This window comes from Colletes latitarsis, chromosome 1 (genome assembly GCF_051014445.1).
Source record: "Colletes latitarsis isolate SP2378_abdomen chromosome 1, iyColLati1, whole genome shotgun sequence".
NCBI lineage: Eukaryota > Metazoa > Arthropoda > Insecta > Hymenoptera > Colletidae > Colletes > Colletes latitarsis.
Window position 1 is genome coordinate 30,619,801 of NC_135134.1, and position 72,089 is coordinate 30,691,889.

The window sequence follows — 72,089 nt, forward strand, 5'->3', positions numbered from 1 at the left end:
GATCCTGGGTTTTTTTCGTGTTTGAATCACGTAGTAATGTGGTAACACACTGAAGCAGTCAATTAAACCTGGTTTCGATCAATATTTCAGAGGATAACACCGGTTAGGTCTGGGTTAGGTCTGGGAAATGCGCGCATCTGTCTTATTCTTTCGCATTCTTCGCATACTTGTTGGCCAGATCCTGGGTATTTTCCGTGTTTGAAACACGTAGTAATGTGGTAACACACTGAAGCAGTCAATTAAACCTGGTTTCGATCAATATTTCAGAGGATAACACCGGTTAGGTCTGGGTTAGGTCTGGGAAATGCGCGCATCTGGCTTATTCTTTCGCATTCTTCGCATACTTGTTGGCCAGATCCTGGGTATTTTCCGTGTTTGAAACACGTAGTAATGTGGTAACACACTGAAGCAGTCAATTAAACCTGGTTTCGATCAATATTTTAGAGGATAACACCGGTTAGGTCTGGGTTAGGTCTGGGACATGCGCGCATCTGGCTCATGATTTTGCCTTCTTCGCATACTTGTTGGCCAGATCCTAGGTATTTTCCGTGTTTGAATCACGTAGTAATGTGGTAACACACTGAAGCAGTCAATTAAACCTGGTTTCGATCAATACTTCAGAGGATAACGCCGGTTAGGTCTGGGTTAGGTCTGGGAAATGCGCGCATCTGGCTCATGATTTTGCCTTCTTCGCATACTTGTTGGCCAGATCCTGGGTATTTTCCGTGTTTGAATCACGTAGTAATGTGGTAACACACTGAAGCAGTCAATTAAACCAGGTTTCGATCAATATTTCAGAGGATAACACCGGTTAGGTCTGGGTTAGGTCTGGGTTATGCCCGCATCTGGCTCATGATTTTGCCTTCTTCGCATACTTGTTGGCCAGATCCTGGGTTTTTTTCGTGTTTGAATCACGTAGTAATGTGGTAATACACTGAAGCAGTCAATTAAACCTGGTTTCGATCAATATTTTAGAGGATAACACCGGTTAGGTCTGGGTTAGGTCTGGGTTATGCCCGCATCTGGCTCATGATTTTGCCTTCTTCGCATACTTGTTGGCCAGATCCTGGGTTTTTTTCGTGTTTGAATCACGTAGTAATGTGGTAACACACTGAAGCAGTCAATTAAACCTGGTTTCGATCAATATTTTAGAGGATAACACCGGTTAGGTCTGGGTTAGGTCTGGGTTATGCCCGCATCTGGCTCATGATTTTGCCTTCATCGCATACTTGTTGGCCAGATCCTGGGTTTTTTCCGTGTTTGAATCACGTAGTAATGTGGTAACACACTGAAGCAGTCAATTAAACCTGGTTTCGATCAATATTTTAGAATAACACCGGTTAGGTCTGGGTTAGGTCTGGGTTATGCCCGCATCTGGCTCATGATTTTGCCTTCATCGCATACTTGTTGGCCAGATCCTGGGTTTTTTCAGTGTTTGAATCACGTAGTAATGTGGTAACTCACTGAAGCAGTCAATTAAACCTGGTTTCGATCAATATTTCAGAGGATAACACCGGTTAGGTCTGGGTTAGGTCTGTGTTATGCCCGCATCTGGCTCATGATTTTGCCTTCTTCGCATACTTGTTGGCCAGATCCTGGGTTTTTTTCGTGTTTGAATCACGTAGTAATGTGGTAATACACTGAAGCAGTCAATTAAACCTGGTTTCGATCAATATTTTAGAGGATGACACCGGTTAGGTCTGGGTTAGGTCTGGGTTATGCCCGCATCTGGCTCATGATTTTGCCTTCTTCGCATACTTGTTGGCCAGATCCTGGGTTTTTTTCGTGTTTGAATCACGTAGTAATGTGGTAACACACTGAAGCAGTCAATTAAACCTGGTTTCGATCAATATTTCAGAGGATAACACCGGTTAGGTCTGGGTTAGGTCTGGGAAATGCGCGCATCTGGCTTATACTTTCGCCTTCTTCGCACACTTGTTGGCCAGATTGTGGGTTTTTTTCGTGTTTGAATCACGTAGGAATGTGGTAACACACTGAAGCAGTCAATTAAACCTGGTTTCGATCAATATTTTAGAGGATAACACCGGTTAGGTCTGGGTTAGGTCTGGGTTATGCCCGCATCTGGCTCATGATTTTGCCTTCTTCGCATACTTGTTGGCCAGATCCTGGGTTTTTTTCGTGTTTGAATCACGTAGGAATGTGGTAACACACTGAAGCAGTCAATTAAACCTAGTTTCGATCAATATTTTAGAGGATAACACCGGTTAGGTCTGGGTTAGGTCTGGGTTATGCCCGCATCTGGCTCATGATTTTGCCTTCTTCGCATACTTGTTGGCCAGATCCTGGGTTTTTTTCGTGTTTGAATCACGTAGGAATGTGGTAACACACTGAAGCAGTCAATTAATCCTGGTTTCGATCAATATTTCAGAGGATAACACCGGTTAGGTCTGGGTTAGGTCTGGGTTATGCCCGCATCTGGCTCATGATTTTGCCTTCATCGCATACTTGTTGGCCAGATCCTGGGTTTTTTCCGTGTTTGAATCACGTAGTAATGTGGTAACTCACTGACGCAGTCCATTAAACCTGGTTTCGATCAATATTTCAGAGGATAACACCGGTTAGGTCTGGGTTAGGTCTGGGTTATGCCCGCATCTGGCTCATGATTTTGCCTTCTTCGCATACTTGTTGGCCAGATCCTGGGTTTTTTTCGTGTTTGAGTCACGTAGTAATGTGGTAATACACTGAAGCAGTCAATTAAACCTGGTTTCGATCAATATTTTAGAGGATAACACCGGTTTGGTCTGGGTTAGGTCTGGGTTATGCCCGCATCTGGCTCATGATTTTGCCTTCTTCGCATACTTGTTGGCCAGATCCTGGGTTTTTTTCGTGTTTGAGTCACGTAGTAATGTGGTAACACACTGAAGCAGTCAAATAAACCTGGTTTCGATCAATATTTTAGAGGATAACGCCGGTTAGGTCTGGGTTAGGTCTGGGAAATGCGCGCATCTGGCTCATGATTTTGCCTTCTTCGCATACTTGTTGGCCAGATCCTGGGTATTTTCCGTGTTTGAATCACGTAGTAATGTGGTAACACTGAAGCAGTCAATTAAACCTGGTTTCGATCAATATTTTAGAGGATAACACCGGTTAGGTCTGGGTTAGGTCTGGGTTATGCCCGCATCTGGCTCATGATTTTGCCTTCTTCGCATACTTGTTGGCCAGATCCTGGGTTTTTTTCGTGTTTGAATCACGTAGGAATGTGGTAACACACTGAAGCAGTCAATTAAACCTGGTTTCGATCAATATTTTAGAGGATAACACCGGTTAGGTCTGGGTTAGGTCTGGGTTATGCCCGCATCTGGCTCATGATTTTGCCTTCATCGCATACTTGTTGGCCAGATCCTGGGTTTTTTCCGTGTTTGAATCACGTAGTAATGTGGTAACTCACTGACGCAGTCCATTAAACCTGGTTTCGATCAATATTTCAGAGGATAACACCGGTTAGGTCTGGGTTAGGTCTGGGTTATGCCCGCATCTGGCTCATGATTTTGCCTTCTTCGCATACTTGTTGGCCAGATCCTGGGTTTTTTTCGTGTTTGAATCACGTAGTAATGTGGTAATACACTGAAGCAGTCAATTAAACCTGGTTTCGATCAATATTTTAGAGGATAACACCGGTTTGGTCTGGGTTAGGTCTGGGTTATGCCCGCATCTGGCTCATGATTTTGCCTTCTTCGCATACTTGTTGGCCAGATCCTGGGTATTTTTCGTGTTTGAGTCACGTAGTAATGTGGTAACTCACTGACGCAGTCAATTAAACCTGGTTTCGATCAATATTTTAGAGGATAACACCGGTTAGGTCTGGGTTAGGTCTGGGTTATGCCCGCATCTGGCTCATGATTTTGCCTTCTTCGCATACTTGTTGGCCAGATCCTGGGTTTTTTTCGGGTTTGAATCACGTAGTAATGTGGTAACTCACTGACGCAGTCAATTAAACCTGGTTTCGATCAATATTTCAGAGGATAACACCGGTTAGGTCTGGGTTAGGTCTGGGTTATGCCCGCATCTGGCTCATGATTTTGCCTTCATCGCATACTTGTTGGCCAGATCCTGGGTTTTTTTCGGGTTTGAATCACGTAGTAATGTGGTACCACACAGAAACAGTCCTCTAAACCTGGATTCGGACAGTATTTAGGAGGATAACACCGGTTAGGTCTGGGTTAGATCCGGGATATGCGCGCATATGGCTTATACTTTCGCCTTTTCGCAAACTTGTTGGCCAGATCCTGGGTTTTTTCCGTGTTTGAATCACGTAGTAATGTGGTAACACACTGAAGCAGTCAATTAAACCTGGTTTCGATCAATATTTCAGAGGATAACACCGGTTAGGTCTGGGTTAGGTCTGGGAAATGCGCGCATCTGGCTTATACTTTCGCCTTCTTCGCACACTTGTTGGCCAGATCCTGGGTTTTTTTCGTGTTTGAATCACGTAGGAATGTGGTAACACACTGAAGCAGTCAATTAAACCTGGTTTCGATCAATATTTTAGAGGATAACACCGGTTAGGTCTGGGTTAGGTCTGGGTTATGCCCCCATCTGGCTCATGATTTTGCCTTCATCGCATACTTGTTGGCCAGATCCTGGGTTTTTTCCGTCTTTGAATCACGTAGTAATGTGGTAACTCACTGACGCAGTCAATTAAACCTGGTTTCGATCAATATTTCAGAGGATAACCCCGGTTAGGTCTGGGTTAGGTCTGGGTTATGCCCGCATCTGGCTCATGATTTTGCCTTCTTCGCATACTTGTTGGCCAGATCCTGGGTTTTTTTCGTGTTTGAATCACGTAGTAATGTGGTAACTCACTGAAGCAGTCAATTAAACCTGGTTTCGATCAATATTTCAGAGGATAACACCGGTTAGGTCTGGGTTAGGTCTGGGTTATGGCCGCATCTGGCTCATGATTTTGCCTTCTTCGCATACTTGTTGGCCAGATCCTGGGTTTTTTTCGTGTTTGAATCACGTAGGAATGTGGCAACACACTGAAGCAGTCAATTAAACCTTGTTTCGATCAATATTTTAGAGGATAACACCGGTTAGGTCTGGGTTAGGTCTGGGTTATGTCCGCATCTGGCTCATGATTTTGCCTTCTTCGCATACTTGTTGGCCAGATCCTGGGTTTTTTTCGTGTTTGAATCACGTAGTAATGTGGTAATACACTGAAGCAGTCAATTAAACCTGGTTTCGATCAAAATTTTAGAGGATAACACCGGTTAGGTCTGGGTTAGGTCTGGGTTATGCCCGCATCTGGCTGATGATTTTGCCTTCTTCGCATACTTGTTGGCCAGATCCTGGGTTTTTTTCGTGTTTGAGTCACGTAGTAATGTGGTAACACACTGAAGCAGTCAAATAAACCTGGTTTCGATCAATATTTTAGAGGATAACGCCGGTTAGGTCTGGGTTAGGTCTGGGTTATGCCCGCATCTGGCTCATGATTTTGCCTTCATCGCATACTTGTTGGCCAGATCCTGGGTTTTTTCCGTGTTTGAATCACGTAGTAATGTGGTAACTCACTGAAGCAGTCAATTAAACCTGGTTTCGATCAAAATTTTAGAGGATAACACCGGTTAGGTCTGGGTTAGGTCTGGGTTATGCCCCCATCTGGCTCATGATTTTGCCTTCTTCGCATACTTGTTGGCCAGATCCTGGGGTTTTTTCGTGTTTGAATCACGTAGTAATGTGGTAACACACTGAAGCAGTCAATTAAACCTGGTTTCGATCAATATTTTAGAGGATAACACCGGTTAGGTCTGGGTTAGGTCTGGGTTATGCCCGCATCTGGCTCATGATTTTGCCTTCATCGCATACTTGTTGGCCAGATCCTGGGTTTTTTCCGTGTTTGAATCACGTAGTAATGTGGTAACTCACTGAAGCAGTCAATTAAACCTGGTTTCGATCAATATTTCAGAGGATAACACCGGTTAGGTCTGGGTTAGGTCTGGGTTATGCCTGCATCTGGCTCATGATTTTGCCTTCTTCGCATACTTGTTGGCCAGATCCTGGGTTTTTTTCGTGTTTGAATCACGTAGAAATGTGGTAACACACTGAAGCAGTCAATTAAACCTGGTTTCGATCAATATTTTAGAGGATAACACCGGTTATGTCTGGGTTAGGTCTGGGTTATGCCCGCATCTGGCTCATGATTTTGCCTTCATCGCATACTTGTTGGCCAGATCCTGGGTTTTTTCCGTCTTTGAATCACGTAGTAATGTGGTAACTCACTGACGCAGTCAATTAAACCTGGTTTCGATCAATATTTCAGAGGATAACACCGGTTAGGTCTGGGTTAGGTCTGGGTTATGCCCGCATCTGGCTCATGATTTTGCCTTCTTCGCATACTTGTTGGCCAGATCCTGGGTTTTTTTCGTGTTTGAATCACGTAGTAATGTGGTAACTCACTGAAGCAGTCAATTAAACCTGGTTTCGATCAATATTTCAGAGGATAACACCGGTTAGGTCTGGGTTAGGTCTGGGTTATGCCCGCATATGGCTCATGATTTTGCCTTCTTCGCATACTTGTTGGCCAGATCCTGGGTTTTTTTCGTGTTTGAATCACGTAGGAATGTGGTAACACACTGAAGCAGTCAATTAAACCTGGTTTCGATCAATATTTTAGAGGATAACACCGGTTAGGTCTGGGTTCGGTCTGGGATTTGCGCGCATATGGCTTATACTTTCGCCTTTTTCGCAAACTTGTTGGCCAGATCCTGGGTATTTTCCGTGTTTGAATCACGTAGTAATGTGGTAATACACTGAAGCAGTCAATTAAACCTTGTTTCGATCAATATTTTAGAGGATAACACCGGTTAGGTCTGGGTTAGGTCTGGGTTATGCCCGCATCTGGCTCATGATTCTGCCTTCTTCGCATACTTGTTGGCCAGATCCTGGGTATTTTCCGTGTTTGAAACACGTAGTAATGTGGTAACACACTGAAGCAGTCAATTAAACCTGGTTTCGATCAATATTTTAGAGGATAACACCGGTTAGGTCTGGGTTAGGTCTGGGTTATGCCCGCATGTGGCTCATGATTTTGCCTTCATCGCATACTTGTTGGCCAGATCCTGGGTTTTTTTCGTGTTTGAATCACGTAGTAATGTGGTAACACACTGAAGCTGTCAATTAAACCTGGTTTCGATCAATATTTTAGAGGATAACACCGGTTAGGTCTGGGTTAGGTCTGGGTTATGCCCGCATCTGGCTCATGATTTTGCCTTCTTCGCATACTTGTTGGTCAGATCCTGGGTATTTTCCGTGTTTGAAACACGTAGTAATGTGGTAACACACTGAAGCAGTCAATTAGACCTGGTTTCGATCAATATTTTAGAGGATAACACCGGTTAGGTCTGGGTTAGGTCTGGGTTATGCCCGCATCTGGCTCATGATTCTGCCTTCTTCGCATACTTGTTGGCCAGATCCTGGGTTTTTTTCGTGTTTGAATCACGTAGTAATGTGGTAACACACTGAAGCAGTCAATTAAACCTGGTTTCGATCAATATTTCAGAGGATAACACCGGTTAGGTCTGGGTTAGGTCTGGGAAATGCGCGCATCTGTCTTATTCTTTCGCATTCTTCGCATACTTGTTGGCCAGATCCTGGGTATTTTCCGTGTTTGAAACACGTAGTAATGTGGTAACACACTGAAGCAGTCAATTGAACCTGGTTTCGATCAATATTTCAGAGGATAACACCGGTTAGGTCTGGGTTAGGTCTGGGAAATGCGCGCATCTGGCTTATTCTTTCGCATTCTTCGCATACTTGTTGGCCAGATCCTGGGTATTTTCCGTGTTTGAAACACGTAGTAATGTGGTAACACACTGAAGCAGTCAATTAAACCTGGTTTCGATCAATATTTTAGAGGATAACACCGGTTAGGTCTGGGTTAGGTCTGGGAAATGCGCGCATCTGGCTCATGATTTTGCCTTCTTCGCATACTTGTTGGCCAGATCCTAGGTATTTTCCGTGTTTGAATCACGTAGTAATGTGGTAACACACTGAAGCAGTCAATTAAACCTGGTTTCGATCAATACTTCAGAGGATAACGCCGGTTAGGTCTGGGTTAGGTCTGGGAAATGCGCGCATCTGGCTCATGATTTTGCCTTCTTCGCATACTTGTTGGCCAGATCCTGGGTATTTTCCGTGTTTGAATCACGTAGTAATGTGGTAACACACTGAAGCAGTCAATTAAACCTGGTTTCGATCAATATTTCAGAGGATAACACCGGTTAGGTCTGGGTTAGGTCTGGGTTATGCCCGCATCTGGCTCATGATTTTGCCTTCTTCGCATACTTGTTGGCCAGATCCTGGGTTTTTTTCGTGTTTGAATCACGTAGTAATGTGGTAATACACTGAAGCAGTCAATTAAACCTGGTTTCGATCAATATTTTAGAGGATAACACCGGTTAGGTCTGGGTTAGGTCTGGGTTATGCCCGCATCTGGCTCATGATTTTGCCTTCTTCGCATACTTGTTGGCCAGATCCTGGGTTTTTTTCGTGTTTGAATCACGTAGTAATGTGGTAACACACTGAAGCAGTCAATTAAACCTGGTTTCGATCAATATTTTAGAGGATAACACCGGTTAGGTCTGGGTTAGGTCTGGGTTATGCCCGCATCTGGCTCATGATTTTGCCTTCATCGCATACTTGTTGGCCAGATCCTGGGTTTTTTCCGTGTTTGAATCACGTAGTAATGTGGTAACACACTGAAGCAGTCAATTAAACCTGGTTTCGATCAATATTTTAGAGGATAACACCGGTTAGGTCTGGGTTAGGTCTGGGTTATGCCCGCATCTGGCTCATGATTTTGCCTTCATCGCATACTTGTTGGCCAGATCCTGGGTTTTTTCAGTGTTTGAATCACGTAGTAATGTGGTAACTCACTGAAGCAGTCAATTAAACCTGGTTTCGATCAATATTTCAGAGGATAACACCGGTTAGGTCTGGGTTAGGTCTGTGTTATGCCCGCATCTGGCTCATGATTTTGCCTTCTTCGCATACTTGTTGGCCAGATCCTGGGTTTTTTTCGTGTTTGAATCACGTAGTAATGTGGTAATACACTGAAGCAGTCAATTAAACCTGGTTTCGATCAATATTTTAGAGGATGACACCGGTTAGGTCTGGGTTAGGTCTGGGTTATGCCCGCATCTGGCTCATGATTTTGCCTTCCTCGCATACTTGTTGGCCAGATCCTGGGTTTTTTTCGTGTTTGAATCACGTAGTAATGTGGTAACACACTGAAGCAGTCAATTAAACCTGGTTTCGATCAATATTTCAGAGGATAACACCGGTTAGGTCTGGGTTAGGTCTGGGAAATGCGCGCATCTGGCTTATACTTTCGCCTTCTTCGCACACTTGTTGGCCAGATTGTGGGTTTTTTTCGTGTTTGAATCACGTAGGAATGTGGTAACACACTGAAGCAGTCAATTAAACCTGGTTTCGATCAATATTTTAGAGGATAACACCGGTTAGGTCTGGGTTAGGTCTGGGTTATGCCCGCATCTGGCTCATGATTTTGCCTTCTTCGCATACTTGTTGGCCAGATCCTGGGTTTTTTTCGTGTTTGAATCACGTAGGAATGTGGTAACACACTGAAGCAGTCAATTAAACCTAGTTTCGATCAATATTTTAGAGGATAACACCGGTTAGGTCTGGGTTAGGTCTGGGTTATGCCCGCATCTGGCTCATGATTTTGCCTTCTTCGCATACTTGTTGGCCAGATCCTGGGTTTTTTTCGTGTTTGAATCACGTAGGAATGTGGTAACACACTGAAGCAGTCAATTAAACCTGGTTTCGATCAATATTTTAGAGGATAACACCGGTTAGGTCTGGGTTAGGTCTGGGTTATGCCCGCATCTGGCTCATGATTTTGCCTTCATCGCATACTTTTTGGCCAGATCCTGGGTTTTTTCCGTGTTTGAATCACGTAGTAATGTGGTAACTCACTGACGCAGTCCATTAAACCTGGTTTCGATCAATATTTCAGAGGATAACACCGGTTAGGTCTGGGTTAGGTCTGGGTTATGCCCGCATCTGGCTCATGATTTTGCCTTCTTCGCATACTTGTTGGCCAGATCCTGGGTTTTTTTCGTGTTTGAGTCACGTAGTAATGTGGTAACACACTGAAGCAGTCAATTAAACCTGGTTTCGATCAATATTTTAGAGGATAACACCGGTTTGGTCTGGGTTAGGTCTGGGAAATGCGCGCATCTGGCTTATACTTTCGCCTTCTTCGCACACTTGTTGGCCAGATTGTGGGTTTTTTTCGTGTTTGAATCACGTAGGAATGTGGTAACACACTGAAGCAGTCAATTAAACCTGGTTTCGATCAATATTTTAGAGGATAACACCGGTTAGGTCTGGGTTAGGTCTGGGTTATGCCCGCATCTGGCTCATGATTTTGCCTTCTTCGCATACTTGTTGGCCAGATCCTGGGTTTTTTTCGTGTTTGAATCACGTAGGAATGTGGTAACACACTGAAGCAGTCAATTAAACCTAGTTTCGATCAATATTTTAGAGGATAACACCGGTTAGGTCTGGGTTAGGTCTGGGTTATGCCCGCATCTGGCTCATGATTTTGCATTCTTCGCATACTTGTTGGCCAGATCCTGGGTTTTTTTCGTGTTTGAATCACGTAGGAATGTGGTAACACACTGAAGCAGTCAATTAAACCTGGTTTCGATCAATATTTTAGAGGATAACACCGGTTAGGTCTGGGTTAGGTCTGGGTTATGCCCGCATCTGGCTCATGATTTTGCCTTCATCGCATACTTGTTGGCCAGATCCTGGGTTTTTTCCGTGTTTGAATCACGTAGTAATGTGGTAACTCACTGACGCAGTCCATTAAACCTGGTTTCGATCAATATTTCAGAGGATAACACCGGTTAGGTCTGGGTTAGGTCTGGGTTATGCCCGCATCTGGCTCATGATTTTGCCTTCTTCGCATACTTGTTGGCCAGATCCTGGGTTTTTTTCGTGTTTGAGTCACGTAGTAATGTGGTAATACACTGAAGCAGTCAATTAAACCTGGTTTCGATCAATATTTTAGAGGATAACACCGGTTTGGTCTGGGTTAGGTCTGGGTTATGCCCGCATCTGGCTCATGATTTTGCCTTCTTCGCATACTTGTTGGCCAGATCCTGGGTTTTTTTCGTGTTTGAGTCACGTAGTAATGTGGTAACACACTGAAGCAGTCAAATAAACCTGGTTTCGATCAATATTTTAGAGGATAACGCCGGTTAGGTCTGGGTTAGGTCTGGGAAATGCGCGCATCTGGCTCATGATTTTGCCTTCTTCGCATACTTGTTGGCCAGATCCTGGGTTTTTTTCGTGTTTGAATCACGTAGGAATGTGGTAACACACTGAAGCAGTCAATTAAACCTGGTTTCGATCAATATTTTAGAGGATAACACCGGTTATGTCTGGGTTAGGTCTGGGTTATGCCCGCATCTGGCTCATGATTTTGCCTTCATCGCATACTTGTTGGCCAGATCCTGGGTTTTTTCCGTCTTTGAATCACGTAGTAATGTGGTAACTCACTGACGCAGTCAATTAAACCTGGTTTCGATCAATATTTCAGAGGATAACACCGGTTAGGTCTGGGTTAGGTCTGGGTTATGCCCGCATCTGGCTCATGATTTTGCCTTCTTCGCATACTTGTTGGCCAGATCCTGGGTTTTTTTCGTGTTTGAATCACGTAGTAATGTGGTAACTCACTGAAGCAGTCAATTAAACCTGGTTTCGATCAATATTTCAGAGGATAACACCGGTTAGGTCTGGGTTAGGTCTGGGTTATGCCCGCATATGGCTCATGATTTTGCCTTCTTCGCATACTTGTTGGCCAGATCCTGGGTTTTTTTCGTGTTTGAATCACGTAGGAATGTGGTAACACACTGAAGCAGTCAATTAAACCTGGTTTCGATCAATATTTTAGAGGATAACACCGGTTAGGTCTGGGTTCGGTCTGGGATTTGCGCGCATATGGCTTATACTTTCGCCTTTTTCGCAAACTTGTTGGCCAGATCCTGGGTATTTTCCGTGTTTGAATCACGTAGTAATGTGATAATACACTGAAGCAGTCAATTAAACCTTGTTTCGATCAATATTTTAGAGGATAACACCGGTTAGGTCTGGGTTAGGTCTGGGTTATGCCCGCATCTGGCTCATGATTCTGCCTTCTTCGCATACTTGTTGGCCAGATCCTGGGTATTTTCCGTGTTTGAAACACGTAGTAATGTGGTAACACACTGAAGCAGTCAATTAAACCTGGTTTCGATCAATATTTTAGAGGATAACACCGGTTAGGTCTGGGTTAGGTCTGGGTTATGCCCGCATGTGGCTCATGATTTTGCCTTCATCGCATACTTGTTGGCCAGATCCTGGGTTTTTTTCGTGTTTGAATCACGTAGTAATGTGGTAACACACTGAAGCTGTCAATTAAACCTGGTTTCGATCAATATTTTAGAGGATAACACCGGTTAGGTCTGGGTTAGGTCTGGGTTATGCCCGCATCTGGCTCATGATTTTGCCTTCTTCGCATACTTGTTGGTCAGATCCTGGGTATTTTCCGTGTTTGAAACACGTAGTAATGTGGTAACACACTGAAGCAGTCAATTAGACCTGGTTTCGATCAATATTTTAGAGGATAACACCGGTTAGGTCTGGGTTAGGTCTGGGTTATGCCCGCATCTGGCTCATGATTCTGCCTTCTTCGCATACTTGTTGGCCAGATCCTGGGTTTTTTTCGTGTTTGAATCACGTAGTAATGTGGTAACACACTGAAGCAGTCAATTAAACCTGGTTTCGATCAATATTTCAGAGGATAACACCGGTTAGGTCTGGGTTAGGTCTGGGAAATGCGCGCATCTGTCTTATTCTTTCGCATTCTTCGCATACTTGTTGGCCAGATCCTGGGTATTTTCCGTGTTTGAAACACGTAGTAATGTGGTAACACACTGAAGCAGTCAATTAAACCTGGTTTCGATCAATATTTCAGAGGATAACACCGGTTAGGTCTGGGTTAGGTCTGGGAAATGCGCGCATCTGGCTTATTCTTTCGCATTCTTCGCATACTTGTTGGCCAGATCCTGGGTATTTTCCGTGTTTGAAACACGTAGTAATGTGGTAACACACTGAAGCAGTCAATTAAACCTGGTTTCGATCAATATTTTAGAGGATAACACCGGTTAGGTCTGGGTTAGGTCTGGGAAATGCGCGCATCTGGCTCATGATTTTGCCTTCTTCGCATACTTGTTGGCCAGATCCTAGGTATTTTCCGTGTTTGAATCACGTAGTAATGTGGTAACACACTGAAGCAGTCAATTAAACCTGGTTTCGATCAATACTTCAGAGGATAACGCCGGTTAGGTCTGGGTTAGGTCTGGGAAATGCGCGCATCTGGCTCATGATTTTGCCTTCTTCGCATACTTGTTGGCCAGATCCTGGGTATTTTCCGTGTTTGAATCACGTAGTAATGTGGTAACACACTGAAGCAGTCAATTAAACCTGGTTTCGATCAATATTTCAGAGGATAACACCGGTTAGGTCTGGGTTAGGTCTGGGTTATGCCCGCATCTGGCTCATGATTTTGCCTTCTTCGCATACTTGTTGGCCAGATCCTGGGTTTTTTTCGTGTTTGAATCACGTAGTAATGTGGTAATACACTGAAGCAGTCAATTAAACCTGGTTTCGATCAATATTTTAGAGGATATCACCGGTTAGGTCTGGGTTAGGTCTGGGTTATGCCCGCATCTGGCTCATGATTTTGCCTTCTTCGCATACTTGTTGGCCAGATCCTGGGTTTTTTTCGTGTTTGAATCACGTAGTAATGTGGTAACACACTGAAGCAGTCAATTAAACCTGGTTTCGATCAATATTTTAGAGGATAACACCGGTTAGGTCTGGGTTAGGTCTGGGTTATGCCCGCATCTGGCTCATGATTTTGCCTTCATCGCATACTTGTTGGCCAGATCCTGGGTTTTTTCCGTGTTTGAATCACGTAGTAATGTGGTAACACACTGAAGCAGTCAATTAAACCTGGTTTCGATCAATATTTTAGAATAACACCGGTTAGGTCTGGGTTAGGTCTGGGTTATGCCCGCATCTGGCTCATGATTTTGCCTTCATCGCATACTTGTTGGCCAGATCCTGGGTTTTTTCAGTGTTTGAATCACGTAGTAATGTGGTAACTCACTGAAGCAGTCAATTAAACCTGGTTTCGATCAATATTTCAGAGGATAACACCGGTTAGGTCTGGGTTAGGTCTGTGTTATGCCCGCATCTGGCTCATGATTTTGCCTTCTTCGCATACTTGTTGGCCAGATCCTGGGTTTTTTTCGTGTTTGAATCACGTAGTAATGTGGTAATACACTGAAGCAGTCAATTAAACCTGGTTTCGATCAATATTTCAGAGGATAACACCGGTTAGGTCTGGGTTAGGTCTGGGAAATGCGCGCATCTGGCTTATACTTTCGCCTTCTTCGCACACTTGTTGGCCAGATTGTGGGTTTTTTTCGTGTTTGAATCACGTAGGAATGTGGTAACACACTGAAGCAGTCAATTAAACCTGGTTTCGATCAATATTTTAGAGGATAACACCGGTTAGGTCTGGGTTAGGTCTGGGTTATGCCCGCATCTGGCTCATGATTTTGCCTTCTTCGCATACTTGTTGGCCAGATCCTGGGTTTTTTTCGTGTTTGAATCACGTAGGAATGTGGTAACACACTGAAGCAGTCAATTAAACCTAGTTTCGATCAATATTTTAGAGGATAACACCGGTTAGGTCTGGGTTAGGTCTGGGTTATGCCCGCATCTGGCTCATGATTTTGCCTTCTTCGCATACTTGTTGGCCAGATCCTGGGTTTTTTTCGTGTTTGAATCACGTAGGAATGTGGTAACACACTGAAGCAGTCAATTAAACCTGGTTTCGATCAATATTTTAGAGGATAACACCGGTTAGGTCTGGGTTAGGTCTGGGTTATGCCCGCATCTGGCTCATGATTTTGCCTTCATCGCATACTTGTTGGCCAGATCCTGGGTTTTTTCCGTGTTTGAATCACGTAGTAATGTGGTAACTCACTGACGCAGTCCATTAAACCTGGTTTCGATCAATATTTCAGAGGATAACACCGGTTAGGTCTGGGTTAGGTCTGGGTTATGCCCGCATCTGGCTCATGATTTTGCCTTCTTCGCATACTTGTTGGCCAGATCCTGGGTTTTTTTCGTGTTTGAGTCACGTAGTAATGTGGTAATACACTGAAGCAGTCAATTAAACCTGGTTTCGATCAATATTTTAGAGGATAACACCGGTTTGGTCTGGGTTAGGTCTGGGTTATGCCCGCATCTGGCTCATGATTTTGCCTTCTTCGCATTGTTGTTGGCCAGATCCTGGGTTTTTTTCGTGTTTGAGTCACGTAGTAATGTGGTAACACACTGAAGCAGTCAAATAAACCTGGTTTCGATCAATATTTTAGAGGATAACGCCGGTTAGGTCTGGGTTAGGTCTGGGAAATGCGCGCATCTGGCTCATGATTTTGCCTTCTTCGCATACTTGTTGGCCAGATCCTGGGTATTTTCCGTGTTTGAATCACGTAGTAATGTGGTAACACTGAAGCAGTCAATTAAACCTGGTTTCGATCAATATTTTAGAGGATAACACCGGTTAGGTCTGGGTTAGGTCTGGGTTATGCCCGCATCTGGCTCATGATTTTGCCTTCTTCGCATACTTGTTGGCCAGATCCTGGGTTTTTTTCGTGTTTGAATCACGTAGGAATGTGGTAACACACTGAAGCAGTCAATTAAACCTGGTTTCGATCAATATTTTAGAGGATAACACCGGTTAGGTCTGGGTTAGGTCTGGGTTATGCCCGCATCTGGCTCATGATTTTGCCTTCATCGCATACTTGATGGCCAGATCCTGGGTTTTTTCCGTGTTTGAATCACGTAGTAATGTGGTAACTCACTGACGCAGTCCATTAAACCTGGTTTCGATCAATATTTCAGAGGATAACACCGGTTAGGTCTGGGTTAGGTCTGGGTTATGCCCGCATCTGGCTCATGATTTTGCCTTCTTCGCATACTTGTTGGCCAGATCCTGGGTTTTTTTCGTGTTTGAATCACGTAGTAATGTGGTAATACACTGAAGCAGTCAATTAAACCTGGTTTCGATCAATATTTTAGAGGATAACACCGGTTTGGTCTGGGTTAGGTCTGGGTTATGCCCGCATCTGGCTCATGATTTTGCCTTCTTCGCATACTTGTTGGCCAGATCCTGGGTATTTTTCGTGTTTGAGTCACGTAGTAATGTGGTAACACACTGAAGCAGTCAAATAAACCTGGTTTCGATCAATATTTTAGAGGATAACGCCGGTTAGGTCTGGGTTAGGTCTGGGAAATGCGCGCATCTGGCTCATGATTTTGCCTTCTTCGCATACTTGTTGGCCAGATCCTGGGTATTTTCCGTGTTTGAATCACGTAGTAATGTGGTAACACTGAAGCAGTCAATTAAACCTGGTTTCGATCAATATTTTAGAGGATAACACCGGTTAGGTCTGGGTTAGGTCTGGGTTATGCCCGCATCTGGCTCATGATTTTGCCTTCTTCGCATACTTGTTGGCCAGATCCTGGGTTTTTTTCGTGTTTGAATCACGTAGGAATGTGGTAACACACTGAAGCAGTCAATTAAACCTTGTTTCGATCAATATTTTAGAGGATAACACCGGTTAGGTCTGGGTTAGGTCTGGGTTATGTCCGCATCTGGCTCATGATTTTGCCTTCTTCGCATACTTGTTGGCCAGATCCTGGGTTTTTTTCGTGTTTGAATCACGTAGTAATGTGGTAATACACTGAAGCAGTCAATTAAACCTGGTTTCGATCAAAATTTTAGAGGATAACACCGGTTAGGTCTGGGTTAGGTCTGGGTTATGCCCGCATCTGGCTGATGATTTTGCCTTCTTCGCATACTTGTTGGCCAGATCCTGGGTTTTTTTCGTGTTTGAGTCACGTAGTAATGTGGTAACACACTGAAGCAGTCAAATAAACCTGGTTTCGATCAATATTTTAGAGGATAACGCCGGTTAGGTCTGGGTTAGGTCTGGGTTATGCCCGCATCTGGCTCATGATTTTGCCTTCATCGCATACTTGTTGGCCAGATCCTGGGTTTTTTCCGTGTTTGAATCACGTAGTAATGTGGTAACTCACTGAAGCAGTCAATTAAACCTGGTTTCGATCAATACTTCAGAGGATAACACCGGTTAGGTCTGGGTTAGGTCTGGGTTATGCCCGCATCTGGCTCATGATTTTGCCTTGTTCGCATACTTGTTGGCCAGATCCTGGGTTTTTTTCGTGTTTGAATCACGTAGGAATGTGGTAACACACTGAAGCAGTCAATTAAACCTGGTTTCGATCAATATTTTAGAGGATAACACCGGTTAGGTCTGGGTTCGGTCTGGGATTTGCGCGCATATGGCTTATACTTTCGCCTTTTTCGCAAACTTGTTGGCCAGATCCTGGGTATTTTCCGTGTTTGAATCACGTAGTAATGTGGTAATACACTGAAGCAGTCAATTAAACCTTGTTTCGATCAATATTTTAGAGGATAACACCGGTTAGGTCTGGGTTAGGTCTGGGTTATGCCCGCATCTGGCTCATGATTCTGCCTTCTTCGCATACTTGTTGGCCAGATCCTGGGTATTTTCCGTGTTTGAAACACGTAGTAATGTGGTAACACACTGAAGCAGTCAATTAAACCTGGTTTCGATCAATATTTTAGAGGATAACACCGGTTAGGTCTGGGTTAGGTCTGGGTTATGCCCGCATCTGGCTCATGATTTTGCCATCATCGCATACTTGTTGGCCAGATCCTGGGTTTTTTCAGTGTTTGAATCACGTAGTAATGTGGTAACTCACTGAAGCAGTCAATTAAACCTGGTTTCGATCAATATTTCAGAGGATAACACCGGTTAGGTCTGGGTTAGGTCTGGGTTATGCCCGCATCTGGCTCATGATTTTGCCTTCTTCGCATACTTGTTGGCCAGATCCTGGGTTTTTTTCGTGTTTGAATCACGTAGTAATGTGGTAACACACTGAAGCAGTCAATTAAACCTGGTTTCGATCAATATTTCAGAGGATAACACCGGTTAGGTCTGGGTTAGGTCTGGGAAATGCGCGCATCTGTCTTATTCTTTCGCATTCTTCGCATACTTGTTGGCCAGATCCTGGGTATTTTCCGTGTTTGAAACACGTAGTAATGTGGTAACACACTGAAGCAGTCAATTAAACCTGGTTTCGATCAATATTTCAGAGGATAACACCGGTTAGGTCTGGGTTAGGTCTGGGAAATGCGCGCATCTGGCTTATTCTTTCGCATTCTTCGCATACTTGTTGGCCAGATCCTGGGTATTTTCCGTGTTTGAAACACGTAGTAATGTGGTAACACACTGAAGCAGTCAATTAAACCTGGTTTCGATCAATATTTTAGAGGATAACACCGGTTAGGTCTGGGTTAGGTCTGGGAAATGCGCGCATCTGGCTCATGATTTTGCCTTCTTCGCATACTTGTTGGCCAGATCCTAGGTATTTTCCGTGTTTGAATCACGTAGTAATGTGGTAACACACTGAAGCAGTCAATTAAACCTCGTTTCGATCAATACTTCAGAGGATAACGCCGGTTAGGTCTGGGTTAGGTCTGGGAAATGCGCGCATCTGGCTCATGATTTTGCCTTCTTCGCATACTTGTTGGCCAGATCCTGGGTATTTTCCGTGTTTGAATCACGTAGTAATGTGGTAACACACTGAAGCAGTCAATTAAACCTGGTTTCGATCAATATTTCAGAGGATAACACCGGTTAGGTCTGGGTTAGGTCTGGGTTATGCCCGCATCTGGCTCATGATTTTGCCTTCTTCGCATACTTGTTGGCCAGATCCTGGGCTTTTCCCTGTGTTTGAATCACGTAGTAATGTGGTAATACACTGAAGCAGTCAATTAAACCTGGTTTCGATCAATATTTTAGAGGATAACACCGGTTAGGTCTGGGTTAGGTCTGGGTTATGCCCGCATCTGGCTCATGATTTTGCCTTCTTCGCATACTTGTTGGCCAGATCCTGGGTTTTTTTCGTGTTTGAATCACGTAGTAATGTGGTAACACACTGAAGCAGTCAATTAAACCTGGTTTCGATCAATATTTTAGAGGATAACACCGGTTAGGTCTGGGTTAGGTCTGGGTTATGCCCGCATCTGGCTCATGATTTTGCCTTCATCGCATACTTGTTGGCCAGATCCTGGGTTTTTTCCGTGTTTGAATCACGTAGTAATGTGGTAACACACTGAAGCAGTCAATTAAACCTGGTTTCGATCAATATTTTAGAGGATAACACCGGTTAGGTCTGGGTTAGGTCTGGGTTATGCCCGCATCTGGCTCATGATTTTGCCTTCATCGCATACTTGTTGGCCAGATCCTGGGTTTTTTCAGTGTTTGAATCACGTAGTAATGTGGTAACTCACTGAAGCAGTCAATTAAACCTGGTTTCGATCAATATTTCAGAGGATAACACCGGTTAGGTCTGTGTTAGGTCTGTGTTATGCCCGCATCTGGCTCATGATTTTGCCTTCTTCGCATACTTGTTGGCCAGATCCTGGGTTTTTTTCGTGTTTGAATCACGTAGTAATGTGGTAATACACTGAAGCAGTCAATTAAACCTGGTTTCGATCAATATTTTAGAGGATGACACCGGTTAGGTCTGGGTTAGGTCTGGGTTATGCCCGCATCTGGCTCATGATTTTGCCTTCTTCGCATACTTGTTGGCCAGATCCTGGGTTTTTTTCGTGTTTGAATCACGTAGTAATGTGGTAACACACTGAAGCAGTCAATTAAACCTGGTTTCGATCAATATTTCAGAGGATAACACCGGTTAGGTCTGGGTTAGGTCTGGGATATGCGCGCATCTGGCTTATACTTTCGCCTTCTTCGCACACTTGTTGGCCAGATTGTGGGTTTTTTTCGTGTTTGAATCACGTAGGAATGTGGTAACACACTGAAGCAATCAATTAAACCTGGTTTCGATCAATATTTTAGAGGATAACACCGGTTAGGTCTGGGTTAGGTCTGGGTTATGCCCGCATCTGGCTCATGATTTTGCCTTCTTCGCATACTTGTTGGCCAGATCCTGGGTTTTTTTCGTGTTTGAATCACGTAGGAATGTGGTAACACACTGAAGCAGTCAATTAAACCTAGTTTCGATCAATATTTTAGAGGATAACACCGGTTAGGTCTGGGTTAGGTCTGGGTTATGCCCGCATCTGGCTCATGATTTTGCCTTCTTCGCATACTTGTTGGCCAGATCCTGGGTTTTTTTCGTGTTTGAATCACGTAGGAATGTGGTAACACACTGAAGCAGTCAATTAAACCTGGTTTCGATCAATATTTTAGAGGATAACACCGGTTAGGTCTGGGTTAGGTCTGGGTTATGCCCGCATCTGGCTCATGATTTTGCCTTCATCGCATACTTGTTGGCCAGATCCTGGGTTTTTTCCGTGTTTGAATCACGTAGTAATGTGGTAACTCACTGACGCAGTCCATTAAACCTGGTTTCGATCAATATTTCAGAGGATAACACCGGTTAGGTCTGGGTTAGGTCTGGGTTATGCCCGCATCTGGCTCATGATTTTGCCTTCTTCGCATACTTGTTGGCCAGATCCTGGGTATTTTCCGTGTTTGAATCACGTAGTAATGTGGTAACACTGAAGCAGTCAATTAAACCTGGTTTCGATCAATATTTTAGAGGATAACACCGGTTAGGTCTGGGTTAGGTCTGGGTTATGCCCGCATCTGGCTCATGATTTTGCCTTCTTCGCATACTTGTTGGCCAGATCCTGGGTTTTTTTCGTGTTTGAATCACGTAGGAATGTGGTAACACACTGAAGCAGTCAATTAAACCTGGTTTCGATCAATATTTTAGAGGATAACACCGGTTAGGTCTGGGTTAGGTCTGGGTTATGCCCGCATCTGGCTCATGATTTTGCCTTCATCGCATACTTGTTGGCCAGATCCTGGGTTTTTTCCGTGTTTGAATCACGTAGTAATGTGGTAACTCACTGACGCAGTCCATTAAACCTGGTTTCGATCAATATTTCAGAGGATAACACCGGTTAGGTCTGGGTTAGGTCTGGGTTATGCCCGCATCTGGCTCATGATTTTGCCTTCTTCGCATACTTGTTGGCCAGATCCTGGGTTTTTTTCGTGTTTGAATCACGTAGTAATGTGGTAATACACTGAAGCAGTCAATTAAACCTGGTTTCGATCAATATTTTCAAGGATAACACCGGTTTGGTCTGGGTTAGGTCTGGGTTATGCCCGCATCTGGCTCATGATTTTGCCTTCTTCGCATACTTGTTGGCCAGATCCTGGGTTTTTTTCGTGTTTGAGTCACGTAGTAATGTGGTAACACACTGAAGCAGTCAAATAAACCTGGTTTCGATCAATATTTTAGAGGATAACGCCGGTTAGGTCTGGGTTAGGTCTGGGAAATGCGCGCATCTGGCTCATGATTTTGCCTTCTTCGCATACTTGTTGGCCAGATCCTGGGTATTTTCCGTGTTTGAATCACGTAGTAATGTGGTAACACTGAAGCAGTCAATTAAACCTGGTTTCGATCAATATTTTAGAGGATAACACCGGTTAGGTCTGGGTTAGGTCTGGGTTATGCCCGCATCTGGCTCATGATTTTGCCTTCTTCGCATACTTGTTGGCCAGATCCTGGGTTTTTTTCGTGTTTGAATCACGTAGTAATGTGGTAACACACTGAAGCAGTCAATTAAACCTGGTTTCGATCAATATTTTAGAGGATAACACCGGTTAGGTCTGGGTTAGGTCTGGGATATGCGCGCATCTGGCTTATGCTTTCGCCTTTTTCGCAAACTTGTTGGCCAGATCCTGGGTTTTTTCCGTGTTTGAATCACGTAGTAATGTTGTACCACACTGAGGCAGTCAATTAAACCTGGATTCGGACAGTATTTCAGAGGATAACACCGGTTAGGTCTGGGTTAGGTCTGGGAAATGCGCGCATCTGGCTTATTCTTTCGCATTCTTCGCATACTTGTTGGCCAGATCCTGGGTATTTTCCGTGTTTGAAACACGTAGTAATGTGATAACACAATCAAGCAGTCAATTAAACCTGGTTTCGATCAATATTTCAGAGGATAACACCGGTTAGGTCTGGGTTAGGTCCGGGATATGCGCACATATGGCTTATACTTTCGCCATTTTCGCAAACTTGTTGGCCAGATCCTGGGTATTTTCCGTGTTTGAAACACGTAGTAATGTGGTACCACACTGAAGCAGTCAATTAAACCTGGTTTCGATCAATATTTTAGAGGATAACACCGGTTAGGCCTGGGTTAGGTCTGGGTTATGCCCGCATCTGGCTCATGATTTTGCCTTCATCGCATACTTGTTGGCCAGATCCTCGGTTTTTTTCGTGTTTGAATCACGTAGTAATGTGGTAATACACTGAAGCAGTCAATTAAACCTGGTTTCGATCAATATTTTAGAGGATAACACCGGTTTGGTCTGGGTTAGGTCTGGGTTATGCCCGCATCTGGCTCATGATTTTGCCTTCTTCGCATACTTGTTGGCCAGATCCTGGGTTTTTTTCGTGTTTGAGTCACGTAGTAATGTGGTAACACACTGAAGCAGTCAAATAAACCTGGTTTCGATCAATATTTTAGAGGATAACGCCGGTTAGGTCTGGGTTAGGTCTGGGAAATGCGCGCATCTGGCTCATGATTTTGCCTTCTTCGCATACTTGTTGGCCAGATCCTGGGTATTTTCCGTGTTTGAATCACGTAGTAATGTGGTAACACTGAAGCAGTCAATTAAACCTGGTTTCGATCAATATTTTAGAGGATAACACCGGTTAGGTCTGGGTTAGGTCTGGGTTATGCCCGCATCTGGCTCATGATTTTGCCTTCTTCGCATACTTGTTGGCCAGATCCTGGGTTTTTTTCGTGTTTGAATCACGTAGTAATGTGGTAACACACTGAAGCAGTCAATTAAACCTGGTTTCGATCAATATTTTAGAGGATAACACCGGTTAGGTCTGGGTTAGGTCTGGGATATGCGCGCATCTGGCTTATGCTTTCGCCTTCTTCGCAAACTTGTTGGCCAGATCCTGGGTTTTTTCCGTGTTTGAATCACGTAGTAATGTTGTACCACACTGAGGCAGTCAATTAAACCTGGATTCGGACAGTATTTCAGAGGATAACACCGGTTAGGTCTGGGTTAGGTCTGGGAAATGCGCGCATCTGGCTTATTCTTTCGCATTCTTCGCATACTTGTTGGCCAGATCCTGGGTATTTTCCGTGTTTGAAACACGTAGTAATGTGATAACACAATCAAGCAGTCAATTAAACCTGGTTTCGATCAATATTTCAGAGGATAACACCGGTTAGGTCTGGGTTAGGTCCGGGATATGCGCACATATGGCTTATACTTTCGCCATTTTCGCAAACTTGTTGGCCAGATCCTGGGTATTTTCCGTGTTTGAAACACGTAGTAATGTGGTACCACACTGAAGCAGTCAATTAAACCTGGTTTCGATCAATATTTTAGAGGATAACACCGGTTAGGCCTGGGTTAGGTCTGGGTTATGCCCGCATCTGGCTCATGATTTTGCCTTCATCGCATACTTGTTGGCCAGATCCTGGGTTTTTTTCGTGTTTGAATCACGTAGTAATGTGGTAACACACTGAAGCAGTCAATTAAACCTGGTTTCGATCAATATTTTAGAGGATAACACCGGTTAGGTCTGGGTTAGGTCTGGGTTATGCCCGCATCTGGCTCATGATTTTGCCTTCATCGCATACTTGTCGGCCAGATCCTGGGTTTTTTCCGTGTTTGAATCACGTAGTAATGTGGTAACTCACTGAAGCAGTCAATTAAACCTGGTTTCGATCAATATTTTAGAGGATAACACCGGTTAGGTCTGGGTTAGGTCTGGGTTATGCCCGCATCTGGCTCATGATTTTGCCTTCATCGCATACTTGTTGGCCAGATCCTGGGTTTTTTCCGTGTTTGAATCACGTAGTAATGTGGTAACACACTGAAGCAGTCAATTAATCCTGGTTTCGATCAATATTTCAGAGGATAACACCGGTTAGGTCTGGGTTAGGTCTGGGTTATGCCCGCATCTGGCTCATGATTTTGCCTTCATCGCATACTTGTTGGCCAGATCCTGGGTTTTTTCCGTGTTTGAATCACGTAGTAATGTGGTAACTCACTGACGCAGTCCATTAAACCTGGTTTCGATCAATATTTCAGAGGATAACACCGGTTAGGTCTGGGTTAGGTCTGGGTTATGCCCGCATCTGGCTCATGATTTTGCCTTCTTCGCATACTTGTTGGCCAGATCCTGGGTTTTTTTCGTGTTTGAATCACGTAGTAATGTGGTAATACACTGAAGCAGTCAATTAAACCTGGTTTCGATCAATATTTTAGAGGATAACACCGGTTAGGTCTGGGTTAGGTCTGGGTTATGCCCGCATCTGGCTCATGATTTTGTCTTCATCGCATACTTGTTGGCCAGATCCTGGGTTTTTTCCGTGTTTGAATCACGTAGTAATGTGGTAACACACTGAAGCAGTCAATTAAACCTGGTTTCGATCAATATTTCAGAGGATAACGCCGGTTAGGTCTGGGTTAGGTCTGGGAAATGTGCGCATCTGGCTCATGATTTTGCCTTCTTCGCATACTTGTTGGCCAGATCCTGGGTTTTTTTCGTGTTTGAGTCACGTAGTAATGTGGTAACACACTGAAGCAGTCAAATAAACCTGGTTTCGATCTATATTTTAGAGGATAACGCCGGTTAGGTCTGGGTTAGGTCTGGGAAATGCGCGCATCTGGCTCATGATTTTGCCTTCTTCGCATACTTGTTGGCCAGATCCTAGGTATTTTCCGTGTTTGAATCACGTAGTAATGTGGTAACACACTGAAGCAGTCAATTAAACCTCGTTTCGATCAATACTTCAGAGGATAACGCCGGTTAGGTCTGGGTTAGGTCTGGGAAATGCGCGCATCTGGCTCATGATTTTGCCTTCTTCGCATACTTGTTGGCCAGATCCTGGGTTTTTTTCGTGTTTGAGTCACGTAGTAATGTGGTAACACACTGAAGCAGTCAATTAAACCTGGTTTCGATCAATATTTTAGAGGATAACACCGGTTAGGTCTGGGTTAGGTCTGGGATATGCGCGCATCTGGCTTATGCTTTCGCCTTCTTCGCAAACTTGTTGGCCAGATCCTGGGTTTTTTCCGTGTTTGAATCACGTAGTAATGTTGTACCACACTGAGGCAGTCAATTAAACCTGGATTCGGACAGTATTTCAGAGGATAACACCGGTTAGGTCTGGGTTAGGTCTGGGAAATGCGCGCATCTGGCTTATTCTTTCGCATTCTTCGCATACTTGTTGGCCAGATCCTGGGTATTTTCCGTGTTTGAAACACGTAGTAATGTGATAACACAATCAAGCAGTCAATTAAACCTGGTTTCGATCAATATTTCAGAGGATAACACCGGTTAGGTCTGGGTTAGGTCCGGGATATGCGCACATATGGCTTATACTTTCGCCATTTTCGCAAACTTGTTGGCCAGATCCTGGGTATTTTCCGTGTTTGAAACACGTAGTAATGTGGTACCACACTGAAGCAGTCAATTAAACCTGGTTTCGATCAATATTTTAGAGGATAACACCGGTTAGGCCTGGGTTAGGTCTGGGTTATGCCCGCATCTGGCTCATGATTTTGCCTTCATCGCATACTTGTTGGCCAGATCCTGGGTTTTTTTCGTGTTTGAATCACGTAGTAATGTGGTAACACACTGAAGCAGTCAATTAAACCTGGTTTCGATCAATATTTTAGAGGATAACACCGGTTAGGTCTGGGTTAGGTCTGGGTTATGCCCGCATCTGGCTCATGATTTTGCCTTCATCGCATACTTGTCGGCCAGATCCTGGGTTTTTTCCGTGTTTGAATCACGTAGTAATGTGGTAACTCACTGAAGCAGTCAATTAAACCTGGCTTCGATCAATATTTTAGAGGATAACACCGGTTAGGTCTGGGTTAGGTCTGGGTTATGCCCGCATCTGGCTCATGATTTTGCCTTCATCGCATACTTGTTGGCCAGATCCTGGGTTTTTTCCGTGTTTGAATCACGTAGTAATGTGGTAACACACTGAAGCAGTCAATTAATCCTGGTTTCGATCAATATTTCAGAGGATAACACCGGTTAGGTCTGGGTTAGGTCTGGGTTATGCCCGCATCTGGCTCATGATTTTGCCTTCATCGCATACTTGTTGGCCAGATCCTGGGTTTTTTCCGTGTTTGAATCACGTAGTAATGTGGTAACTCACTGACGCAGTCCATTAAACCTGGTTTCGATCAATATTTCAGAGGATAACACCGGTTAGGTCTGGGTTAGGTCTGGGTTATGCCCGCATCTGGCTCATGATTTTGCCTTCTTCGCATACTTGTTGGCCAGATCCTGGGTTTTTTTCGTGTTTGAATCACGTAGTAATGTGGTAATACACTGAAGCAGTCAATTAAACCTGGTTTCGATCAATATTTTAGAGGATAACACCGGTTAGGTCTGGGTTAGGTCTGGGTTATGCCCGCATCTGGCTCATGATTTTGTCTTCATCGCATACTTGTTGGCCAGATCCTGGGTTTTTTCCGTGTTTGAATCACGTAGTAATGTGGTAACACACTGAAGCAGTCAATTAAACCTGGTTTCGATCAATATTTCAGAGGATAACGCCGGTTAGGTCTGGGTTAGGTCTGGGAAATGTGCGCATCTGGCTCATGATTTTGCCTTCTTCGCATACTTGTTGGCCAGATCCTGGGTTTTTTTCGTGTTTGAGTCACGTAGTAATGTGGTAACACACTGAAGCAGTCAAATAAACCTGGTTTCGATCTATATTTTAGAGGATAACGCCGGTTAGGTCTGGGTTAGGTCTGGGAAATGCGCGCATCTGGCTCATGATTTTGCCTTCTTCGCATACTTGTTGGCCAGATCCTAGGTATTTTCCGTGTTTGAATCACGTAGTAATGTGGTAACACACTGAAGCAGTCAATTAAACCTCGTTTCGATCAATACTTCAGAGGATAACGCCGGTTAGGTCTGGGTTAGGTCTGGGAAATGCGCGCATCTGGCTCATGATTTTGCCTTCTTCGCATACTTGTTGGCCAGATCCTGGGTATTTTCCGTGTTTGAATCACGTAGTAATGTGGTAACACACTGAAGCAGTCAATTAAACCTGGTTTCGATCAATATTTCAGAGGATAACACCGGTTAGGTCTGGGTTAGGTCTGGGTTATGCCCGCATCTGGCTCATGATTTTGCCTTCTTCGCATACTTGTTGGCCAGATCCTGGGCTTTTCCCTGAGTTTGAATCACGTAGTAATGTGGTAATACACTGAAGCAGTCAATTAAACCTGGTTTCGATCAATATTTTAGAGGATAACACCGGTTAGGTCTGGGTTAGGTCTGGGTTATGCCCGCATCTGGCTCATGATTTTGCCTTCTTCGCATACTTGTTGGCCAGATCCTGGGTTTTTTTCGTGTTTGAATCACGTAGTAATGTGGTAACACACTGAAGCAGTCAATTAAACCTGGTTTCGATCAATATTTTAGAGGATAACACCGGTTAGGTCTGGGTTAGGTCTGGGTTATGCCCGCATCTGGCTCATGATTTTGCCTTCATCGCATACTTGTTGGCCAGATCCTGGGTTTTTTCCGTGTTTGAATCACGTAGTAATGTGGTAACACACTGAAGCAGTCAATTAAACCTGGTTTCGATCAATATTTTAGAGGATAACACCGGTTAGGTCTGGGTTAGGTCTGGGTTATGCCCGCATCTGGCTCATGATTTTGCCTTCATCGCATACTTGTTGGCCAGATCCTGGGTTTTTTCAGTGTTTGAATCACGTAGTAATGTGGTAACTCACTGAAGCAGTCAATTAAACCTGGTTTCGATCAATATTTCAGAGGATAACACCGGTTAGGTCTGGGTTAGGTCTGTGTTATGCCCGCATCTGGCTCATGATTTTGCCTTCTTCGCATACTTGTTGGCCAGATCCTGGGTTTTTTTCGTGTTTGAATCACGTAGTAATGTGGTAATACACTGAAGCAGTCAATTAAACCTGGTTTCGATCAATATTTTAGAGGATGACACCGGTTAGGTCTGGGTTAGGTCTGGGTTATGCCCGCATCTGGCTCATGATTTTGCCTTCTTCGCATACTTGTTGGCCAGATCCTGGGTTTTTTTCGTGTTTGAATCACGTAGTAATGTGGTAACACACTGAAGCAGTCAATTAAACCTGGTTTCGATCAATATTTCAGAGGATAACACCGGTTAGGTCTGGGTTAGGTCTGGGAAATGCGCGCATCTGGCTTATACTTTCGCCTTCTTCGCACACTTGTTGGCCAGATTGTGGGTTTTTTTCGTGTTTGAATAACGTAGGAATGTGGTAACACACTGAAGCAATCAATTAAACCTGGTTTCGATCAATATTTTAGAGGATAACACCGGTTAGGTCTGGGTTAGGTCTGGGTTATGCCCGCATCTGGCTCATGATTTTGCCTTCTTCGCATACTTGTTGGCCAGATCCTGGGTTTTTTTCGTGTTTGAATCACGTAGGAATGTGGTAACACACTGAAGCAGTCAATTAAACCTAGTTTCGATCAATATTTTAGAGGATAACACCGGTTAGGTCTGGGTTAGGTCTGGGTTATGCCCGCATCTGGCTCATGATTTTGCCTTCTTCGCATACTTGTTGGCCAGATCCTGGGTTTTTTCCGTGTTTGAATCACGTAGTAATGTTGTACCACACTGAGGCAGTCAATTAAACCTGGATTCGGACAGTATTTCAGAGGATAACACCGGTTAGGTCTGGGTTAGGTCTGGGAAATGCGCGCATCTGGCTTATTCTTTCGCATTCTTCGCATACTTGTTGGCCAGATCCTGGGTATTTTCCGTGTTTGAAACACGTAGTAATGTGATAACACAATCAAGCAGTCAATTAAACCTGGTTTCGATCAATATTTCAGAGGATAACACCGGTTAGGTCTGGGTTAGGTCCGGGATATGCGCACATATGGCTTATACTTTCGCCATTTTCGCAAACTTGTTGGCCAGATCCTGGGTATTTTCCGTGTTTGAAACACGTAGTAATGTGGTACCACACTGAAGCAGTCAATTAAACCTGGTTTCGATCAATATTTTAGAGGATAACACCGGTTAGGCCTGGGTTAGGTCTGGGTTATGCCCGCATCTGGCTCATGATTTTGCCTTCATCGCATACTTGTTGGCCAGATCCTGGGTTTTTTTCGTGTTTGAATCACGTAGTAATGTGGTAACACACTGAAGCAGTCAATTAAACCTGGTTTCGATCAATATTTTAGAGGATAACACCGGTTAGGTCTGGGTTAGGTCTGGGTTATGCCCGCATCTGGCTCATGATTTTGCCTTCATCGCATACTTGTCGGCCAGATCCTGGGTTTTTTCCGTGTTTGAATCACGTAGTAATGTGGTAACTCACTGAAGCAGTCAATTAAACCTGGTTTCGATCAATATTTTAGAGGATAACACCGGTTAGGTCTGGGTTAGGTCTGGGTTATGCCCGCATCTGGCTCATGATTTTGCCTTCATCGCATACTTGTTGGCCAGATCCTGGGTTTTTTCCGTGTTTGAATCACGTAGTAATGTGGTAACACACTGAAGCAGTCAATTAATCCTGGTTTCGATCAATATTTCAGAGGATAACACCGGTTAGGTCTGGGTTAGGTCTGGGTTATGCCCGCATCTGGCTCATGATTTTGCCTTCATCGCATACTTGTTGGCCAGATCCTGGGTTTTTTCCGTGTTTGAATCACGTAGTAATGTGGTAACTCACTGACGCAGTCCATTAAACCTGGTTTCGATCAATATTTCAGAGGATAACACCGGTTAGGTCTGGGTTAGGTCTGGGTTATGCCCGCATCTGGCTCATGATTTTGCCTTCTTCGCATACTTGTTGGCCAGATCCTGGGTTTTTTTCGTGTTTGAATCACGTAGTAATGTGGTAATACACTGAAGCAGTCAATTAAACCTGGTTTCGATCAATATTTTAGAGGATAACACCGGTTAGGTCTGGGTTAGGTCTGGGTTATGCCCGCATCTGGCTCATGATTTTGTCTTCATCGCATACTTGTTGGCCAGATCCTGGGTTTTTTCCGTGTTTGAATCACGTAGTAATGTGGTAACACACTGAAGCAGTTAATTAAACCTGGTTTCGATCAATATTTCAGAGGATAACGCCGGTTAGGTCTGGGTTAGGTCTGGGAAATGTGCGCATCTGGCTCATGATTTTGCCTTCTTCGCATACTTGTTGGCCAGATCCTGGGTTTTTTTCGTGTTTGAGTCACGTAGTAATGTGGTAACACACTGAAGCAGTCAAATAAACCTGGTTTCGATCAATATTTTAGAGGATAACGCCGGTTAGGTCTGGGTTAGGTCTGGGAAATGCGCGCATCTGGCTCATGATTTTGCCTTCTTCGCATACTTGTTGGCCAGATCCTAGGTATTTTCCGTGTTTGAATCACGTAGTAATGTGGTAACACACTGAAGCAGTCAATTAAACCTCGTTTCGATCAATACTTCAGAGGATAACGCCGGTTAGGTCTGGGTTAGGTCTGGGAAATGCGCGCATCTGGCTCATGATTTTGCCTTCTTCGCATACTTGTTGGCCAGATCCTGGGTATTTTCCGTGTTTGAATCACGTAGTAATGTGGTAACACACTGAAGCAGTCAATTAAACCTGGTTTCGATCAATATTTCAGAGGATAACACCGGTTAGGTCTGGGTTAGGTCTGGGTTATGCCCGCATCTGGCTCATGATTTTGCCTTCTTCGCATACTTGTTGGCCAGATCCTGGGCTTTTCCCTGAGTTTGAATCACGTAGTAATGTGGTAATACACTGAAGCAGTCAATTAAACCTGGTTTCGATCAATATTTTAGAGGATAACACCGGTTAGGTCTGGGTTAGGTCTGGGTTATGCCCGCATCTGGCTCATGATTTTGCCTTCTTCGCATACTTGTTGGCCAGATCCTGGGTTTTTTTCGTGTTTGAATCACGTAGTAATGTGGTAACACACTGAAGCAGTCAATTAAACCTGGTTTCGATCAATATTTTAGAGGATAACACCGGTTAGGTCTGGGTTAGGTCTGGGTTATGCCCGCATCTGGCTCATGATTTTGCCTTCATCGCATACTTGTTGGCCAGATCCTGGGTTTTTTCCGTGTTTGAATCACGTAGTAATGTGGTAACACACTGAAGCAGTCAATTAAACCTGGTTTCGATCAATATTTTAGAGGATAACACCGGTTAGGTCTGGGTTAGGTCTGGGTTATGCCCGCATCTGGCTCATGATTTTGCCTTCATCGCATACTTGTTGGCCAGATCCTGGGTTTTTTCAGTGTTTGAATCACGTAGTAATGTGGTAACTCACTGAAGCAGTCAATTAAACCTGGTTTCGATCAATATTTCAGAGGATAACACCGGTTAGGTCTGGGTTAGGTCTGTGTTATGCCCGCATCTGGCTCATGATTTTGCCTTCTTCGCATACTTGTTGGCCAGATCCTGGGTTTTTTTCGTGTTTGAATCACGTAGTAATGTGGTAATACACTGAAGCAGTCAATTAAACCTGGTTTCGATCAATATTTTAGAGGATGACACCGGTTAGGTCTGGGTTAGGTCTGGGTTATGCCCGCATCTGGCTCATGATTTTGCCTTCTTCGCATACTTGTTGGCCAGATCCTGGGTTTTTTTCGTGTTTGAATCACGTAGTAATGTGGTAACACACTGAAGCAGTCAATTAAACCTGGTTTCGATCAATATTTCAGAGGATAACACCGGTTAGGTCTGGGTTAGGTCTGGGAAATGCGCGCATCTGGCTTATACTTTCGCCTTCTTCGCACACTTGTTGGCCAGATTGTGGGTTTTTTTCGTGTTTGAATAACGTAGGAATGTGGTAACACACTGAAGCAATCAATTAAACCTGGTTTCGATCAATATTTTAGAGGATAACACCGGTTAGGTCTGGGTTAGGTCTGGGTTATGCCCGCATCTGGCTCATGATTTTGCCTTCTTCGCATACTTGTTGGCCAGATCCTGGGTTTTTTTCGTGTTTGAATCACGTAGGAATGTGGTAACACACTGAAGCAGTCAATTAAACCTAGTTTCGATCAATATTTTAGAGGATAACACCGGTTAGGTCTGGGTTAGGTCTGGGTTATGCCCGCATCTGGCTCATGATTTTGCCTTCTTCGCATACTTGTTGGCCAGATCCTGGGTTTTTTTCGTGTTTGAATCACGTAGGAATGTGGTAACACACTGAAGCAGTCAATTAAACCTGGTTTCGATCAATATTTTAGAGGATAACACCGGTTAGGTCTGGGTTAGGTCTGGGTTATGCCCGCATCTGGCTCATGATTTTGCCTTCATCGCATACTTGTTGGCCAGATCCTGGGTTTTTTCCGTGTTTGAATCACGTAGTAATGTGGTAACTCACTGACGCAGTCCATTAAACCTGGTTTCGATCAATATTTCAGAGGATAACACCGGTTAGGTCTGGGTTAGGTCTGGGTTATGCCCGCATCTGGCTCATGATTTTGCCTTCTTCGCATACTTGTTGGCCAGATCCTGGGTTTTTTTCGTGTTTGAATCACGTAGTAATGTGGTAATACACTGAAGCAGTCAATTAAACCTGGTTTCGATCAATATTTTAGAGGATAACACCGGTTTGGTCTGGGTTAGGTCTGGGTTATGCCCGCATCTGGCTCATGATTTTGCCTTCTTCGCATACTTGTTGGCCAGATCCTGGGTTTTTTTCGTGTTTGAGTCACGTAGTAATGTGGTAACACACTGAAGCAGTCAAATAAACCTGGTTTCGATCAATATTTTAGAGGATGACGCCGGTTAGGTCTGGGTTAGGTCTGGGAAATGCGCGCATCTGGCTCATGATTTTGCCTTCTTCGCATACTTGTTGGCCAGATCCTGGGTATTTTCCGTGTTTGAATCACGTAGTAATGTGGTAACACTGAAGCAGTCAATTAAACCTGGTTTCGATCAATATTTTAGAGGATAACACCGGTTAGGTCTGGGTTAGGTCTGGGTTATGCCCGCATCTGGCTCATGATTTTGCCTTCTTCGCATACTTGTTGGCCAGATCCTGGGTTTTTTTCGTGTTTGAATCACGTAGGAATGTGGTAACACACTGAAGCAGTCAATTAAACCTGGTTTCGATCAATATTTTAGAGGATAACACCGGTTAGGTCTGGGTTAGGTCTGGGTTATGCCCGCATCTGGCTCATGATTTTGCCTTCATCGCATACTTGTTGGCCAGATCCTGGGTTTTTTCCGTGTTTGAATCACGTAGTAATGTGGTAACTCACTGACGCAGTCCATTAAACCTGGTTTCGATCAATATTTCAGAGGATAACACCGGTTAGGTCTGGGTTAGGTCTGGGTTATGCCCGCATCTGGCTCATGATTTTGCCTTCTTCGCATACTTGTTGGCCAGATCCTGGGTTTTTTTCGTGTTTGAATCACGTAGTAATGTGGTAATACACTGAAGCAGTCAATTAAACCTGGTTTCGATCAATATTTTAGAGGATAACACCGGTTTGGTCTGGGTTAGGTCTGGGTTATGCCCGCATCTGGCTCATGATTTTGCCTTCTTCGCATACTTGTTGGCCAGATCCTGGGTTTTTTTCGTGTTTGAGTCACGTAGTAATGTGGTAACACACTGAAGCAGTCAAATAAACCTGGTTTCGATCAATATTTTAGAGGATAACGCCGGTTAGGTCTGGGTTAGGTCTGGGAAATGCGCGCATCTGGCTCATGATTTTGCCTTCTTCGCATACTTGTTGGCCAGATCCTGGGTATTTTCCGTGTTTGAATCACGTAGTAATGTGGTAACACTGAAGCAGTCAATTAAACCTGGTTTCGATCAATATTTTAGAGGATAACACCGGTTAGGTCTGGGTTAGGTCTGGGTTATGCCCGCATCTGGCTCATGATTTTGCCTTCTTCGCATACTTGTTGGCCAGATCCTGGGTTTTTTTCGTGTTTGAATCACGTAGTAATGTGGTAACACACTGAAGCAGTCAATTAAACCTGGTTTCGATCAATATTTTAGAGGATAACACCGGTTAGGTCTGGGTTAGGTCTGGGATATGCGCGCATCTGGCTTATGCTTTCGCCTTTTTCGCAAACTTGTTGGCCAGATCCTGGGTTTTTTCCGTGTTTGAATCACGTAGTAATGTTGTACCACACTGAGGCAGTCAATTAAACCTGGATTCGGACAGTATTTCAGAGGATAACACCGGTTAGGTCTGGGTTAGGTCTGGGAAATGCGCGCATCTGGCTTATTCTTTCGCATTCTTCGCATACTTGTTGGCCAGATCCTGGGTATTTTCCGTGTTTGAAACACGTAGTAATGTGATAACACAATCAAGCAGTCAATTAAACCTGGTTTCGATCAATATTTCAGAGGATAACACCGGTTAGGTCTGGGTTAGGTCCGGGATATGCGCACATATGGCTTATACTTTCGCCATTTTCGCAAACTTGTTGGCCAGATCCTGGGTATTTTCCGTGTTTGAAACACGTAGTAATGTGGTACCACACTGAAGCAGTCAATTAAACCTGGTTTCGATCAATATTTTAGAGGATAACACCGGTTAGGTCTGGGTTAGGTCTGGGTTATGCCCGCATCTGGCTCATGATTTTGCCTTCTTCGCATACTTGTTGGCCAGATCCTGGGTTTTTTTCGTGTTTGAATCACGTAGGAATGTGGTAACACACTGAAGCAGTCAATTAAACCTGGTTTCGATCAATATTTTAGAGGATAACACCGGTTAGGTCTGGGTTAGGTCTGGGTTATGCCCGCATCTGGCTCATGATTTTGCCTTCATCGCATACTTGTTGGCCAGATCCTGGGTTTTTTCCGTGTTTGAATCACGTAGTAATGTGGTAACTCACTGACGCAGTCCATTAAACCTGGTTTCGATCAATATTTCAGAGGATAACACCGGTTAGGTCTGGGTTAGGTCTGGGTTATGCCCGCATCTGGCTCATGATTTTGCCTTCTTCGCATACTTGTTGGCCAGATCCTGGGTTTTTTTCGTGTTTGAATCACGTAGTAATGTGGTAATACACTGAAGCAGTCAATTAAACCTGGTTTCGATCAATATTTTAGAGGATAACACCGGTTTGGTCTGGGTTAGGTCTGGGTTATGCCCGCATCTGGCTCATGATTTTGCCTTCTTCGCATACTTGTTGGCCAGATCCTGGGTTTTTTTCGTGTTTGAGTCACGTAGTAATGTGGTAACACACTGAAGCAGTCAAATAAACCTGGTTTCGATCAATATTTTAGAGGATGACGCCGGTTAGGTCTGGGTTAGGTCTGGGTTATGCCCGCATCTGGCTCATGATTTTGCCTTCTTCGCATACTTGTTGGCCAGATCCTGGGTTTTTTTCGTGTTTGAATCACGTAGGAATGTGGTAACACACTGAAGCAGTCAATTAAACCTGGTTTCGATCAATATTTTAGAGGATAACACCGGTTAGGTCTGGGTTAGGTCTGGGTTATGCCCGCATCTGGCTCATGATTTTGCCTTCATCGCATACTTGTTGGCCAGATCCTGGGTTTTTTCCGTGTTTGAATCACGTAGTAATGTGGTAACTCACTGACGCAGTCCATTAAACCTGGTTTCGATCAATATTTCAGAGGATAACACCGGTTAGGTCTGGGTTAGGTCTGGGTTATGCCCGCATCTGGCTCATGATTTTGCCTTCTTCGCATACTTGTTGGCCAGATCCTGGGTTTTTTTCGTGTTTGAATCACGTAGTAATGTGGTAATACACTGAAGCAGTCAATTAAACCTGGTTTCGATCAATATTTTAGAGGATAACACCGGTTTGGTCTGGGTTAGGTCTGGGTTATGCCCGCATCTGGCTCATGATTTTGCCTTCTTCGCATACTTGTTGGCCAGATCCTGGGTTTTTTTCGTGTTTGAGTCACGTAGTAATGTGGTAACACACTGAAGCAGTCAAATAAACCTGGTTTCGATCAATATTTTAGAGGATAACGCCGGTTAGGTCTGGGTTAGGTCTGGGAAATGCGCGCATCTGGCTCATGATTTTGCCTTCTTCGCATACTTGTTGGCCAGATCCTGGGTATTTTCCGTGTTTGAATCACGTAGTAATGTGGTAACACTGAAGCAGTCAATTAAACCTGGTTTCGATCAATATTTTAGAGGATAACACCGGTTAGGTCTGGGTTAGGTCTGGGTTATGCCCGCATCTGGCTCATGATTTTGCCTTCTTCGCATACTTGTTGGCCAGATCCTGGGTATTTTCCGTGTTTGAATCACGTAGTAATGTGGTAACACTGAAGCAGTCAATTAAACCTGGTTTCGATCAATATTTTAGAGGATAACACCGGTTAGGTCTGGGTTAGGTCTGGGTTATGCCCGCATCTGGCTCATGATTTTGCCTTCTTCGCATACTTGTTGGCCAGATCCTGGGTTTTTTTCGTGTTTGAATCACGTAGTAATGTGGTAACACACTGAAGCAGTCAATTAAACCTGGTTTCGATCAATATTTTAGAGGATAACACCGGTTAGGTCTGGGTTAGGTCTGGGAAATGCGCGCATCTGGCTCATGATTTTGCCTTCTTCGCATACTTGTTGGCCAGATCCTGGGTATTTTCCGTGTTTGAATCACGTAGTAATGTGGTAACACTGAAGCAGTCAATTAAACCTGGTTTCGATCAATATTTTAGAGGATAACACCGGTTAGGTCTGGGTTAGGTCTGGGTTATGCCCGCATCTGGCTCATGATTTTGCCTTCTTCGCATACTTGTTGGCCAGATCCTGGGTTTTTTTCGTGTTTGAATCACGTAGTAATGTGGTAACACACTGAAGCAGTCAATTAAACCTGGTTTCGATCAATATTTTAGAGGATAACACCGGTTAGGTCTGGGTTAGGTCTGGGATATGCGCGCATCTGGCTTATGCTTTCGCCTTTTTCGCAAACTTGTTGGCCAGATCCTGGGTTTTTTCCGTGTTTGAATCACGTAGTAATGTTGTACCACACTGAGGCAGTCAATTAAACCTGGATTCGGACAGTATTTCAGAGGATAACACCGGTTAGGTCTGGGTTAGGTCTGGGAAATGCGCGCATCTGGCTTATTCTTTCGCATTCTTCGCATACTTGTTGGCCAGATCCTGGGTATTTTCCGTGTTTGAAACACGTAGTAATGTGATAACACAATCAAGCAGTCAATTAAACCTGGTTTCGATCAATATTTCAGAGGATAACACCGGTTAGGTCTGGGTTAGGTCTGGGTTATGCCCGCATCTGGCTCATGATTTTGCCTTCTTCGCATACTTGTTGGCCAGATCCTGGGTATTTTCCGTGTTTGAATCACGTAGTAATGTGGTAACACTGAAGCAGTCAATTAAACCTGGTTTCGATCAATATTTTAGAGGATAACACCGGTTAGGTCTGGGTTAGGTCTGGGTTATGCCCGCATCTGGCTCATGATTTTGCCTTCTTCGCATACTTGTTGGCCAGATCCTGGGTTTTTTTCGTGTTTGAATCACGTAGTAATGTGGTAACACACTGAAGCAGTCAATTAAACCTGGTTTCGATCAATATTTTAGAGGATAACACCGGTTAGGTCTGGGTTAGGTCTGGGAAATGCGCGCATCTGGCTCATGATTTTGCCTTCTTCGCATACTTGTTGGCCAGATCCTGGGTATTTTCCGTGTTTGAATCACGTAGTAATGTGGTAACACTGAAGCAGTCAATTAAACCTGGTTTCGATCAATATTTTAGAGGATAACACCGGTTAGGTCTGGGTTAGGTCTGGGTTATGCCCGCATCTGGCTCATGATTTTGCCTTCTTCGCATACTTGTTGGCCAGATCCTGGGTTTTTTTCGTGTTTGAATCACGTAGTAATGTGGTAACACACTGAAGCAGTCAATTAAACCTGGTTTCGATCAATATTTTAGAGGATAACACCGGTTAGGTCTGGGTTAGGTCTGGGATATGCGCGCATCTGGCTTATGCTTTCGCCTTTTTCGCAAACTTGTTGGCCAGATCCTGGGTTTTTTCCGTGTTTGAATCACGTAGTAATGTTGTACCACACTGAGGCAGTCAATTAAACCTGGATTCGGACAGTATTTCAGAGGATAACACCGGTTAGGTCTGGGTTAGGTCTGGGAAATGCGCGCATCTGGCTTATTCTTTCGCATTCTTCGCATACTTGTTGGCCAGATCCTGGGTATTTTCCGTGTTTGAAACACGTAGTAATGTGATAACACAATCAAGCAGTCAATTAAACCTGGTTTCGATCAATATTTCAGAGGATAACACCGGTTAGGTCTGGGTTAGGTCCGGGATATGCGCACATATGGCTTATACTTTCGCCATTTTCGCAAACTTGTTGGCCAGATCCTGGGTATTTTCCGTGTTTGAAACACGTAGTAATGTGGTACCACACTGAAGCAGTCAATTAAACCTGGTTTCGATCAATATTTTAGAGGATAACACCGGTTAGGCCTGGGTTAGGTCTGGGTTATGCCCGCATCTGGCTCATGATTTTGCCTTCATCGCATACTTGTTGGCCAGATCCTGGGTTTTTTTCGTGTTTGAATCACGTAGTAATGTGGTAACACACTGAAGCAGTCAATTAAACCTGGTTTCGATCAATATTTTAGAGGATAACACCGGTTAGGTCTGGGTTAGGTCTGGGTTATGCCCGCATCTGGCTCATGATTTTGCCTTCATCGCATACTTGTTGGCCAGATCCTGGGTTTTTTCCGTGTTTGAATCACGTAGTAATGTGGTAACACACTGAAGCAGTCAATTAAACCTGGTTTCGATCAATATTTCAGAGGATAACGCCGGTTAGGTCTGGGTTAGGTCTGGGAAATGTGCGCATCTGGCTCATGATTTTGCCTTCTTCGCATTCTTGTTGGCCAGATCCTGGGTATTTTCCGCGTTTGAATCACGTAGTAATGTGGTAACACACTGAAGCAGTCAATTAAACCTGGTTTCGATCAATATTTCAGAGGATAACACCGGTTAGGTCTGGGTTAGGTCTGGGTTATGCCCGCATCTGGCTCATGATTTTGCCTTCATCGCATACTTGTTGGCCAGATCCTGGGTTTTTTCCGTGTTTGAATCACGTAGTAATGTGGTAACACACTGAAGCAGTCAATTAAACCTGGTTTCGATCAATATTTTAGAGGATAACACCGGTTAGGTCTGGGTTAGGTCTGGGTTATGCCCGCATCTGGCTCATGATTTTGCCTTCATCGCATACTTGTTGGCCAGATCCTGGGTTTTTTCAGTGTTTGAATCACGTAGTAATGTGGTAACTCACTGAAGCAGTCAATTAAACCTGGTTTCGATCAATATTTCAGAGGATAACACCGGTTAGGTCTGGGTTAGGTCTGTGTTATGCCCGCATCTGGCTCATGATTTTGCCTTCTTCGCATACTTGTTGGCCAGATCCTGGGTTTTTTTCGTGTTTGAATCACGTAGTAATGTGGTAATACACTGAAGCAGTCAATTAAACCTGGTTTCGATCAATATTTTAGAGGATGACACCGGTTAGGTCTGGGTTAGGTCTGGGTTATGCCCGCATCTGGCTCATGATTTTGCCTTCTTCGCATACTTGTTGGCCAGATCCTGGGTTTTTTTCGTGTTTGAATCACGTAGTAACGTGGTAACACACTGAAGCAGTCAATTAAACCTGGTTTCGATCAATATTTCAGAGGATAACACCGGTTAGGTCTAGGTTAGGTCTGGGAAATGCGCGCATCTGGCTTATACTTTCGCCTTCTTCGCACACTTGTTGGCCAGATTGTGGGTTTTTTTCGTGTTTGAATCACGTAGGAATGTGGTAACACACTGAAGCAGTCAATTAAACCTGGTTTCGATCAATATTTTAGAGGATAACACCGGTTAGGTCTGGGTTAGGTCTGGGTTATGCCCGCATCTGGCTCATGATTTTGCCTTCTTCGCATACTTGTTGGCCAGATCCTGGGTTTTTTTCGTGTTTGAATCACGTAGGAATGTGGTAACACACTGAAGCAGTCAATTAAACCTGGTTTCGATCAATATTTTAGAGGATAACACCGGTTAGGTCTGGGTTAGGTCTGGGTTATGCTCGCGGAAGAGGTGGCCACGTTAAGCGACCACCTCTACATTACGTTTTCCGTATCCGCGACCCCCGGCTTAAATGGACCCCGCCAACCGGGCAGGGATGCACACCCGGCGCCACGCTGGTCCGCCAAGAGGCTGGACCCGGACGCCCTTGCGATGGCAGCCTCCGTTGTGGCATGGCAGGAGATGCCACGCCGGACCCTCGGCAATCCATCTGCCGGGGCGCGTTGGTTCCGGGAGACTATGACGTCGTTGTGTGACGCAGTCATGCCCCGGGCCACCGCCCCGAGCCGAGGGGGGTCCGTGTACTGGTGGTCGGGCGAGATCGAGGATTTACGCACTCGGTGCGTTGTCGCCCGACGCCGGTACACCCGCGCCAGGAGACGGCGCGGGGCGACGGAGGCAGAGGTGGTGGGGTTGCGCGGGGAATTTTCCCTGGCGCGAAGAACCCTCCGCCGGGCCATCGCGACCGCGAAAGCCCAGGCATGGACGGAGCTCCTCGGGTCTCTGGATGCAAATCCATGGGGGCGCCCTTATCATATGGTCGTAGGGAAGATGCGATCATGGGCGCCCCCGATCACAGAGAGCCTCGACCCCCAGCTGCTCGGGGAAACTATGCGCGTCCTCTTCCCCGCTGGGGGAGAGGCGTTCCTGCATCCCCCCGAGCCACAGCCGGATCACCCGCCTTGGTGGTCCGACGAACTGGGGGTCTCCGAGGAGGAGCTAGCTAGGGCCGTCCGGAGAATGGCTGCCAAGAAGACGGCGCCAGGACCGGACGGCATACCCGGCAAGGCCTGGGCAGTAGCGGTGGGCGTTTTGGGTGGCGGGTTGATACGCGTCTTCGACGCGTGCATCCAGACCGGTCAGTTCCCCCCCATATGGAAGGTGGCGAGGTTGGTCCTCCTCCACAAGCCAGGGAAGCCCGCGGATTCTCCATCCGCGTTCCGACCCATTTGTCTGTTGGACGAGGCTGGGAAACTCCTCGAGCGGGTCATTGTATCCCGTCTCGAGGGGCATCTGTCCCGCGTCGGCCCTGATCTGGCCGACCGACAGTTCGGCTTTCGCCGGGGCCGCTCCACTGTCGACGCCATAGCGACCGTGCGGACCCTGGCGGAATCGGCAGTCTCCCGGGGGGGTGTGGCGTTGGCAGTCTCGTTGGACATAGCCAACGCCTTTAACACCGTCTCCTGGGGGGCGATAGGTCGGGCACTCCAGTACCACCGGGTGCCCGCCTATCTGTGTCGACTGATCGGGGACTATCTGCGGGGCAGGGTAGTCCAATATCCGGGTCGGAACGGGATGGAGCAGAGAGCGGTGCACCGCGGCGTTCCACAGGGGTCGGTCCTCGGGCCGCTCCTGTGGAACTTGGCGTATGACGCGGTGCTGCGGGCTGACCTCCCCGTCGGCGTGTCGTTGGTTTGTTATGCCGACGACACCCTGGTGATAGCCGGCGGGGATACGTGGTGGAGGGCCGTGGCCCTCGCGGAGGAAGGGACGGCACGAGTCGTCGCCGAGGTAGAGCGTCTGGGGTTGCGCGTGGCACCCCAAAAGACCGAGGCCATCTGGCTGTGTAACGTCACTGGTCGAGGGGTGCCGCGCCAGGCGTCTCTACGGGTGGGTGGAGCCCAAGTCGGGGTGGGGCGCCGGATGAAGTACCTGGGCCTCACCCTCGACAGCTACTGGCGGTTCGGGCATCATTTGGAAGGGTTGGGTCCCCGTATTGAAAGGGCAGCGGCCGCGTTAGGTCGCATAATGCCCAATCTCGGGGGACCCAACATGGCGGCACGGCGGCTGTATTTGGGAGTCGTCCGGTCCATGGCGCTTTATGGCGCGCCTATATGGGCCGGCGGTCTGATGGCCAATCGGCGGGGTGCATTTGTACTCCGTCGGTTACAGAGGTTGGTCGCCATCAGAGTCGTGCGGGGTTATCGCACGATCTCCTACACAGCCGCCACCTTGCTGGCGGGTTCCGCACCGTTTCACCTGCTGGCGAAAATGGACGCAGAGGTCTATCAAAACCTCTGCGACCTTCGCCAGCGGGGTGTGGACCCGCACGGCGAGGAGGCCGCCAGGGCCCGAAGCCAGGCGCGGCGACGCGTCTATAGTCGGTGGCTGGTCTGGTTATCCAAGCCAGACCAGCGGGATGATCGCGTCGCCGCGGCGGTCCGCCCAGAGTTTTATGCCTGGGTGGGCCGTAGCTGGGGTACGCCCACCTACCGCCTGACACAGGTACTGACCGGACACGGTTGCTTCGGTCGGTACCTGCATCGGATAGGGCGGGAGGCGACGGCTGCGTGCCATCATTGCAGGGGAAGGGAGGACACCGCGCAGCACACGCTGCAGTTTTGCCCGGCGTGGGAAGCGCAGCGCGGTGTCCTTATTAGAGCGATTGGAGCGGACCTCTCGCTGCCGGCCGTCATTCGTGCGATGGTCGGCAGTAAGGAGGCGTGGGCGGCCATGGCCTTGTTTTGTGAAGAGGTCATGGCCGCGAAGGAGGACGCCGAAAGGGCGCGAGAGGAGGTGGGGGGCAGGCGGCGACGCCGACCGTAAGACCCTCCACCGCTCCCCGTGGCAGGGGGAGCGCGAAGGGGTCGGTGATGGTGTTTGTGGTGCGAGGTGAGGGACTTTATCCCCTCATTCCCCCTCGCACCCAGCCTATCACCGGACCGGGGGCCCGTGGTAGGGGCCCCGTCTAGCGGGGGCGGCAGTGTTAGCCGGCTCCGCAGCCGTGGTCGCGATCGGGTGGGGGCCCGGTCGCGGCTAGAAGCAACGGCGCGAGTGGGGGCGACGTCGCGTGTGACCGCGCGGCGTCGCCGGGGGGCAATCAGTTTAGTTTGCCCCCCATTGGGGGAGGAGGATCGCTTCTCCTCCCTCGGGAAGGGCCCGTAGTAGGGTGTTGCGCCAACGGGGAGAGTCACGGTAGTATCGCTAGTTTGGTTCCCGTGACTCTCCCCAGATAAAGGGCGCAGGCGGTCACCGTGGTGTTTTAGCCGGTAAGAGTCCGGCACTACCCCGGCTTCCCCCCCAGGGAGCCGGGGTGTCCATGAGGATTTCACCACGTTAAAAAAAAAAAAAAAAAAAAAAAAGGTCTGGGTTATGCCCGCATCTGGCTCATGATTTTGCCTTCTTCGCATACTTGTTGGCCAGATCATGGGTTTTTTTCGTGTTTGAATCACGTAGGAATGTGGTACCACACTGAAGTAGTCAATTAAACCCGGTTTCGATCAATATTTTAGAGGATAACGCCGGTTAGGTCTGGGTTAGGTCTGGGAAATGCGCGCATCTGGCTCATGATTTTGCCTTCTTCGGATACTTGTTGGCCAGATCCTGGGTATTTTCCGTGTTTGAATCACGTAGTAATGTGGTAACACACTGAAGCAGTCAATTAAACCTGGTTTCGATCAATATTTCAGAGGATAACACCGGTTAGGTCTGGGTTAGGTCTGGGTTATGCCCCCATCTGGCTCATGATTTTGCCTTCTTCGCATACTTGTTGGCCAGATCCTGGGTTTTTTTCGTGTTTGAATCACGTAGTAATGTGGTAACACACTGAAGCAGTCAATTAAACCTGGTTTCGATCAATATTTTAGAGGATAACACCGGTTAGGTCTGGGTTAGGTCTGGGATATGCGCGCATCTGGCTTATCCTTTCGCCTTTTTCGCAAACTTGTTGGCCAGATCCTGGGTATTTTCCGTGTTTGAAACACGTAGTAATGTGATAACACAATGAAGCAGTCAATTAAACCTGGTTTCGATCAATATTTCAGAGGATAACACCGGTTAGGCCTGGGTTAGGTCTGGGTTATGCCCGCATCTGGCTCATGATTTTGCCTTCATCGCATACTTGTTGGCCAGATCCTGGGTTTTTTTCGTGTTTGAATCACGTAGTAATGTGGTAACACACTGAAGCAGTCAATTAAACCTGGTTTCGATCAATATTTTAGAGGATAACACCGGTTAGGTCTGGGTTAGGTCTGGGTTATGCCCGCATCTGGCTCATGATTTTGCCTTCATCGCATACTTGTCGGCCAGATCCTGGGTTTTTTCCGTGTTTGAATCACGTAGTAATGTGGTAACTCACTGAAGCAGTCAATTAAACCTGGTTTCGATCAATATTTTAGAGGATAACACCGGTTAGGTCTGGGTTAGGTCTGGGTTATGCCCGCATCTGGCTCATGATTTTGCCTTCATCGCATACTTGTTGGCCAGATCCTGGGTTTTTTCCGTGTTTGAATCACGTAGTAATGTGGTAACACACTGAAGCAGTCAATTAAACCTGGTTTCGATCAATATTTCAGAGGATAACACCGGTTAGGTCTGGGTTAGGTCTGGGTTATGCCCGCATCTGGCTCATGATTTTGCCTTCATCGCATACTTGTTGGCCAGATCCTGGGTTTTTTCCGTGTTTGAATCACGTAGTAATGTGGTAACTCACTGACGCAGTCCATTAAACCTGGTTTCGATCAATATTTCAGAGGATAACACCGGTTAGGTCTGGGTTAGGTCTGGGTTATGCCCGCATCTGGCTCATGATTTTGCCTTCTTCGCATACTTGTTGGCCAGATCCTGGGTTTTTTTCGTGTTTGAATCACGTAGTAATGTGGTAATACACTGAAGCAGTCAATTAAACCTGGTTTCGATCAATATTTTAGAGGATAACACCGGTTAGGTCTGGGTTAGGTCTGGGTTATGCCCGCATCTGGCTCATGATTTTGTCTTCATCGCATACTTGTTGGCCAGATCCTGGGTTTTTTCCGTGTTTGAATCACGTAGTAATGTGGTAACACACTGAAGCAGTCAATTAAACCTGGTTTCGATCAATATTTCAGAGGATAACGCCGGTTAGGTCTGGGTTAGGTCTGGGAAATGTGCGCATCTGGCTCATGATTTTGCCTTCTTCGCATACTTGTTGGCCAGATCCTGGGTTTTTTTCGTGTTTGAGTCACGTAGTAATGTGGTAACACACTGAAGCAGTCAAATAAACCTGGTTTCGATCAATATTTTAGAGGATAACGCCGGTTAGGTCTGGGTTAGGTCTGGGAAATGCGCGCATCTGGCTCATGATTTTGCCTTCTTCGCATACTTGTTGGCCAGATCCTGGGTATTTTCCGTGTTTGAATCACGTAGTAATGTGGTAACTCACTGACGCAGTCCATTAAACCTGGTTTCGATCAATATTTCAGAGGATAACACCGGTTAGGTCTGGGTTAGGTCTGGGTTATGCCCGCATCTGGCTCATGATTTTGCCTTCATCGCATACTTGTTGGCCTGATCCTGGGTTTTTTCCGTGTTTGAATCACGTAGTAATGTGGTAACTCACTGACGCAGTCCATTAAACCTGGTTTCGATCAATATTTCAGAGGATAACACCGGTTAGGTCTGGGTTAGGTCTGGGTTATGCCCGCATCTGGCTCATGATTTTGCCTTCTTCGCATACTTGTTGGCCAGATCCTGGGTTTTTTTCGTGTTTGAGTCACGTAGTAATGTGGTAACACACTGAAGCAGTCAAATAAACCTGGTTTCGATCAATATTTTAGAGGATAACGCCGGTTAGGTCTGGGTTAGGTCTGGGAAATGCGCGCATCTGGCTCATGATTTTGCCTTCTTCGCATACTTGTTGGCCAGATCCTGGGTTTTCTTCGTGTTTGAATCACGTAGTAATGTGGTAATACACTGAAGCAGTCAATTAAACCTGGTTTCGATCAATATTTTAGAGGATAACACCGGTTTGGTCTGGGTTAGGTCTGGGTTATGCCCGCATCTGGCTCATGATTTTGCCTTCTTCGCATACTTGTTGGCCAGATCCTGGGTTTTTTTCGTGTTTGAGTCACGTAGTAATGTGGTAACACACTGAAGCAGTCAAATAAACCTGGTTTCGATCAATATTTTAGAGGATAACGCCGGTTAGGTCTGGGTTAGGTCTGGGAAATGCGCGCATCTGGCTCATGATTTTGCCTTCTTCGCATACTTGTTGGCCAGATCCTGGGTATTTTCCGTGTTTGAATCACGTAGTAATGTGGTAACACTGAAGCAGTCAATTAAACCTGGTTTCGATCAATATTTTAGAGGATAACACCGGTTAGGTCTGGGTTAGGTCTGGGTTATGCCCGCATCTGGCTCATGATTTTGCCTTCTTCGCATACTTGTTGGCCAGATCCTGGGTTTTTTTCGTGTTTGAATCACGTAGTAATGTGGTAACACACTGAAGCAGTCAATTAAACCTGGTTTCGATCAATATTTTAGAGGATAACACCGGTTAGGTCTGGGTTAGGTCTGGGATATGCGCGCATCTGGCTTATGCTTTCGCCTTTTTCGCAAACTTGTTGGCCAGATCCTGGGTTTTTTCCGTGTTTGAATCACGTAGTAATGTTGTACCACACTGAGGCAGTCAATTAAACCTGGATTCGGACAGTATTTCAGGGGATAACACCGGTTAGGTCTGGGTTAGGTCTGGGAAATGCGCGCATCTGGCTTATTCTTTCGCATTCTTCGCATACTTGTTGGCCAGATCCTGGGTTTTTTCCGTGTTTGAATCACGTAGTAATGTGGTAACTCACTGACGCAGTCCATTAAACCTGGTTTCGATCAATATTTCAGAGGATAACACCGGTTAGGTCTGGGTTAGGTCTGGGTTATGCCCGCATCTGGCTCATGATTTTGCCTTCTTCGCATACTTGTTGGCCAGATCCTGGGTTTTTTTCGTGTTTGAGTCACGTAGTAATGTGGTAACACACTGAAGCAGTCAAATAAACCTGGTTTCGATCAATATTTTAGAGGATAACGCCGGTTAGGTCTGGGTTAGGTCTGGGAAATGCGCGCATCTGGCTCATGATTTTGCCTTCTTCGCATACTTGTTGGCCAGATCCTGGGTATTTTCCGTGTTTGAATCACGTAGTAATGTGGTAACACACTGAAGCAGTCAATTAAACCTGGTTTCGATCAATATTTCAGAGGATAACACCGGTTAGGTCTGGGTTAGGTCTGGGTTATGCCCCCATCTGGCTCATGATTTTGCCTTCTTCGCATACTTGTTGGCCAGATTCTGGGTTTTTTTCGTGTTTGAATCACGTTGTAATGTGGTAATACACTGAAGCAGTCAATTAAACCTGGTTTCGATCAATATTTTAGAGGATAACACCGGTTAGGTCTGGGTTAGGTCTGGGTTATGCCCGCATCTGGCTCATGATTTTGCCTTCTTCGCATACTTGTTGGCCAGATCCTGGGTTTTTTTCGTGTTTGAATCACGTAGTAATGTGGTAACACACTGAAGCAGTCAATTAAACCTGGTTTCGATCAATATTTTAGAGGATAACACCGGTTAGGTCTGGGTTAGGTCTGGGTTATGCCCGCATCTGGCTCATGATTTTGTCTTCATCGCATACTTGTTGGCCAGATCCTGGGTTTTTTCCGTGTTTGAATCACGTAGTAATGTGGTAACACACTGAAGCAGTCAATTAAACCTGGTTTCGATCAATATTTCAGAGGATAACGCCGGTTAGGTCTGGGTTAGGTCTGGGAAATGTGCGCATCTGGCTCATGATTTTGCCTTCTTCGCATACTTGTTGGCCAGATCCTGGGTTTTTTTCGTGTTTGAGTCACGTAGTAATGTGGTAACACACTGAAGCAGTCAAATAAACCTGGTTTCGATCAATATTTTAGAGGATAACGCCGGTTAGGTCTGGGTTAGGTCTGGGAAATGCGCGCATCTGGCTCATGATTTTGCCTTCTTCGCATACTTGTTGGCCAGATCCTGGGTATTTTCCGTGTTTGAATCACGTAGTAATGTGGTAACTCACTGACGCAGTCCATTAAACCTGGTTTCGATCAATATTTCAGAGGATAACACCGGTTAGGTCTGGGTTAGGTCTGGGTTATGCCCGCATCTGGCTCATGATTTTGCCTTCATCGCATACTTGTTGGCCAGATCCTGGGTTTTTTCCGTGTTTGAATCACGTAGTAATGTGGTAACTCACTGACGCAGTCCATTAAACCTGGTTTCGATCAATATTTCAGAGGATAACACCGGTTAGGTCTGGGTTAGGTCTGGGTTATGCCCGCATCTGGCTCATGATTTTGCCTTCTTCGCATACTTGTTGGCCAGATCCTGGGTTTTTTTCGTGTTTGAGTCACGTAGTAATGTGGTAACACACTGAAGCAGTCAAATAAACCTGGTTTCGATCAATATTTTAGAGGATAACGCCGGTTAGGTCTGGGTTAGGTCTGGGAAATGCGCGCATCTGGCTCATGATTTTGCCTTCTTCGCATACTTGTTGGCCAGATCCTGGGTTTTCTTCGTGTTTGAATCACGTAGTAATGTGGTAATACACTGAAGCAGTCAATTAAACCTGGTTTCGATCAATATTTTAGAGGATAACACCGGTTTGGTCTGGGTTAGGTCTGGGTTATGCCCGCATCTGGCTCATGATTTTGCCTTCTTCGCATACTTGTTGGCCAGATCCTGGGTTTTTTTCGTGTTTGAGTCACGTAGTAATGTGGTAACACACTGAAGCAGTCAAATAAACCTGGTTTCGATCAATATTTTAGAGGATAACGCCGGTTAGGTCTGGGTTAGGTCTGGGAAATGCGCGCATCTGGCTCATGATTTTGCCTTCTTCGCATACTGGTTGGCCAGATCCTGGGTATTTTCCGTGTTTGAATCACGTAGTAATGTGGTAACACTGAAGCAGTCAATTAAACCTGGTTTCGATCAATATTTTAGAGGATAACACCGGTTAGGTCTGGGTTAGGTCTGGGTTATGCCCGCATCTGGCTCATGATTTTGCCTTCTTCGCATACTTGTTGGCCAGATCCTGGGTTTTTTTCGTGTTTGAATCACGTAGTAATGTGGTAACACACTGAAGCAGTCAATTAAACCTGGTTTCGATCAATATTTTAGAGGATAACACCGGTTAGGTCTGGGTTAGGTCTGGGATATGCGCGCATCTGGCTTATGCTTTCGCCTTTTTCGCAAACTTGTTGGCCAGATCCTGGGTTTTTTCCGTGTTTGAATCACGTAGTAATGTTGTACCACACTGAGGCAGTCAATTAAACCTGGATTCGGACAGTATTTCAGAGGATAACACCGGTTAGGTCTGGGTTAGGTCTGGGAAATGCGCGCATCTGGCTTATTCTTTCGCATTCTTCGCATACTTGTTGGCCAGATCCTGGGTATTTTCCGTGTTTGAAACACGTAGTAATGTGATAACACAATGAAGCAGTCAATTAAACCTGGTTTCGATCAATATTTCAGAGGATAACACCGGTTAGGTCTGGGTTAGGTCCGGGATATGCGCGCATATGGCTTATACTTTCGCCATTTTCGCAAACTTGTTGGCCAGATCCTGGGTATTTTCCGTGTTTGAAACACGTAGTAATGTGGTACCACACTGAAGCAGTCAATTAAACCTGGTTTCGATCAATATTCTAGAGGATAACGCCGGTTAGGTCTGGGTTAGGTCTGGGAAATGCGCGCATCTGGCTCATGATTTTGCCTTCTTCGCATACTTGTTGGCCAGATCCTGGGTATTTTCCGTGTTTGAATCACGTAGTAATGTGGTAACACACTGAAGCAGTCAATTAAACCTGGTTTCGATCAATATTTCAGAGGATAACACCGGTTAGGTCTGGGTTAGGTCTGGGTTATGCCCCCATCTGGCTCATGATTTTGCCTTCTTCGCATACTTGTTGGCCAGATTCTGGGTTTTTTTCGTGTTTGAATCACGTTGTAATGTGGTAATACACTGAAGCAGTCAATTAAACCTGGTTTCGATCAATATTTTAGAGGATAACACCGGTTAGGTCTGGGTTAGGTCTGGGTTATGCCCGCATCTGGCTCATGATTTTGCCTTCTTCGCATACTTGTTGGCCAGATCCTGGGTTTTTTTCGTGTTTGAATCACGTAGTAATGTGGTAACACACTGAAGCAGTCAATTAAACCTGGTTTCGATCAATATTTTAGAGGATAACACCGGTTAGGTCTGGGTTAGGTCTGGGTTATGCCCGCATCTGGCTCATGATTTTGCCTTCATCGCATACTTGTAGGCCAGATCCTGGGTTTTTTCCGTGTTTGAATCACGTAGTAATGTGGTAACACACTGAAGCAGTCAATTAAACCTGGTTTCGATCAATACTTCAGAGGATAACGCCGGTTAGGTCTGGGTTAGGTCTGGGAAATGTGCGCATCTGGCTCATGATTTTGCCTTCTTCGCATACTTGTTGGCCAGATCCTGGGTATTTTCCGCGTTTGAATCACGTAGTAATGTGGTAACACACTGAAGCAGTCAATTAAACCTGGTTTCGATCAATATTTCAGTGGATAACACCGGTTAGGTCTGGGTTAGGTCTGTGTTATGCCCGCATCTGGCTCATGATTTTGCCTTCTTCGCATACTTGTTGGCCAGATCCTGGGTTTTTTTCGTGTTTGAATCACGTAGTAATGTGGTAATACACTGAAGCAGTCAATTAAACCTGGTTTCGATCAATATTTTAGAGGATAACACCGGTTAGGTCTGGGTTAGGTCTGGGTTATGCCCGCATCTGGCTCATGATTTTGCCTTCTTCGCATACTTGTTGGCCAGATCCTGGGTTTTTTTCGTGTTTGAATCACGTAGTAATGTGGTGACACACTGAAGCAGTCAATTAAACCTGGTTTCGATCAATATTTTAGAGGATAACACCGGTTAGGCCTGGGTGAGGTCTGGGTTATGCCTGCATCTGGCTCATGATTTTGCCTTCATCGCATACTTGTTGGCCAGATCCTGGGTTTTTTTCGTGTTTGAATCACGTAGTAATGTGGTAACACACTGAAGCAGTCAATTAAACCTGGTTTCGATCAATATTTTAGAGGATAACACCGGTTAGGTCTGGGTTAGGTCTGGGTTATGCCCGCATCTGGCTCATGATTTTGCCTTCATCGCATACTTGTTGGCCAGATCCTGGGTTTTTTCCGTGTTTGAATCACGTAGTAATGTGGTAACTCACTGAAGCAGTCAATTAAACCTGGTTTCGATCAATATTTCAGAGGATAACGCCGGTTAGGTCTGGGTTAGGTCTGGGTTATGCCCGCATCTGGCTCATGATTTTGCCTTCCTCGCATACTTGTTGGCCAGATCCTGGGTTTTTTTCGTGTTTGAATCACGTAGGAATGTGGTAACACACTGAAGCAGTCAATTAAACCTGGTTTCGATCAATATTTTAGAGGATAACACCGGTTAGGTCTGGGTTCAGTCTGGGATTTGCGCGCATATGCCTTATACTTTCGCCTAATTCGCAAACTTGTTGGCCAGATCCTGGGTATTTTCCGTGTTTGAATCACGTAGGAATGTGGTAACACACTGGAGCAGTCAATTAAACCTGGTTTCGATCAATATTTTAGAGGATAACACCGGTTAGGTCTGGGTTAGGTCTGGGTTATGCCCGCATCTGGCTCATGATTTTGCCTTCTTCGCATACTTGTTGGCCAGATCCTGGGTATTTTCCGTGTTTGAATCACGTAGTAATGTGGTAACACACTGAAGCAGTCAATTAAACCTGGTTTCGATCAATATTTCAGAGGATAACACCGGTTAGGTCTGGGTTAGGTCTGGGTTATGCCCCCATCTGGCTCATGATTTTGCCTTCTTCGCATACTTGTTGGCCAGATCCTGGGTTTTTTTCGTGTTTGAATCACGTAGTAATGTGGTAATACACTGAAGCAGTCAATTAAACCTGGTTTCGATCAATATTTTAGAGGATAACACCGGTTAGGTCTGGGTTAGGTCTGGGTTAAGCCCGCATCTGGCTCATGATTTTGCCTTCTTCGCATACTTGTTGGCCAGATCCTGGGTTTTTTTCGTGTTTGAATCACGTAGTAATGTGGTAACACACTGAAGCAGTCAATTAAACCTGGTTTCGATCAATATTTTAGAGGATAACACCGGTTAGGTCTGGGTTAGGTCTGGGTTATGCCCGCATCTGGCTCATGATTTTGCCTTCATCGCATACTTGTTGGCCAGATCCTGGGTTTTTTCCGTGTTTGAATCACGTAGTAATGTGGTAACACAATGAAGCAGTCAATTAAGCCTGGTTTCGATCAATATTTCAGAGGATAACGCCGGTTAGGTCTGGGTTAGGTCTGGGAAATGCGCGCATCTGGCTCATGATTTTGCCTTCTTCGCATACTTGTTGGCCAGATCCTGGGTATTTTCCGCGTTTGAATCACGTAGTAATGTGGTAACACACTGAAGCAGTCATTTAAACCTGGTTTCGATCAATATTTCAGAGGATAACACCGGTTAGGTCTGGGTTAGGTCTGTGTTATGTCCGCATCTGGCTCATGATTTTGCCTTCTTCGCATACTTGTTGGCCAGATCCTGGGTTTTTTTCGTGTTTGAATCACGTAGTAATGTGGTAATACACTGAAGCAGTCAATTAAACCTGGTTTCGATCAATATTTTAGAGGATAACACCGGTTAGGTCTGGGTTAGGTCTGGGTTATGCCCGCATCTGGCTCATGATTTTGCCTTCTTCGCATACTTGTTGGCCAGATCCTGGGTTTTTTTCGTGTTTGAATCACGTAGTAATGTGGTGACACACTGAAGCAGTCAATTAAACCTGGTTTCGATCAATATTTTAGAGGATAACACCGGTTAGGCCTGGGTTAGGTCTGGGTTATGCCCGCATCTGGCTCATGATTTTGCCTTCATCGCATACTTGTTGGCCAGATCCTGGGTTTTTTTCGTGTTTGAATCACGTAGTAATGTGGTAACATACTGAAGCAGTCAATTAAACCTGGTTTCGATCAATATTTTAGAGGATAACACCGGTTAGGTCTGGGTTAGGTCTGGGTTATGCCCGCATCTGGCTCATAATTTTGCCTTCATCGAATACTTGTTGGCCAGATCCTGGGTTTTTTCCGTGTTTGAATCACGTAGTAATGTGATAACTCACTGAAGCAGTCAATTAAACCTGGTTTCGATCAATATTTCAGAGGATAACACCGGTTAGGTCTGGGTTCGGTCTGGGATTTGCGCGCAAATAGCTTATACTTTCGCCTTTTTCGCAAACTTGTTGGCCAGATCCTGGGTATTTTCCGTGTTTGAATCACGTAGGAATGTGGTAACACACTGGAGCAGTCAATTAAACCTGGTTTCGATCAATATTTTAGAGGATAACACCGGTTAGGTCTGGGTTATGCCCGCATCTGGCTCATGATTTTGCCTTCTTCGCATACTTGTTGGCCAGATCCTGGGATTTTTTCGTGTTTGAATCACGTAGGAATGTGGTAACACACTGAAGCAGTCAATTAAACCTGGTTTCGATCAATATTTTAGAGGATAACACCGGCTAGGTCTGGGTTAGGTCTGGGTTATGCCCGCATCTGGCTCATGATTTTGCCTTCATCGCATACTTGTTGGCCAGATCCGGGGTTTTTTCCGTGTTTGAATCACGTAGTAATGTGGTAACTCACTGACGCAGTCAATTAAACCTGGTTTCGATCAATATTTCAGAGGATAACACCGGTTAGGTCTGGGTTAGGTCTGGGTTATGCCCGCATCTGGCTCATGATTTTGCCTTCTTCGCATACTTGTTGGCCAGATGCTGGGTTTTTTTCGTGTTTGAGTCACGTAGTAATGTGGTAACACACTGAAGCAGTCAAATAAACCTGGTTTCGATCAATATTTTAGAGGATAACACCGGTTAGGTCTGGGTTAGGTCTGGGTTATGCCCGCATCTGGCTCATGATTTTGCCTTCTTCGCATACTTGTTGGCCAGATCCTGGGTATTTTCCGTGTTTGAATCACGTAGTAATGTGGTAATACACTGAAGCAGTCAATTAAACCTGGTTTCGATCAATATTTTAGAGGATAACACCGGTTAGGTCTGGGTTAGGTCTGGGTTATGCCCGCATCTGGCTCATGATTTTGCCTTCTTCGCATACTTGTTGGCCAGATCCTGGGTATTTTCCGTGTTTGAATCACGTAGTAATGTGGTAACACACTGAAGCAGTCAATTAAACCTGGTTTCGATCAATATTTTAGAGGATAACACCGGTTAGGTCTGGGTTAGGTCTGGGATATGCGCGCATCTGGCTTATGCTTTCGCCTTTTTCGCAAACTTGTTGGCCAGATCCTGGGTATTTTCCGTGTTTGAAACACGTAGTAATGTGGTACCACACTGAAGCAGTCAATTAAACCTGGTTTCGATCAATATTTTAGAGGATAACGCCGGTTAGGTCTGGGTTAGGTCTGGGAAATGCGCGCATCTGGCTCATGATTTTGCCTTCTTCGGATACTTGTTGGCCAGCTCCTGGGTATTTTCCGTGTTTGAATCACGTAGTAATGTGGTAACACACTGAAGCAGTCAATTAAACCTGGTTTCGATCAATATTTCAGAGGATAACACCGGTTAGGTCTGGGTTAGGTCTGGGTTATGCCCCCATCTGGCTCATGATTTTGCCTTCTTCGCATACTTGTTGGCCAGATCCTGGGTTTTTTTCGTGTTTGAATCACGTAGTAATGTGGTAATACACTGAAGCAGTCAATTAAACCTGGTTTCGATCAATATTTTAGAGGATAACACCGGTTAGGTCTGGGTTAGGTCTGGGTTATGCCCGCATCTGGCTCATGATTTTGCCTTCTTCGCATACTTGTTGGCCAGATCCTGGGTTTTTTTCGTGTTTGAATCACGTAGTAATGTGGTAACACACTGAAGCAGTCAATTAAACCTGGTTTCGATCAATATTTTAGAGGATAACACCGGTTAGGTCTGGGTTAGGTCTGGGTTATGCCCGCATCTGGCTCATGATTTTGCCTTCATCGCATACTTGTTGGCCAGATCCTGGGTTTTTTCCGTGTTTGAATCACGTAGTAATGTGGTAACTCACTGACGCAGTCCATTAAACCTGGTTTCGATCAATATTTCAGAGGATAACACCGGTTAGGTCTGGGTTAGGTCTGGGTTATGCCCGCATCTGGCTCATGATTTTGCCTTCTTCGCATACTTGTTGGCCAGATCCTGGGTTTTTTCCGTGTTTGAATCACGTAGTAATGTGGTAACACACTGAAGCAGTCAATTAAACCTGGTTTCGATCAATATTTCAGAGGATAACGCCGGTTAGGTCTGGGTTAGGTCTGGGAAATGCGCGCATCTGGCTCATGATTTTGCCTTCTTCGCATACTTGTTGGCCAGATCCTGGGTTTTTTTCGTGTTTGAATCACGTAGTAATGTGGTAACACACTGAAGCAGTCAATTAAACCTGGTTTCGATCAATATTTTAGAGGATAACACCGGTTAGGTCTGGGTTAGGTCTGGGTTATGCCCGCATCTGGCTCATGATTTTGCCTTCTTCGCATACTTGTTGGCCAGATCCTGGGTTTTTTTCGTGTTTGAATCACGTAGGAATGTGGTAACACACTGAAGCAGTCAATTAAACCTGGTTTCGATCAATATTTTAGAGGATAACACCGGTTAGGTCTGGGTTAGGTCTGGGTTATGCCCGCATCTGGCTCATGATTTTGCCTTCTTCGCATACTTGTTGGCCAGATCCTGGGTTTTTTTCGTGTTTGAATCACGTAGGAATGTGGTAACACACTGAAGCAGTCAATTAAACCTGGTTTCGATCAATATTTTAGAGGATAACACCGGTTAGGTCTGGGTTAGGTCTGGGTTATGCCCGCATCTGGCTCATGATTTTGCCTTCATCGCATACTTGTTGGCCAGATCCTGGGTTTTTTCCGTGTTTGAATCACGTAGTAATGTGGTAACTCACTGACGCAGTCCATTAAACCTGGTTTCGATCAATATTTCAGAGGATAACACCGGTTAGGTCTGGGTTAGGTCTGGGTTATGCCCGCATCTGGCTCATGATTTTGCCTTCTTCGCATACTTGTTGGCCAGATCCTGGGTTTTTTTCGTGTTTGAATCACGTAGTAATGTGGTAATACACTGAAGCAGTCAATTAAACCTGGTTTCGATCAATATTTTAGAGGATAACACCGGTTTGGTCTGGGTTAGGTCTGGGTTATGCCCGCATCTGGCTCATGATTTTGCCTTCTTCGCATACTTGTTGGCCAGATCCTGGGTTTTTTTCGTGTTTGAATCACGTAGTAATGTGGTAACACACTGAAGCAGTCAATTAAACCTGGTTTCGATCAATATTTTAGAGGATAACACCGGTTAGGTCTGGGTTAGGTCTGGGAAATGCGCGCATCTGGCTTATTCTTTCGCATTCTTCGCATACTTGTTGGCCAGATCCTGGGTATTTTCCGTGTTTGAAACACGTAGTAATGTGATAACACAATGAAGCAGTCAATTAAACCTGGTTTCGATCAATATTTCAGAGGATAACACCGGTTAGGTCTGGGTTAGGTCCGGGATATGCGCGCATATGGCTTATACTTTCGCCATTTTCGCAAACTTGTTGGCCAGATCCTGGGTATTTTCCGTGTTTGAAACACGTAGTAATGTGGTACCACACTGAAGCAGTCAATTAAACCTGGTTTCGATCAATATTTTAGAGGATAACGCCGGTTAGGTCTGGGTTAGGTCTGGGAAATGCGCGCATCTGGCTCATGATTTTGCCTTCTTCGCATACTTGTTGGCCAGATCCTGGGTATTTTCCGTGTTTGAATCACGTAGTAATGTGGTAACACACTGAAGCAGTCAATTAAACCTGGTTTCGATCAATATTTCAGAGGATAACGCCGGTTAGGTCTGGGTTAGGTCTGGGAAATGCGCGCATCTGGCTCATGATTTTGCCTTCTTCGCATACTTGTTGGCCAGATCCTGGGTATTTTCCGCGTTTGAATCACGTAGTAATGTGGTAACTCACTGAAGCAGTCAATTAAACCTGGTTTCGATCAATATTTCAGAGGATAACACCGGTTAGGTCTGGGTTAGGTCTGGGTTATGCCCGCATCTGGCTCATGATTTTGCCTTCTTCGCATACTTGTTAGCCAGATCCTGGTTTTTTTTCGTGTTTGAATCACGTAGTAATGTGGTGACACATTGAAGCAGTCAATTAAACCTGGTTTCGATCAATATTATAGAGGATTACACCGGTTAGGCCTGGGTTAGGTCTGGGTTATGCCCGCATCTGGCTCATGATTTTGCCTTCATCGCATACTTGTTGGCCAGATCCTGGGTTTTTTTCGTGTTTGAATCACGTAGTAATGTGGTAACACACTGAAGCAGTCAATTAAACCTGGTTTCGATCAATATTTTAGAGGATAACACCGGTTAGGTCTGGGTTAGGTCTGGGTTATGCCCGCATCTGGCTCATGATTTTGCCTTCATCGCATACTTGTTGGCCAGATCCTGGGTTTTTTCCGTGTTTGAATCACGTAGTAATGTGGTAACTCACTGAAGCAGTCAATTAAACCTGGTTTCGATCAATATTTCAGAGGATAACACTGGTTAGGTCTGGGTTAGGTCTGGGTTATGCCCGCATCTGGCTCATGATTTTGCCTTCTTCGCATACTTGTTGGCCAGATCCTGGGTTTTTTTCGTGTTTGAATCACGTAGGAATGTGGTAACACACTGAAGCAGTCAATTAAACCTGGTTTCGATCAATATTTTAGAGGATAACACCGGTTAGGTCTGGGTTCGGTCTGGGATTTGCGCGCATATGGCTTATACTTTCGCCTTTTTCGCAAACTTGTTGGCCAGATCCTGGGTATTTTCCGTGTTTGAATCACGCAGGAATGTGGTAACACACTGGAGCAGTCAATTAAACCTGGTTTCGATCAATATTTTAGAGGATAACACCGGTTAGGTCTGGGTTAGGTCTGGGTTATGCCCGCATCTGGCTCATGATTTTGCCTTCTTCGCATACTTGTTGCCAGATCCTGGGTATTTTCCGTGTTTGAATCACGTAGTAATGTGGTAACACACTGAAGCAGTCAATTAAACCTGGTTTCGATCAATATTCCAGAGGATAACACCGGTTAGGTCTGGGTTAGGTCTGGGTTATGCCCCCATCTGGCTCATGATTTTGCCTTCTTCGCATACTTGTTGGCCAGATCCTGGGTTTTTTTCGTGTTTGAATCACGTAGTAATGTGGTAACACACTGAAGCAGTCAATTAAACCTGGTTTCGATCAATATTTTAGAGGATAACACCGGTTAGGTCTGGGTTAGGTCTGGGTTATGCCCGCATCTGGCTCATGATTTTGCCTTCTTCGCATACTTGTTGGCCAGATCCTGGGTTTTTTTCGTGTTTGAATCACGTAGTAATGTGGTAACACACTGAAGCAGTCAATTAAACCTGGTTTCGATCAATATTTTAGAGGATAACACCGGTTAGGTCTGGGTTAGGTCTGGGAAATGCGCGCATCTGGCTCATGATTTTGCCTTCTTCGCATACTTGTTGGCCAGATCCTGGGTATTTTCCGTGTTTGAATCACGTAGTAATGTGGTAACACACTGAAGCAGCCAATTAAACCTGGTTTCGATCAATATTTTAGAGGATAACACCGGTTAGGTCTGGGTTAGGTCTGGGTTATGCCCGCATCTGGCTCATGATTTTGCCTTCTTCGCATACTTGTTGGCCAGATCCTGGGTTTTTTTCGTGTTTGAATCACGTAGTAATGTGGTAACACAATGAAGCAGTCAATTAAACCTGGTTTCGATCAATATTTCAGAGGATAACACCGGTTAGGTCTGGGTTAGGTCCGGGATATGCGCGCATATGGCTTATACTTTCGCCATTTTCGCAAACTTGTTGGCCAGATCCTGGGTATTTTCCGTGTTTGAAACACGTAGTAATGTGGTACCACACTGAAGCAGTCAATTAAACCTGGTTTCGATCAATATTTTAGAGGATAACGCCGGTTAGGTCTGGGTTAGGTCTGGGAAATGCGCGCATCTGGCTCATGATTTTGCCTTCTTCGCATACTTGTTGGCCAGATCCTGGGTATTTTCCGTGTTTGAATCACGTAGTAATGTGGTAACACACTGAAGCAGTCAATTAAACCTGGTTTCGATCAATATTTTAGAGGATAACACCGGTTAGGTCTGGGTTAGGTCTGGGTTATGCCCGCATCTGGCTCATGATTTTGCCTTCTTCGCATACTTGTTGGCCAGATCCTGGGTTTGTTTCGTGTTTGAATCACGTAGTAATGTGGTAACACACTGAAGCAGTCAATTAAACCTGGTTTCGATCAATATTTTAGAGGATAACACCGGTTAGGTCTGGGTTAGGTCTGGGTTATGCCCGCATCTGGCTCATGATTTTGCCTTCATCGCATACTTGTTGGCCAGATCCTGGGTTTTTTCCGTGTTTGAATCACGTAGTAATGTGGTAACACACTGAAGCAGTCAATTAAACCTGGTTTCGATCAATATTTCAGAGGATAACGCCGGTTAGGTCTGGGTTAGGTCTGGGAAATGCGCGCATCTGGCTCATGATTTTGCCTTCTTCGCATACTTGTTGGCCAGATCCTGGGTATTTTCCGCGTTTGAATCACGTAGTAATGTGGTAACACACTGAAGCAGTCAATTAAACCTGGTTTCGATCAATATTTCAGAGGATAACACCGGTTAGGTCTGGGTTAGGTCTGTGTTATGCCCGCATCTGGCTCATGATTTTGCCTTCTTCGCATACTTGTTGGCCAGATCCTGGGTTTTTTTCGTGTTTGAATCACGTAGTAATGTGGTAATACACTGAAGCAGTCAATTAAACCTGGTTTCGATCAATATTTTAGAGGATAACACCGGTTAGGTCTGGGTTAGGTCTGGGTTATGCCCGCATCTGGCTCATGATTTTGCCTTCTTCGCATACTTGTTGGCCAGATCCTGGTTTTTTTTCGTGTTTGAATCACGTAGTAATGTGGTGACACATTGAAGCAGTCAATTAAACCTGGTTTCGATCAATATTATAGAGGATAACACCGGTTAGGCCTGGGTTAGGTCTGGGTTATGCCCGCATCTGGCTCATGATTTTGCCTTCATCGCATACTTGTTGGCCAGATCCTGGGTTTTTTCCGTGTTTGAATCACGTAGTAATGTGGTAACTCACTGAAGCAGTCAATTAAACCTGGTTTCGATCAATATTTCAGAGGATAACACTGGTTAGGTCTGGGTTAGGTCTGGGTTATGCCCGCATCTGGCTCATGATTTTGCCTTCTTCGCATACTTGTTGGCCAGATCCTGGGTTTTTTTCGTGTTTGAATCACGTAGGAATGTGGTAACACACTGAAGCAGTCAATTAAACCTGGTTTCGATCAATATTTCAGAGGATAACGCCGGTTAGGTCTGGGTTAGGTCTGGGAAATGCGCGCATCTGGCTCATGATTTTGCCTTCATCGCATACTTGTTGGCCAGATCCTGGGTTTTTTCCGTGTTTGAATCACGTAGGAATGTGGTAACACACTGAAGCAGTCAATTAAACCTGGTTTCGATCAATATTTCAGAGGATAACACCGGTTAGGTCTGGGTTAGGTCTGGGTTATGCCCGCATCTGGCTCATGATTTTGCCTTCATCGCATACTTGTTGGCCAGATCCTGGGTTTTTTCCGTGTTTGAATCACGTAGTAATGTGGTAACTCACTGAAGCAGTCAATTAAACCTGGTTTCGATCAATATTTCAGAGGATAACACTGGTTAGGTCTGGGTTAGGTCTGGGTTATGCCCGCATCTGCCTCATGATTTTGCCTTCTTCGCATACTTGTTGGCCAGATCCTGGGTTTTTTTCGTGTTTGAATCACGTAGGAATGTGGTAACACACTGAAGCAGTCAATTAAACCTGGTTTCGATCAATATTTTAGAGGATAACACCGGTTAGGTCTGGGTTCGGTCTGGGATTTGCGCGCATATGGCTTATACTTTCGCCTTTTTCGCAAACTTGTTGGCCAGATCCTGGGTATTTTCCGTGTTTGAAACACGTAGTAATGTGGTACCACACTGAAGCAGTCAATTAAACCTGGTTTCGATCAATATTTTAGAGGATAACGCCGGTTAGGTCTGGGTTAGGTCTGGGAAATGCGCGCATCTGGCTCATGATTTTGCCTTCTTCGCATACTTGTTGGCCAGATCCTGGGTATTTTCCGTGTTTGAATCACGTAGTAATGTGGTAACACACTGAAGCAGTCAATTAAACCTGGTTTCGATCAATATTTTAGAGGATAACACCGGTTAGGTCTGGGTTAGGTCTGGGTTATGCCCGCATCTGGCTCATGATTTTGCCTTCTTCGCATACTTGTTGGCCAGATCCTGGGTTTTTTTCGTGTTTGAATCACGTAGTAATGTGGTAACACACTGAAGCAGTCAATTAAACCTGGTTTCGATCAATATTTTAGAGGATAACACCGGTTAGGTCTGGGTTAGGTCTGGGTTATGCCCGCATCTGGCTCATGATTTTGCCTTCATCGCATACTTGTTGGCCAGATCCTGGGTTTTTTCCGTGTTTGAATCACGTAGTAATGTGGTAACACACTGAAGCAGTCAATTAAACCTGGTTTCGATCAATATTTCAGAGGATAACGCCGGTTAGGTCTGGGTTAGGTCTGGGAAATGCGCGCATCTGGCTCATGATTTTGCCTTCTTCGCATACTTGTTGGCCAGATCCTGGGTATTTTCCGCGTTTGAATCACGTAGTAATGTGGTAACACACTGAAGCAGTCAATTAAACCTGGTTTCGATCAATATTTCAGAGGATAACACCGGTTAGGTCTGGGTTAGGTCTGTGTTATGCCCGCATCTGGCTCATGATTTTGCCTTCTTCGCATACTTGTTGGCCAGATCCTGGGTTTTTTTCGTGTTTGAATCACGTAGTAATGTGGTAATACACTGAAGCAGTCAATTAAACCTGGTTTCGATCAATATTTTAGAGGATAACACCGGTTAGGTCTGGGTTAGGTCTGGGTTATGCCCGCATCTGGCTCATGATTTTGCCTTCTTCGCATACTTGTTGGCCAGATCCTGGTTTTTTTTCGTGTTTGAATCACGTAGTAATGTGGTGACACATTGAAGCAGTCAATTAAACCTGGTTTCGATCAATATTATAGAGGATAACACCGGTTAGGCCTGGGTTAGGTCTGGGTTATGCCCGCATCTGGCTCATGATTTTGCCTTCATCGCATACTTGTTGGCCAGATCCTGGGTTTTTTCCGTGTTTGAATCACGTAGTAATGTGGTAACTCACTGAAGCAGTCAATTAAACCTGGTTTCGATCAATATTTCAGAGGATAACACTGGTTAGGTCTGGGTTAGGTCTGGGTTATGCCCGCATCTGGCTCATGATTTTGCCTTCTTCGCATACTTGTTGGCCAGATCCTGGGTTTTTTTCGTGTTTGAATCACGTAGGAATGTGGTAACACACTGAAGCAGTCAATTAAACCTGGTTTCGATCAATATTTCAGAGGATAACGCCGGTTAGGTCTGGGTTAGGTCTGGGAAATGCGCGCATCTGGCTCATGATTTTGCCTTCATCGCATACTTGTTGGCCAGATCCTGGGTTTTTTCCGTGTTTGAATCACGTAGGAATGTGGTAACACACTGAAGCAGTCAATTAAACCTGGTTTCGATCAATATTTCAGAGGATAACACCGGTTAGGTCTGGGTTAGGTCTGGGTTATGCCCGCATCTGGCTCATGATTTTGCCTTCATCGCATACTTGTTGGCCAGATCCTGGGTTTTTTCCGTGTTTGAATCACGTAGTAATGTGGTAACTCACTGAAGCAGTCAATTAAACCTGGTTTCGATCAATATTTCAGAGGATAACACTGGTTAGGTCTGGGTTAGGTCTGGGTTATGCCCGCATCTGGCTCATGATTTTGCCTTCTTCGCATACTTGTTGGCCAGATCCTGGGTTTTTTTCGTGTTTGAATCACGTAGGAATGTGGTAACACACTGAAGCAGTCAATTAAACCTGGTTTCGATCAATATTCTAGAGGATAACACCGGTTAGGTCTGGGTTCGGTCTGGGATTTGCGCGCATATGGCTTATACTTTCGCCTTTTTCGCAAACTTGTTGGCCAGATCCTGGGTATTTTCCGTGTTTGAATCACGCAGGAATGTGGTAACACACTGGAGCAGTCAATTAAACCTGGTTTCGATCAATATTTTAGAGGATAACACCGGTTAGGTCTGGGTTAGGTCTGGGTTATGCCCGCATCTGGCTCATGATTTTGCCTTCTTCGCATACTTGTTGGCCAGATCCTGGGTATTTTCCGTGTTTGAATCACGTAGTAATGTGGTAACACACTGAAGCAGTCAATTAAACCTGGTTTCGATCAATATTCCAGAGGATAACACCGGTTAGGTCTGGGTTAGGTCTGGGTTATGCCCCCATCTGGCTCATGATTTTGCCTTCTTCGCATACTTGTTGGCCAGATCCTGGGTTTTTTTCGTGTTTGAATCACGTAGTAATGTGGTAACACACTGAAGCAGTCAATTATACCTGGTTTCGATCAATATTTTAGAGGATAACACCGGTTAGGTCTGGGTTAGGTCTGGGTTATGCCCGCATCTGGCTCATGATTTTGCCTTCTTCGCATACTTGTTGGCCAGATCCTGGGTTTTTTTCGTGTTTGAATCACGTAGTAATGTGGTAACACACTGAAGCAGTCAATTAAACCTGGTTTCGATCAATATTTTAGAGGATAACACCGGTTAGGTCTGGGTTAGGTCTGGGTTACGCCCGCATCTGGCTCATGATTTTGCCTTCATCGCATACTTGTTGGCCAGATCCTGGGTTTTTTCCGTGTTTGAATCACGTAGTAATGTGGTAACACACTGAAGCAGTCAATTAAACCTGGTTTCGATCAATATTTCAGAGGATAACGCCGGTTAGGTCTGGGTTAGGTCTGGGAAATGCGCGCATCTGGCTCATGATTTTGCCTTCTTCGCATACTTGTTGGCCAGATCCTGGGTATTTTCCGCGTTTGAATCACGTAGTAATGTGGTAACACACTGAAGCAGTCAATTAAACCTGGTTTCGATCAATATTTCAGAGGATAACACCGGTTAGGTCTGGGTTAGGTCTGTGTTATGCCCGCATCTGGCTCATGATTTTGCCTTCTTCGCATATTTGTTGGCCAGATCCTGGGTTTTTTTCGTGTTTGAATCACGTAGTAATGTGGTAATACACTGAAGCAGTCAATTAAACCTGGTTTCGATCAATATTTTAGAGGATAACACCGGTTAGGTCTGGGTTAGGTCTGGGTTATGCCCGCATCTGGCTCATGATTTTGCCTTCTTCGCATACTTGTTGGCCAGATCCTGGGTTTTTTTCGTGTTTGAATCACGTAGTAATGTGGTGACACACTGAAGCAGTCAATTAAACCTGGTTTCGATCAATATTTTAGAGGATAACACCGGTTAGGCCTGGGTTAGGTCTGGGTTATGCCCGCATCTGGCTCATGATTTTGCCTTCATCGCATACTTGTTGGCCAGATCCTGGGTTTTTTTCGTGTTTGAATCACGTAGTAATGTGGTAACACACTGAAGCAGTCAATTGAACCTGGTTTCGATCAATATTTTAGAGGATAACACCGGATAGGTCTGGGTTAGGTCTGGGTTATGCCCGCATCTGGCTCATGATTTTGCCTTCATCGCATACTTGTTGGCCAGATCCTGGGTTTTTTCCGTGTTTGAATCACGTAGTAATGTGGTAACTCACTGACGCAGTCAATTAAACCTGGTTTCGATCAATATTTCAGAGGATAACACCGGTTAGGTCTGGGTTAGGTCTGGGTTATGCCCGCATCTGGCTCATGATTTTGCCTTCTTCGCATACTTGTTGGCCAGATGCTGGGTTTTTTTCGTGTTTGAGTCACGTAGTAATGTGGTAACACACTGAAGCAGTCAAATAAACCTGGTTTCGATCAATATTTTAGAGGATAACACCGGTTAGGTCTGGGTTAGGTCTGGGTTATGCCCGCATCTGGCTCATGATTTTGCCTTCTTCGCATACTTGTTGGCCAGATCCTGGGTATTTTCCGTGTTTGAATCACGTAGGAATGTGGTAACACACTGAAGCAGTCAATTAAACCTGGTTTCGATCAATATTTTAGAGGATAACACCGGTTAGGTCTGGGTTCGGTCTGGGATTTGCGCGCATATGGCTTATACTTTCGCCTTTTTCGCAAACTTGTTGGCCAGATCCTGGGTATTTTCCGTGTTTGAATCACGCAGGAATGTGGTAACACACTGGAGCAGTCAATTAAACCTGGTTTCGATCAATATTTTAGAGGATAACACCGGTTAGGTCTGGGTTAGGTCTGGGTTATGCCCGCATCTGGCTCATGATTTTGCCTTCTTCGCATACTTGTTGGCCAGATCCTGGGTATTTTCCGTGTTTGAATCACGTAGTAATGTGGTAACACACTGAAGCAGTCAATTAAACCTGGTTTCGATCAATATTCCAGAGGATAACACCGGTTAGGTCTGGGTTAGGTCTGGGTTATGCCCCCATCTGGCTCATGATTTTGCCTTCTTCGCATACTTGTTGGCCAGATCCTGGGTTTTTTTCGTGTTTGAATCACGTAGTAATGTGGTAACACACTGAAGCAGTCAATTAAACCTGGTTTCGATCAATATTTTAGAGGATAACACCGGTTAGGTCTGGGTTAGGTCTGGGTTATGCCCGCATCTGGCTCATGATTTTGCCTTCTTCGCATACTTGTTGGCCAGATCCTGGGTTTTTTTCGTGTTTGAATCACGTAGTAATGTGGTAACACACTGAAGCAGTCAATTAAACCTGGTTTCGATCAATATTTTAGAGGATAACACCGGTTAGGTCTGGGTTAGGTCTGGGTTACGCCCGCATCTGGCTCATGATTTTGCCTTCATCGCATACTTGTTGGCCAGATCCTGGGTTTTTTCCGTGTTTGAATCACGTAGTAATGTGGTAACTCACTGAAGCAGTCAATTAAACCTGGTTTCGATCAATATTTTAGAGGATAACACCGGTTAGGTCTGGGTTCGGTCTGGGATTTGCGCGCATATGGCTTATACTTTCGCCTTTTTCGCAAACTTGTTGGCCAGATCCTGGGTTTTTTTCGTGTTTGAATCACGTAGTAATGTGGTAATACACTGAAGCAGTCAATTAAACCTGGTTTCGATCAATATTTTAGAGGATAACACCGGTTAGGTCTGGGTTAGGTCTGGGTTATGCCCGCATCTGGCTCATGATTTTGCCTTCTTCGCATACTTGTTGGCCAGATCCTGGTTTTTTTTCGTGTTTGAATCACGTAGTAATGTGGTGACACATTGAAGCAGTCAATTAAACCTGGTTTCGATCAATATTATAGAGGATAATACCGGTTAGGCCTGGGTTAGGTCTGGGTTATGCCCGCATCTGGCTCATGATTTTGCCTTCATCGCATACTTGTTGGCCAGATCCTGGGTTTTTTCCGTGTTTGAATCACGTAGTAATGTGGTAACTCACTGAAGCAGTCAATTAAACCTGGTTTCGATCAATATTTCAGAGGATAACACTGGTTAGGTCTGGGTTAGGTCTGGGAAATGCGCGCATCTGGCTCATGATTTTGCCTTCTTCGCATACTTGTTGGCCAGATCCTGGGTATTTTCCGCGTTTGAATCACGTAGTAATGTGGTAACACACTGAAGCAGTCAATTAAACCTGGTTTCGATCAATATTTCAGAGGATAACACCGGTTAGGTCTGGGTTAGGTCTGTGTTATGCCCGCATCTGGCTCATGATTTTGCCTTCTTCGCATACTTGTTGGCCAGATCCTGGGTTTTTTTCGTGTTTGAATCACGTAGTAATGTGGTAATACACTGAAGCAGTCAATTAAACCTGGTTTCGATCAATATTTTAGAGGATAACACCGGTTAGGTCTGGGTTAGGTCTGGGTTATGCCCGCATCTGGCTCATGATTTTGCCTTCTTCGCATACTTGTTGGCCAGATCCTGGTTTTTTTTCGTGTTTGAATCACGTAGTAATGTGGTGACACATTGAAGCAGTCAATTAAACCTGGTTTCGATCAATATTATAGAGGATAACACCGGTTAGGCCTGGGTTAGGTCTGGGTTATGCCCGCATCTGGCTCATGATTTTGCCTTCATCGCATACTTGTTGGCCAGATCCTGGGTTTTTTCCGTGTTTGAATCACGTAGTAATGTGGTAACTCACTGAAGCAGTCAATTAAACCTGGTTTCGATCAATATTTCAGAGGATAACACTGGTTAGGTCTGGGTTAGGTCTGGGTTATGCCCGCATCTGGCTCATGATTTTGCCTTCTTCGCATACTTGTTGGCCAGATCCTGGGTTTTTTTCGTGTTTGAATCACGTAGGAATGTGGTAACACACTGAAGCAGTCAATTAAACCTGGTTTCGATCAATATTTCAGAGGATAACGCCGGTTAGGTCTGGGTTAGGTCTGGGAAATGCGCGCATCTGGCTCATGATTTTGCCTTCATCGCATACTTGTTGGCCAGATCCTGGGTTTTTTCCGTGTTTGAATCACGTAGGAATGTGGTAACACACTGAAGCAGTCAATTAAACCTGGTTTCGATCAATATTTCAGAGGATAACACCGGTTAGGTCTGGGTTAGGTCTGGGTTATGCCCGCATCTGGCTCATGATTTCGCCTTCATCGCATACTTGTTGGCCAGATCCTGGGTTTTTTCCGTGTTTGAATCACGTAGTAATGTGGTAACTCACTGAAGCAGTCAATTAAACCTGGTTTCGATCAATATTTCAGAGGATAACACTGGTTAGGTCTGGGTTAGGTCTGGGTTATGCCCGCATCTGCCTCATGATTTTGCCTTCTTCGCATACTTGTTGGCCAGATCCTGGGTTTTTTTCGTGTTTGAATCACGTAGGAATGTGGTAACACACTGAAGCAGTCAATTAAACCTGGTTTCGATCAATATTTTAGAGGATAACACCGGTTAGGTCTGGGTTCGGTCTGGGATTTGCGCGCATATGGCTTATACTTTCGCCTTTTTCGCAAACTTGTTGGCCAGATCCTGGGTATTTTCCGTGTTTGAAACACGTAGTAATGTGGTACCACACTGAAGCAGTCAATTAAACCTGGTTTCGATCAATATTTTAGAGGATAACGCCGGTTAGGTCTGGGTTAGGTCTGGGAAATGCGCGCATCTGGCTCATGATTTTGCCTTCTTCGCATACTTGTTGGCCAGATCCTGGGTATTTTCCGTGTTTGAATCACGTAGTAATGTGGTAACACACTGAAGCAGTCAATTAAACCTGGTTTCGATCAATATTTTAGAGGATAACACCGGTTAGGTCTGGGTTAGGTCTGGGTTATGCCCGCATCTGGCTCATGATTTTGCCTTCTTCGCATACTTGTTGGCCAGATCCTGGGTTTTTTTCGTGTTTGAATCACGTAGTAATGTGGTAACACACTGAAGCAGTCAATTAAACCTGGTTTCGATCAATATTTTAGAGGATAACACCGGTTAGGTCTGGGTTAGGTCTGGGTTATGCCCGCATCTGGCTCATGATTTTGCCTTCATCGCATACTTGTTGGCCAGATCCTGGGTTTTTTCCGTGTTTGAATCACGTAGTAATGTGGTAACACACTGAAGCAGTCAATTAAACCTGGTTTCGATCAATATTTCAGAGGATAACGCCGGTTAGGTCTGGGTTAGGTCTGGGAAATGCGCGCATCTGGCTCATGATTTTGCCTTCTTCGCATACTTGTTGGCCAGATCCTGGGTATTTTCCGCGTTTGAATCACGTAGTAATGTGGTAACACACTGAAGCAGTCAATTAAACCTGGTTTCGATCAATATTTCAGAGGATAACACCGGTTAGGTCTGGGTTAGGTCTGTGTTATGCCCGCATCTGGCTCATGATTTTGCCTTCTTCGCATACTTGTTGGCCAGATCCTGGGTTTTTTTCGTGTTTGAATCACGTAGTAATGTGGTAATACACTGAAGCAGTCAATTAAACCTGGTTTCGATCAATATTTTAGAGGATAACACCGGTTAGGTCTGGGTTAGGTCTGGGTTATGCCCGCATCTGGCTCATGATTTTGCCTTCTTCGCATACTTGTTGGCCAGATCCTGGTTTTTTTTCGTGTTTGAATCACGTAGTAATGTGGTGACACATTGAAGCAGTCAATTAAACCTGGTTTCGATCAATATTATAGAGGATAACACCGGTTAGGCCTGGGTTAGGTCTGGGTTATGCCCGCATCTGGCTCATGATTTTGCCTTCATCGCATACTTGTTGGCCAGATCCTGGGTTTTTTTCGTGTTTGAATCACGTAGTAATGTGGTAATACACTGAAGCAGTCAATTAAACCTGGTTTCGATCAATATTTTAGAGGATAACACCGGTTAGGTCTGGGTTCGGTCTGGGATTTGCGCGCATATGGCTTATACTTTCGCCTTTTTCGCAAACTTGTTGGCCAGATCCTGGGTATTTTCCGTGTTTGAATCACGCAGGAATGTGGTAACACACTGGAGCAGTCAATTAAACCTGGTTTCGATCAATATTTTAGAGGATAACACCGGTTAGGTCTGGGTTAGGTCTGGGTTATGCCCGCATCTGGCTCATGATTTTGCCTTCTTCGCATACTTGTTGGCCAGATCCTGGGTATTTTCCGTGTTTGAATCACGTAGTAATGTGGTAACACACTGAAGCAGTCAATTAAACCTGGTTTCGATCAATATTCCAGAGGATAACACCGGTTAGGTCTGGGTTAGGTCTGGGTTATGCCCCCATCTGGCTCATGATTTTGCCTTCTTCGCATACTTGTTGGCCAGATCCTGGGTTTTTTTCGTGTTTGAATCACGTAGTAATGTGGTAACACACTGAAGCAGTCAATTAAACCTGGTTTCGATCAATATTTTAGAGGATAACAGCGGTTAGGTCTGGGTTAGGTCTGGGTTATGCCCGCATCTGGCTCATGATTTTGCCTTCTTCGCATACTTGTTGGCCAGATCCTGGGTTTTTTTCGTGTTTGAATCACGTAGTAATGTGGTAACACACTGAAGCAGTCAATTAAACCTGGTTTCGATCAATATTTTAGAGGATAACACCGGTTAGGTCTGGGTTAGGTCTGGGTTACGCCCGCATCTGGCTCATGATTTTGCCTTCATCGCATACTTGTTGGCCAGATCCTGGGTTTTTTCCGTGTTTGAATCACGTAGTAATGTGGTAACACACTGAAGCAGTCAATTAAACCTGGTTTCGATCAATATTTCAGAGGATAACGCCGGTTAGGTCTGGGTTAGGTCTGGGAAATGCGCGCATCTGGCTCATGATTTTGCCTTCTTCGCATACTTGTTGGCCAGATCCTGGGTATTTTCCGCGTTTGAATCACGTAGTAATGTGGTAACACACTGAAGCAGTCAATTAAACCTGGTTTCGATCAATATTTCAGAGGATAACACCGGTTAGGTCTGGGTTAGGTCTGTGTTATGCCCGCATCTGGCTCATGATTTTGCCTTCTTCGCATATTTGTTGGCCAGATCCTGGGTTTTTTTCGTGTTTGAATCACGTAGTAATGTGGTAATACACTGAAGCAGTCAATTAAACCTGGTTTCGATCAATATTTTAGAGGATAACACCGGTTGGGTCTGGGTTAGGTCTGGGTTATGCCCGCATCTGGCTCATGATTTTGCCTTCTTCGCATACTTGTTGGCCAGATCCTGGGTTTTTTTCGTGTTTGAATCACGTAGTAATGTGGTGACACACTGAAGCAGTCAATTAAACCTGGTTTCGATCAATATTTTAGAGGATAACACCGGTTAGGCCTGGGTTAGGTCTGGGTTATGCCCGCATCTGGCTCATGATTTTGCCTTCATCGCATACTTGTTGGCCAGATCCTGGGTTTTTTTCGTGTTTGAATCACGTAGTAATGTGGTAACACACTGAAGCAGTCAATTGAACCTGGTTTCGATCAATATTTTAGAGGATAACACCGGATAGGTCTGGGTTAGGTCTGGGTTATGCCCGCATCTGGCTCATGATTTTGCCTTCATCGCATACTTGTTGGCCAGATCCTGGGTTTTTTCCGTGTTTGAATCACGTAGTAATGTGGTAACTCACTGACGCAGTCAATTAAACCTGGTTTCGATCAATATTTCAGAGGATAACACCGGTTAGGTCTGGGTTAGGTCTGGGTTATGCCCGCATCTGGCTCATGATTTTGCCTTCTTCGCATACTTGTTGGCCAGATGCTGGGTTTTTTTCGTGTTTGAGTCACGTAGTAATGTGGTAACACACTGAAGCAGTCAAATAAACCTGGTTTCGATCAATATTTTAGAGGATAACACCGGTTAGGTCTGGGTTAGGTCTGGGTTATGCCCGCATCTGGCTCATGATTTTGCCTTCTTCGCATACTTGTTGGCCAGATCCTGGGTATTTTCCGTGTTTGAATCACGTAGGAATGTGGTAACACACTGAAGCAGTCAATTAAACCTGGTTTCGATCAATATTTTAGAGGATAACACCGGTTAGGTCTGGGTTAGGTCTGGGTTACGCCCGCATCTGGCTCATGATTTTGCCTTCATCGCATACTTGTTGGCCAGATCCTGGGTTTTTTCCGTGTTTGAATCACGTAGTAATGTGGTAACTCACTGAAGCAGTCAATTAAACCTGGTTTCGATCAATATTTTAGAGGATAACACCGGTTAGGTCTGGGTTCGGTCTGGGATTTGCGCGCATATGGCTTATACTTTCGCCTTTTTCGCAAACTTGTTGGCCAGATCCTGGGTATTTTCCGTGTTTGAAACACGTAGTAATGTGGTACCACACTGAAGCAGTCAATTAAACCTGGTTTCGATCAATATTTTAGAGGATAACGCCGGTTAGGTCTGGGTTAGGTCTGGGAAATGCGCGCATCTGGCTCATGATTTTGCCTTCTTCGCATACTTGTTGGCCAGATCCTG